The sequence below is a fragment of the Rhinoderma darwinii genome, chromosome 2 (assembly GCF_050947455.1).
Source record: "Rhinoderma darwinii isolate aRhiDar2 chromosome 2, aRhiDar2.hap1, whole genome shotgun sequence".
In the NCBI taxonomy this organism is placed as follows: Eukaryota; Metazoa; Chordata; class Amphibia; order Anura; family Rhinodermatidae; genus Rhinoderma; species Rhinoderma darwinii.
Window position 1 is genome coordinate 95,448,279 of NC_134688.1, and position 72,089 is coordinate 95,520,367.

Sequence of the window (72,089 nt, forward strand, 5' to 3'; positions counted from 1 at the left end):
CCTGGGTGCCCATACCTCCCAACCATCCCGGATTCAGTGGGACAGTCCCGGATTCTGGTAGTGCTATATAAAGGGGGGGGGGGGGGTGGCGATATCTACAGAGGGCACTGTGGCAGTATCTACAGAGGCACAGTGTCAGTATCTACAGAGGCACTGTGGGAGTATCTACAGAGGGCAGTGTGGCATTATCTACAGAGGGCACTGTGGCAGTATCTACAGAGGGCACTGTGGCACTATCTACAGTGGGCACTGTAGAGGCACTTCAACTGGAAAACTGGATTGTTAAAATAACCATGTGGCGTAAACTCGTAAATTTTCATTAAGTTTAAACCTAGCAGTAATGTAGTATTATAGTAATGTAGTATTGTTATAGTAATGTAGTATTATAGTAATTTAGTATTGTTATAGTAATGTAGTTCTATTATAGTAATGCAGTATTATAGTAATGTAGTATTATTATAGTAATGTATTATAGTAATGTAGCATTGTTATAGTAATGTAGTATTATTATAGTAATGTATTATAGTAATGTAGCATTGTTATAGTAATGTAGTACTATTATAGTAATGTAGTATTATAGTAATGTAGTATTGTTATAGTAATGTAGTATTATAGTAATTTAGTATTGTTATAGTAATGTAGTTCTATTATAGTAATGCAGTATTATAGTAATGTAGTATTATTATAGTAATGTATTATAGTAATGTAGCATTGTTATAGTAATGTAGTATTATTATAGTAATGTATTATAGTAATGTAGCATTGTTATAGTAATGTAGTACTATTATAGTAATGTAGTATTATAGTAATGTAGTATTGTTATAGTAATGTAGTATTGTTATAGTAATGTAGTATTATAGTAATGTAGTATTGTTATAGTAATGTAGTATTAATATAGTAGTTCAAATAACTAATTAATTAACAATAATTTTGTATTGTATCAAATTTGAAAGTAATGCGGTCCGTCAACTTCACATTTTTTCTATGTGCGGCCCATTTACCTGGCTGACTTTGAGACCCCCGATCTAGTATATCCATTGTGTCTTTGCTTCTTTTTAACAATATGTATTGCATAAAAGATTTACATAGATAAGATATTTGGGCTCGGTTTTTTGTAGGTTATATATATATATATATATATATATATATATATATATATATATACAGTATATATATGTGCTTTTAAGAGCGTTCTCTGTTACCGGTTTATGCTGAGTTGAATATGGACTTTTGAATTGGTTTATACAGCATATAATATGCATCATATAGGTTGCATTTTACTATTCAGATTCCCTGTAAAATAAATGTTTTGTAGGAAGTAACATCCAGTTACCCTTAGCACTTGATGTACATGGGTTTCCTTTCTGGTGTTTCACAGTCGCCTAGTGACAAACCCCAAATATACACTTGGAGTTAGTGTTATTGAGGCCTCTTAATCTGTTACTATTTTCTCTACTCTGAAATGCAGAAAACATAAAGCCAGGACCTCTCTCTAGAAAAGAATGATTGACAAAAAAAATGAAATACTTTTAGAATATTCCAAGTCAGTTAAAACAAGAGGTTTTTTTTAGCTTGTTTTTTTCCAAATTCAATGATGAAGAAGAATTCCACTAAAGTTTCCCAATGAATCCTTGTGTTGTGGTTCAGCTCATTTATTGAAAGCGCAAGACGCCTTGAGTGCCTCAAATATCATGGAGATTAAACGTATCGTCTACTAACTCCGGAATTGGGCCTCTTGTGATTGGGGCTAAATTTGTATCCAAGTCGGTATAGAACTATTATTAGCCACATTTTAATATCAAGTATTTTTTCTATAGCCCAAAATTGGAAATCAACTAATATCCCAGCTATGACTCACATTATCACATTATTCAAAAAGTTAATGTCAATTATAAGTATGAATACATGATAGCAAGGAACAAATTCAAAATCAGTAGATTTGTGAAGAACTGGAAACAATGGTCGATATCCGGCCTTGCAGACCATTTATGATTAGTTTTATTTCTTTTTCTTCTTTTTTCTCTTTTGGTTTGTTTTGTTGCTTCACAAACTGAAGCGATCCTTTGTTATATCTAATTTTGGGATTAAATAAGCCTTTGTAATTTAACTATGTTTAAGTAAGCGATATTATCTCCATCCTTGATGTTGTACATTTTATGATTTTTGTCCCATGTTTTATGTTCTGTGTTTCAAGTGAATAGAAGGAAAGTTGCTGTTCTGCAGCACGGCTGCTAAGCAGTGGCTGGAGCCATCTGCTTCCGGCTCCGAATACTGCATAACATCCAGCGCCCGGAGGCAGCCGGAGCTGATCAATGCGGGGTCCGGGTGTCGAACCCCCACCGATCACATACTGATGACCTATTCTGTGAATAGGTCATGAGTTGTCTGTGTCGGGACAACCTCTTTGAGTTGGACAGTTTTGTAATAAGAAATATTTAGTGTATTCCCTAACATAACTGACAATGAAGACTATAACTCTCTATATGACCATGTGTCCTTGCAGTAGTAAGGAACATTCACACGCCGCAGATTTGCTGTAGAAATGTTTGCAACTGAATGGGGTTGTTTCTGCAGTAGGTGCATGGATTTCTGCAAATCACATTTAAATAAAAGAAACCGTTGCAGACATTTTTGCAACAAATCTGCTTTGGCGAATATACTCTTATTCAACTCACCTTTGATTTGGAATATTTTTAGAATTATCAGTTGGACATGCATTGTCTTTTGGCAGTTTAAAGTAAATACAAGTTTATCCGTCTCTGCTGCTCAGTTATTCTTTCATATCATCAGATATATTTCTGTAACCTTTAACTTAGGCCCCATGCACACAACCGTAGAATTAGTCCGTAATTATGGACCCATTCACTTCTATTGCCCACGGACAACTTTCTGTATATTTAGGGAAGGTGTCCATGTCGTAGAAAGGCTCCGTAAAATAAAGGATATGTCTTATATTTGCTTTTTACGGTCAAGGCTCCCTTAGGCCACCTGCACACGACCATGCCTGTAATCTTGGTCCGTGATTACGGGCATGGCCGGCCACGGACGGCCGTGGGTTCTCGTCTGCATTTGCGGGCCGTGCTCCCATTATAAAGTATGAATAAAAAAAATAGGACATGTCTTATCTTTTGCGGAGCCTTTCTACGGCACGGACACCATCCCATAAATATACGGGAAGGTGTCCGAAGGCATTAGAAATTAATGGGTCCGTAATTACGGATGAATTCGACGGTCGTGTGCATGTGGCCTAACACTTGGTATGCCTAATACACCAACACTTGAGTAATAAGCACTTCAAGAAACCAGGCAGGTTAAATAATGTTTTAGTAAAGTTGCAGGAGGGTAGTTACAAACCAATAACTGAAAATCACATGAAGGTATAGTGTATTTCTCTGTATGATATAACCAAATTCTGGACTCCTTTTCTGCTCTTGGTGAATGGCCTGATGATGAAGCTCATTCCATGTGCCCAGCGAGATGTCCAAGAAATTCTCCTTCAGTCGCTGCTCCTGCTGGAAATACTGCATTGCAGAACTCACATATCTGAGAACTCAGACCAACATCTGAGTTAACATCAACATGTTGACCAAATGGACAATCTTCTGACAGACAGCCAGGACTCCATGAAGACTGCAGAAAACAGGGCAAGAGTGACAAAAAATGTTAGAGATCTGAAAGTATTTTCATTATATATACAAAAAAAACATGTTTATCAGCAACATACCTCATCCCCCAAATATCTATCTATCTATCTATCTATCTATCTATCTATCTATCTATCTATCTATCTATCTATCTATCTATCTATCTATCTATCTATCTATCTATCTATCTATCTATCTATCTATCTATCTATCTATCTATCTATCATCATCTGTGTAGCTAGGTTCTCCTGCACCCAGGGCAAAGATTCAGATTGCTCGGCCCACAACTTCTTTCCCGACATCTCCTTCACCCTTGACATGTTTGCATTCTCTACCAAAAATAGAAAATTCTCTACCAATCAATGAGGTGTAATTTTTTTTTCCACAATTTTTTTTCATGGAACTTCCTCTTTTGTAATGTTTAAATCCACTAGCGGGACTTAAAAAAAAATATATAAAAATAAGTTAAAGAATGTTTTTCACAATATATATTAAAAAAACATTAAAGGGGTTTTCCCACGAGGGACATTTAAGACATATCCACAGGATATGTCATAAATGTCAGGTAGATGCGGGTCCCACCTCTGGGACCCGCACCCATCTCTAGAATGGGGCAACTAAACCTTGTTCTACCTCTTTGTGTGTCGGCTGATTTCAGACGATGAAGGTGAAAACAGCGTAACTCGCTGAGCTACGCTGTTTTTGTAAGCCCCATAGAACTGAATAGTTCTTATGGAAACAGCGTAGCTTTCGTAACACCCGGCCATAAAGTCAGGAAGTGGCCGGGAGTCAGTGATAGCAGTCAAAGCTAGAACGGGGTTTAGGGGGCCCCGTTCTAGAGATAGGTGCGGGTCCCAGAGGTGGAACCCGCATCTGACATTTATCCTGAGGATATGTCATAAATGTCCCTCATGGGAAAACCTATTTAACCCCTTCCCGCTTTTGGGCGTGACTGTACGTGCAAATTCAAAGTGAGTTCCCGCACATGGGCGTACAGTCACGCCCTGTAGATGAAACAGGCACAGAAGCTGTGCGCGCTTCATCTTCAGCGGCTGTCATACACAGCTGTCATACCGCCGATCGCAGCCATTTAACCCCTTCAATGCGGCTGTCAATGGCGTCCGCCGCATTGAAGTGGTTGACAGAGGGAGGCTTCCTGGTGGCCCAGGTACGGTAGCCTATTAGGTCCTGCCCGAGGCATGACGTAATAGGCTAATAGGCTAACTGTCAAATGAAGAATGACAGTTACGGTACACTGCACTACAAATTTAAAATTCTGAGGTAAAGCTACATCTTATTGGAAAGTAATGTAATTTTTCATTTTCACTGCCCAATTCTAATGAAATCTATGAAATACCTGTGTGGTCAAAATGCTCACTACACCCCTAGATGAATTCCTCTAGGGGTGTAGTTTCCCAAATGGAGTAACTTTTTGGGGGTTTACTTTATTTTTGCACCACAAGACCTCTTCTAACCTGACATGGTGCCTGAAATATAATTTAAGAAAAGGAAGGCCGAAAAATCCACTAGGTGCTCCTTTGCTACTGGGGCCTTTGTTTCAGGCCCGTAGCACACTAGGGCCACATGTGGGATATTTCTAAAAACGGCATAATCAGGGCAATAAATATTCAGTTGTGTTTCTCTGGTAAAAACCTTCAGTATTACAGGAAAAATTGATTAAAATGGAATTTCTGCAAAAAAAAAATGAAATTTGCAAATTTCCCTTCCACTTTGCTTTAATTTTTGTGAAACGCATAAAGGGTTAAGAAACTTTCTAAATGCTGTTTTTAATACTTTAAGGGGTGCTGTTTTTAAGATGGGGTGATTTGTGGGGGTTCCTAATATATAAGGCCCTCAAAGCTACTTCAGATCTGAACTGTTCCCTAAAAGAATAGGCTTTTGAAATTTTCTTGAAAATGTGAGAAATTGCTGCTAAACTTATAAGCCTTGTAACGTTCTAGAACAATAAAAGGATGTTCAAAAAAATTATGCCAACATAAAGTAGACATATGGGGGATGTTAACTAGTCACTATTTTGTGTGGTATAACTATCTGTCTTACAAGCATATACTGTTAAGGATCTGCCAGGCACAGCTTCTGTATCCACGCCCATAGGTAATCAGTCTGCACCTGCTTCTATGTCTGTGAGACTGACTCCATCTTCCACCACTCAGGATGGCAGGCTTAGGAGTGGGAGAGCCTATCACAGCCTGGCCAGATGGAGCTAGCTCCCGCCCTCTGTCTATTTATACCTGCCTTTCCTGTTCCTCCTTGCTTGTGATTCTTCTCTGTTGGTTTCCTGGCCCTGCTGCAGCTTCTTGAACTACTTTTCCCTGCTTCGTATTGACCCTGGCTTACTGACTACTCTTCTGCTCTGCGTTTGGTACCTCGTACACTCCTGGTTTGACTCGGCTTGTTCACTACTCTCCTGCTCTGCGTTTGGCACCTCGTACTCTCCTGGTTTGACTCGGCTCGTTTACTACTCTTGTTGCTCACGGTGTTGCCGTGGGCAACTGCCCCGTTTCCCTTTGTTCTGTGTTTCCTTGTCTGGTTGTCTGTCGTGCACTTACTGAGTGTAGGGACCGTCGCCCAGTTGTACCCCGTCGCCTAGGGCGGGTCGTTGCAAGTAGGCAGGGACTGAGTGGCGGGTAGATTAGGGCTCACTTGTCTGTTTCTCTATCCCTGTCATTACATAATCACAAGCCCATATACCTACTCTACCCTGGTCCCTCACACCACTATGGACCCCCTTGAGGCCCGGGTACAGCAAATGCAGGGTCTCTCCCTACAGGTCCAGGCCCTGGCTCAGAGGGTCAACCAGCCTGATGCTACCATGGTAGTGCCCCTCACCTCACCTCTTGAACCCCACCTCAAGTTGCCTGACCGGTTCTCAGGGGACCGGAAGACTTTTCTCTCCTTTCGGGAGAGTTGTAGGCTCTATTTTCGTTTAAAGCCCCACTCCTCAGGTTCTGAGAGCCAGCGGGTGGGTATAATTATGTCCCGGCTCCAGGAAGGGCCCCAAGAATGGGCCTTCTCCTTGGCTCCTGACACCCCTGAACTTTCCTCCGTTGATCTTTTCTTTTCTGCTCTCGGACTAATTTATGACGAGACTGACAGGACTGCCTTTGCCGAGAGTCAGCTGGTGACCTTACGTCAGGGTAAGAGACCTGTTGAGGAGTATTGCTCTGACTTTAGGAAGTGGTGCGTAGCTTCTCGGTGGAATGCCCCTGCCTTAAGGTGCCAGTTTAGGTTGGGTCTGTCGAATGCCCTGAAAGACCTGCTAGTTAGCTATCCCTCTTCTGACCCCCTAGACCAGGTTATGGCTTTAGCAGTACGACTTGACCGACGTCTCAGGGAACGACAATGTGAACGTTTATGTGTTTTATCCTCTGACTCCCCAATGATGCCTCCCGAGGTTCCGTTGCTTCGTTCTTCCACGGAAGACTCGGAGGTACCTATGCAACTCGGGGCCTCCGTGTCCCCCCAACAACGTAGAGAGTTCCGCAGGAAGAATGGTCTCTGCTTCTATTGTGGGGATGACAAGCATCAAGTGAACACCTGTCCTAGGTGTAAGAATAAGCAGCCGGAAAACTTCCGCGCCTAAGTGATCATCGGGGAGGTCACTTGGGCGGACAGGTATTTCCCGTAAATATGAAACGTAATAAAATCTTGCTTCCCTTTCAGGTCTCTTTTTGTGGTAGGTCTGCTACTGGCAGTGCCTTCGTGGATTCAGGGTCGTCTGCTAATATCATGTCTATGGAATTTGCTATGTCTCTTGCTGTGCCTTTGATTGATTTGCCTAAACCTGTCCCGGTAGTGGGTATCGACTCCACTCCTCTTGCTAATGGTTATTTTACACAGCATACCCCTGTTTTTGAACTCCTTGTTGGCTCCATGCATTTGGAGCAGTGCTCTGTACTGTTGATGCAGTGATTATCGTCCGATTTGGTTTTAGGCCTTCCCTGGTTGCAGTTGCATAATCCCACGTTTGACTGGAATACTGGGGATCCTACCAAATGGGGTAATGAATGCTTGACGTCATGTTTTTCTGTTAATTCTATTTTTCCTCCTGAGGAGGTGAACACGCTACCTGAGTTTGTTCAGGACTTCGCTGATGTTTTCTCTAAGGAGGCCTCCGAAGTGTTACCTCCTCATAGAGAATACGATTGCGCTATCGATTTGGTACCAGGAGCTAAGCTCCCTAAGGGTAGGATATTTAATCTCTCTTGTCCCGAACGTGAAGCCATGAGAGAGTATATCCAGGAATGCCTGGCCAAGGGTTACATTCGCCCCTCTACTTCTCCTGTAGGTGCTGCCTTCTTCTTCGTAGGGAAGAAGGATGGTGGTCTTAGGCCATGCATTGACTACCGTAACTTGAATAAGGTCACTGTAAGGAAGCAGTATCCCCTTCCTTTGATTCCTGATCTCTTTAATCAGGTTCAGGGGGCCCAATGGTTCTCTAAGTTTGATCTACGGGGGGCGTATAACCTTATCCGCATCAAAGAGGGGGATGAGTGGAAGACTGCATTTAACACGCCTGAAGGTCATTTCGAATACCTCGTCATGCCCTTTGGGTTGTGTAATGCTCCCGCGGTCTTCCAGAATTTCATAAATTAGATTTTAAGAGATTACCTGGGGGTATTTCTTGTAGTGTACCTTGATGACATACTTGTGTTTTCCAAGGACTGGTCCTCCCACATTGAGCATGTCAGGAAGGTGTTCCAGGTCCTTCGGGAAAACAAACTGTTTGCGAAGACCGAAAAATGTGTGTTTGGGGTGCAGGAGATACTATTTTTGGGTCAAATCCTCACTCCTCATGAATTCCGCATGGACCCCGCCAAGGTCCAGGCTGTGGCGGAATGGTTCCAACCTGCCTCCCTGAAGGCGTTACAGTGCTTCTTGGGGTTCGCTAATTATTACAGGAGATCTATTGCTAACTTCTCGGTCATCGCTAAGCCTCTTACGGACCTCACTCGCAAGGGTGCTGATCTCCTCCACTGGCCTCCTGAGGCTGTCCAGGCTTTTGAGTCCCTTAAGAAGTGCTTTATCTCGGCCCCGGTGTTGGTTCAGCCCAACCAAATGGAGCCATTTATCGTGGAGGTTGACGCGTCCGAGGTGGGAGTGGGGGCTGTCTTGTCCCAGGGTACCAGGTCCTTCAACCATCTCCGTCCCTGTGCCTACTTCTCCAGGAAGTTTTCGCCCACTGAGAGTAACTATGATATTGGCAACCGCGAACTCTTAGCCATTAAATGGGCATTTGAAGAGTGGCGCCACTTCCTGGAGGGGGCTAGGCACGAGGTAAAGGTCCTTACCAACCACAAGAATCTGGTTTTTCTAGAATCGGCCCGGAGGCTAAACCCGAGACAAGCTCGTTGGGCGTTATTTTTTACCAGATTCAATTTTTTGGTTACCTATAGGGCTGGGTCTAAAACTATTAAGGCTGATGCACTGTCGCATAGCTTCATGGCCAGCCCTCCTTTGGAGGAAGATCCTGCTTGTATTTTGCCTCCAGGTATAATCATTTCCTCTATTGATTCTGATTTAGTCTCTAAAATTGCTGCTGATCAAGGTTCAGCTCCCAGGAACCTTCCTGAGAACAAGCTGTTTGTTCCCCTGCAATTCCGGCTAAGGGTACTTAGGGAAAATCATGACTCGGCACTATCTGGTCATCCAGGCATCCTGGGTACCAAGCACCTCATTGCCAGAAACTATTGGTGGCCTGGGTTGCCTAAAGACGTTAAGGCCTACGTCGCCGCTTGTGAGCTTTGTGCTAGGTCCAAGACTCCCAGGTCCCGACCAGCGGGCTTACTACGTTCTTTGCCCATTCCCCAGAGACCTTGGACCCATATCTCCATGGATTTTATCACCGATTTGCCTCCATCTCAAAGCAAGTCGGTGGTGTGGGTTGTAGTAGACCGCTTCAGTAAGATGTGCCACTTTGTGCCCCTCAAAAAACTACTCAATGCTAAGACGTTAGCTACCTTGTTTGTCAAACACATCCTGCGTCTCCATGGGGTCCCTGTCAATATTGTTTCTGACAGAGGGGTACAATTTGTTTCTTTGTTTTGGAGAGCCTTCTGTAAAAAGTTGGAGATTGATCTGTCCTTCTCCTCTGCTTTCCATCCTGAAACTAATGGCCAAACCGAGAGGACTAATCAGTCTCTAGAACAATAACCGGGTCAGTAACTCGTCAGGGGTCTCCCCCTTTTTCTGTAATTTTGGGTTTAATCCACGGTTCTCCTCCGTTTCACCTGGTAGTTCCAACAATCCCTAGGTAGAGGTCGTTCATCGGGAACTGTGCACAGTCTGGGCCCAGGTTCAGAAGAACCTAGAGGCGTCCCAGAGCATACAAAAAACTCAGGCAGATAGAAGACGTTCTGCTAACCCCTTGTTTATGGTCGGGGATCTGGTGTGGCTATCGTCAAAGAACTTGCGCCTTAAAGTCCCATCCAAGAAGTTTGCTCCCCGGTTTATAGGGCCGTACACGGTCATTGAAGTCCTCAATCCTGTCTCCTTCCGACTGGAGTTGCCCCCATCTTTTCGAGTACACGACGTGTTTCATGCCTCCCTCCTTAAACGCTGCTCCCCGTCCTTGGCTCCCTCGAGGAAACTTCCTGTCCCCGTTCTCACCCCTGAGGGGGTAGAATTCGAGGTGGCCAAGATTGTGGACAGCAAGATGGTGCAAGGCTCCCTCCAGTACCTGGTCCATTGGAGAGGATACGGGCCTGAGGAGAGGACTTGGGTACCCGCCCGGGATGTTCACGCTGGGGTATTGGTCAGGAGGTTCCACCTTCGTTTCCCCAATAAACCAGGTCCATCTAGAAAGGGTCCGGTGGCCCCTCATAAAAGGGGGGGTACTGTTAAGGATCTGCCAGGCACAACTTCTGTATCCACGCCCATAGGTAATCAGTCTGCACCTGCTTCTATGTCTGTGAGACTGACTCCATCTTCCACCACTCAGGATGGCAGGCTTTGGAGTGGGAGAGCCTATCACAGCCTGGCCAGACGGAGCTAGCTCCCGCCCTCTGTCTATTTATACCTGCCTTTGATGTTCCTCCTTGCTTGTGATTCTTCTCTGTTGGTTTCCTGGCCCTGCTGCAGCTTCTTGAACTACTTGTCCCTGCTTCGTATTGACCCTGGCTTACTGACTACTCTTCTGCTCTGCGTTTGGTACCTCGTACACTCCTGGTTTGACTCGGCTTGTTCACTACTCTCCTGCTCTGCGTTTGGCACCTCGTACTCTCCTGGTTTGACTCGGCTCGTTTACTACTCTTGTTGCTCACGGTGTTGCCGTGGGCAACTGCCCCGTTTCCCTTTGTTCTGTGTTTCCTTGTCTGGTTGTCTGTCGTGCACTTACTGAGTGTAGGGACCGTCGCCCAGTTGTACCCCGTCGCCTAGGGCGGGTCGTTGCAAGTAGGCAGGGACTGAGTGGCGGGTAGATTAGGGCTCACTTGTCTGTTTCCCTATCCCTGTCATTACATATACATTTGAATTTAGAAAAATGCTAATTTTTGCAAATTTTCTCTAAATTTTGGTGTTTTTTACAAAAAATATTGAGTTTATCGACCACATTTTTTTCACTAACATAAAGTACAATATCTCACGAGAAAACAATCTCAGAATCACTCGGATAGGTAAAAGCATTTCCAAGTTATTACCACATAAAGTGACACATTTCAGATTTTAAAAAATTGGCTTTGTCCTGAAGGCAAAAACAGGCTTAGTCCTGAAGGGGTTAAAGGCTATCAGTGTGATTGGTTCAACTTTCAAAATATTTTTTATTAAAAATTATTTTTACGTTTTGAGATACAGCTGCCTTGTATCCTTATTTCCTGGGTTCAGTGTTAGCGGGTCCTGCATGTCTCTGACACGCAGGATCAAGCTATTAGGGTATGTGCACACGATGAGAGGCTTTTACGTCTGAAAAGACAGAATGTTTTCAGGAGAAAACAGCTGCCTCGTTTCAGCCGTAAAAGCTCCTCCTCGTATTATGACGCTCGTAAATCTTGAGCTGCTCTTCATTGAGTTCAATGAAGAACGGCTCAAATTACGTTGCAAAGAAGTGCCCTGCACTTCTTTGCCGAGGCAGTCAATTTACGCGTCTTCGTTTGACAGCTGTCAAACGACGACGCGTAAATGACATGTCGTCTGCACAGTACGTCGGCAAACCCATTCAAATGAATGGGCAGATGTTTGCCGACGTATTGTAGCCTTATTTTCAGACGTAAAACGAGGCATAATACGCCTCGTTTACGTCTGAAAATAGGTCGTGTGAACCCAGCCTTACCGATCACATCTAAGTTCATAACTTAGATGTGATCGATACAGGTTTCAGGCTGTGTCATTTGGTCCAAAAGTGGCTGCGTCCTTAAGGGGTTAAAGTAAAAAAAAAAACATTTTCCAAATTTTACTATAAACAATGTAAGCAATAAAAAATACACATAATTGGTTTTACCTCATCCATAACGATCCAAATTAGTAAAATGTATTATTATTTATCCCACGCTGTGAATGCCAGAAATGCCAGAATTGCTGTTTTTTGGTTACCTAGCCTTCCAAAACAAATTTAGTAAAAAGTGATCTAGAAGTTGTACGTACCCCAAGATGTTACTAATAAAAAAAACAGCTTGCCCGCAGAAAACAAGCTCTATCAGCTTAGGCCCCCTGCACCAGGCGTAGCCGTAATCCCGGTTCGTGTTTACAGCTACGAATGGCCGCGGACAGTCACCCGCAGTTGCGGGCCGTGCTCCCATTATAAAGTATGGGAGCATGGTCCATAAAACTAAAAAATAGAACATGTCCTATATTTTGCAGAGCCTTTCTACGGCCCGGACACCTTCCTGTAAGTATTATGAATATAGAAATTAATGGGTCCGTACTTTGATCCGCAAGTATGGTCCATGTGCATGGGGCCTTATTGATGAAAAAATACAGAAGTTATGGGTTTCAGAATATGGCGACATAAAACAAATATTTTTAGTAACAAAGTGTTTTTTATTTTGTGAAAGTAGTAAAGCATAAAAAACGATATAAATGTAGTAACGCTGTAATTGACCAGCAGAATAAAGCTGACATGTCAATTTTACCGCCTGGTGAACGCCGTAAAGTCAAAAATTAGAGGGTAATTCCCAACATAAAGTTCAATGTTCAAAGCCCTAGAAATGTAAAAATAAACATCTTTCTAAATACCTTCTGCTTTCTGTAGTGCAGCGTTTCTAAGATATGCCCTCCTCTGAAGCACATGTCATCAGTTTAGTTGTGCCAGTCGTTTCCATGGAAATGACCACCACCGCCATTTCCTTCATTCTGTTGCGCCTGCGCACTTCTCCCTTTTCTCCTCTCTCTTCTATAGCGTGAGCGTGTATTACCGACGTGTGTGCACGTCGGTAATCAGAAGCCACACACTGCGCTTGCTCCCCCCATGTTATCTCTATATTCTAATATAGGGATAATTTTGTGAGCCTTTTGGAACAGCACATTGTGTTGGCTCTGTAAGTACCTTCCTAAATCTACTTATATTTGTTTAATTATATATGTTTTTAATCATTGAAGCGCTCAGTGGGGCGTCCTGTAAGAGAGCGATGCTGCTATGATTGCTGTATAATAGCAGTACCTGGAGCGCGCACATACACCAAACAGCATTCCTATTTTATTACAGTGCCACTTGCTGGTGAAGAGTGATAGAAACACACATATTTAGTGAAAAAAATAACATTTTAGATTAAAATGAATAAAATAAAAAATTTTATTTGACTGACAAAAATAATTTTTAGTGGAAAATTATTATTTATTAACCCCTTCGGGACGAAGTCATTTTTTGATTTTTGATTTTCGTTTTTTAAGTCCCCGCATTCAAAGAGCCATAACTTTTTTATTTTTCCATCCATAGAGTGGTGTGAGGGCTTATTTTTTGTGGGAGGAGTTGTAGTGTCTTTTGATACCATTTACAGTTCCATATAATGTACTGGGAAACTGAAAAAAAAATTCTTTGGGGGCTGAAGTTGGAAAAAACTGCGATCCCTCAATAGTTTTTTGGGTTTCGTTTTTACGGCTTTCACCGTGCAGTAAAAATAACAACTTATGTTTATTCTGTGGCTCAATACGATTACGGTGATACCAAATTTATATAGGTTTTTTTATATTTTACTATTTTTACTGATAATAAACTCTTTGTTAAAAAAAAAAATGTGTCACCACATTCTGAGAGGCAGGCAGGGCTTAGCAGAGGCAGAGTGAAGGCAGCCCTGGGGGCCTTCATTAGGCCCCTGGGCTGCCATAACAACCATCTTCACCCCCCGATCTCACTGCAAGGGGGGCGATGAGCTGTCAGAGGGGGCCGCCCCCCTCTTTTCAACGCTCATATGCTGCGGTCGCGATTGACAGCAGCATTTGAGGGGTTAAACAGCCAGGAACAGCGCGATCACTGCTCCCGGCTGTTAGTCTCGGGTGTCCGCTGTAAAATACAGCCGACACCCGCAGCATATGGAGCGCGCTCCAAACATCAACCCCCGCAACCGGACGTAATGGCATTTCAGGGTGCGCGAAGAGGTTAATATGTAATATATTAAATAATTTAAAAAAAAATTGTGTCATCTTGGGAATAACCCTTTGGAACAATGGAGGGATAGGTGTTTTTTCCAATGCACCCCACTAAATAATTTTTACAAGTTTCCCAGAACATTATATGGAATATTAAATGGTGCCATTAAAAATCACAACTAGGCCAGCAAAAAAAAGCCCTTATACGGCTATGTCGACCAAAAAATAAAAAAGTTATGGCTCTTGGAAGGCAAGGGAGGAAAAAACCAAAATAATCATGGCTGCGGAGTGAAGAGGTTAATTGTACCGGTGCTTATAGCTAAAATCGTGATGCTCTTTTTCAATCCATTAAATAAACCTAAATCCCGGAAATCATTCATATACTGTGTACTGTGTGGATGAGCGATTGAAGAATATGTAATGGTTCATAATCACGTCCACTTATCCTCTGTCAGGAGCCTGGTTCCTACTCATATAAAGAGGATCACTAACATTAAGCTGCATTTTGACCCTTGAGTCACATTTCCAATAATCCTTTGACAGATCTCAATGTGTGTCCCATATGTTAGTACTGAATATAATATTGTAAACATATAGGCTTTATGCAAGCCAGTATATTCATTTCATATAGAGGATTATATAACCTACATACCATAGCTGTAGTAAAGCATACGATATGTGAAGAACATAATTCTACATATTTATTGACAAATAACAACGTACTGTATGCAGCATTGAGTGTGTAATCCTTCAAGGAGTCAGGCAAAAGCACTGTCATTGGAAGCCAACCAGAGAGACGTTCCTGATATAGAGGTAGATAGAAGTCTATAACCTATAGGATCAATGTCACAGAGAGGTATAAGAATATAGGATACATATTGCGGCTCAGAAGCATAATACTGGAAGGACATGATTCTCCTTTAAAGATTTCAAATCAGTTTTGAGAGATCCTTGTATACTGCTGCCACCCTATGGTATAAAATCCAGCTCTGCTATGAATAGAAAGTTTGTGTTTGCTGCCTTTATTACACTAGATAATATATTTTCTGTTTTGCGGAAAAAAAAAACATAACACGTCTAGCCTGATTTCTAGCTAGGCACAAACCCAATAACGTATACTTAATAGTTTATACAGCAATGCAGATCCTGCAAGAGGAAAAATGAAGAGGCCAGCAGCGAAATGCCTGTTACCCAAGTTCTAGTTTTGGAATTTGGTGCCGATATTTTGTCTGTGTTCTATCTCTAGAGCAGCAGACACAGGATGTCATTAAGCGGCCTGTATCTGCTGACACTTTGACGGAGAAGCTGCTTGGATTTTGATTTTTCCTGTGTTTTCCTTGCTCTATTATCAGAAGTCTGACACAGAAAATGATTCCAGTAATTGAAGTATATTAAAAAAAAAATTGTTGCTGTAATTACTTAACTAGGATCGGACTGTAAGCACATATTGTCTGGCACGTTAGACTTAGAAAGTTAATGCTAGCTATAATAGAAAGGTGTAAGAGCACACAGTGCAGACCGATCAGAGTGCCCATGCTGGCCCCTGTCCACTGCCGAAAGAATCTACAATGGATACGTGAGCATCAAAACTGGACCATGGAGAATTTTAAGAAGGTGGAATCACATTTTCTTTTACATCATGTGGACGGCCAGTAGGGTGTGCGTCTCTTAACTGGGGAAGAGATGGCACCAGGATACTCTATGAGAAGAAGGCAAGGTGGCGGAGGCAGAGTAATGCTCGGGGCAATGTTCTGCTGGGAAACCTTGGGTCCTGGCATTCATGTGGATGTTACTTTGACACGTACCACCTACCTAAACATTGTTGCAGACCAAGTACCCCCTTCATGGAAAAGGTATTCACTAATGGCAGTGGCCTTTTTAAGCAGGATAATACGCCCTGCCACACTGCAAACATTTTTTTCAGGAATGGTTTGAGGAACATGACAAAGAATTCATGGTGTCGACTTGGCCTCCAAATTCCCCAGATCTCAATCCGATCGAGTATCTGTGGGGTGTGCTGGAAACACAAGTCTGATTGATGGAGGTTCCACCTCGAAACTTAAGGCCCTTAAACACTGGGCAATTATCGGGCAGACAAGTGTTCATAGATCGCTCATTGCCGATAATTGCCCTGTGTGAACAGGGCAGCGATCAGCAGATGAACGAGCAAACGCTTGTTCATCTGCTGATCATATTGTTTTGAAAAAACTAAAATATTATCGTTGTCAGCAGCGCATCTCCTTGTGTAAACAGGGAGGCGCCCTGCCGACATGATAATAATAATGTATGGGGACGAGCGATCGGAGTAACGACCGCTCATCCCCATGCTAGCTCCTTGTGACAGGAGCAAACGAGCGCCGATCAAATAACTGTCCCATTGATCGGCGCTCGTTGAATCGGCCAAAATTGGCCAGTGTAATAGAGTCTTTACTTAGAGGATCTGCTGCTAATGTCAGATACCACAGGACTAATTCAGAGATCTTGCGGAGTCCATGCCTCGACAGGTCACAGCTGTTTTGGCGGCACAAGGGGGACCTAGACAATATTAGGCTGGTGGTTTTAAAGTTATGAATGAACAGTGCCATTCAATGCAAATTTTCCCTTCGGCAGGTGTTCTTCTACAGGGTCGCCTGTAGGCCTGTAAATCTGCAGTAATTCCATAGAAATACATTTAGATGAAGCTACACAAAGTAGAACAATAAAAAAATCACCTCCGGGACACTACAAACCTGTCTACATGTGAAAACAAGCCAAATCAGAAACCACAAAGACTAAGCTTAATGCAAATAACCAGCAGGCAAGAGAACGGTGTGTGGAAGAAACCAACATTTTATTGGCAGACTTGTACATATAATTTAAGCTGTGCCAGGGAGTTCTTGTAATGTGCTGGAAATAATCACATTCTAAATGGATTTCAAATCCTTTGTTAAAGCTGTCTCATCACTAGGAAACCCATAAAATGATAAACACTGATTAACCGGTTGAGGACTGCCCACTGTATATATACGCCATGGGTTTAGACTTGCTGTCCGAGCGATTGGCAGCTGAATGTCGGGTGCCCTGCAGTCAGAGACTGCCAGGAACCCTGGAGAGAAGACGGAAGCAGTTTTCACCGCTTTTGTCTTCAGTGTACTCATGTACACAGCGGTCAAAGAGCGCTTTGTATAGAATAGAGGCAGCAGCTGTTATTGGTCACATGATCGCCGGGAAGCTGGTAGTAGGAGGCTGCGGCTGGGTCAATCTAGACCCACCAGAGCCCTAAGGGAAATAATAGTCACTATAACAGGGCTGAATTCCCCTGTAACTGTTGCTGCTGTGCAGCGAAGTCACAGTGGAGAATTATAGTGTCAAAAAAATAAAATGTAATAATAAAGTGACCTTTGAGGAACAGGCCATAATAATATAAAAATAAAAGTAAAAAAAAACAAATAAAAGTAAATGACATAAAAATTCCACATTGTCCTAACGCTAGCCTTGACCCAATTATCCTAAACTAGACGTGTAATTTTTTTTTTTTTACGGTAGACAATTAAGATCACAAATAAAAACTCTATTTTAGGGTAGCACTCGAGGGAACTCGATTTACTGCTTGTATTAAGGATCATGCACTGGAGTAAACAAAATGTTCATGTCTTTTAATCGTCTATGCAGTAAAATAGCTGTCAATAAAAAGCTAATCAATGGGCAAGTTTGCCAAAGGGGCACTTCTGAATTTAAAGGACTATCTATGAGAAATTGCCTTTTTAAAGAAGACTTGTCATTACCACCGCAAGAGTGATGCCAAGCTGGCGGTTGGCTTGTGCAGCACAAATTCTAATAGAGGGCACCTGAATGGGTTGCAGTTACCTTCTCCAGGTTTATGATTGGGCAGGAGTGCTGTTCACTGAACACTCTTCCCTGTCTTACAGAGGTGCTGATATGTCATATGTCTTCTATTCTCTCTGAACCGCACCATCTTCGGAGAGTAGACAGCCGCACTTATTTCATCTCTGTAATGCATGGGAGGAAGGAGATACTAAGAACAGAAAAGCCATAGACTGGCTGCCCAAAGTAACTTCCTGTTAGATGAGAATAAAGTGATACTGGAGAGTGGAAGGTTAAGTGTTTAACTGTGACATTTTTGAGGGGCAGTGCATGTGTTTGTGTACCCCCAGTCCCAGTGAAGTGCTCATACCATGTCAAGTTTGACTACCTTTCCCCTAGACATAACTTAACCACTTCTTTTCATTTCATAATTACAGGGTCAACTGGTTCCTCAAAATGTTTCCTGTTCTATATCCCAACTATGTAGGTTTCAAACAAAGAGGAGTTTCATTCACATATTGTGTGTGGCAATTCTACTTATGGCATGACAATGAAGAATTATTTTCTTTCTCTTGAAATTTCTTCTAATATTTTTATTTACTGATATCAAGTAGAAATCTTAGAAATAATGAGGAACAAAAAATACAAAGTAGAGTATATAAGAAAGCTGCATAACTTTTCATTATACAATGATCAAGATTTATTTACATAGCACTGGATAGTTCGTTTAACCCCTCAACCGCGAGCGACCGATGTATCCGTCACAAGCGGGTGCTAGTTCCCGCATCGTGATGGATATATCCGTCACTCGTATCTCATTGATACTGCCACCATACCCACGAGATCAGCCGGGCTCCTGCCGCAACTGCCGGAATTAAGGAGTAGTCCGATTCCAGCAGTAAATAGCGACCGTGGCATCTAAGCTCCCTCTGTCACCTCATCCGCACACCCAAAACGCGATTGCGGGGCGCCAATGGGTTTCCATTGCAGCCAGGAGGCCTAATAACTGTAACTGCCTAGTAACTGCCTATTAGTCCATTACACAGGCATAGCCTAATAGATTGCCTGTGAGTTTTACACTGACAGGCAATAATGCTTTAGTATACTATGCGATCAGAAGATAAAATGCGGTTTTATTTAGTAAGAGCTTAAAAACTACACATATATGGTATCCCCATGATAGTAACGACTCGAACAATGAAATTAACACATTGATTAGTACGTTTCGGCTCTTGAAATGCATCGATGCAAAAACAAAAATATTTTTTTTTAAAAGGTTTTTAGTGTACAAACTAGTAAAACATTAAAAAAGTTATACATATTTTTTATCACTGTCATTGTATCTACTCATAGAATAAAGGTAACACCGCATAGTGAACAGCGTAAATTTAAAATGCGAAAAACAATGCTGAGGTTTAGCTGGGGTTTTTTTCAATTCCCTCCCCCAAAAAATATAATAAAAGTTCATAAATATAATATATGCACCCAAAACTGGTGCAATTGAAAAACACAACTCGTCCTGCAAAAACCAAACCCTTATACAGCTATGTTGATGGAAAAGTAAAAAAGTTATGACTCTTAGAAATTCAATGGTCAAAAAATAGTGCTGGGTCATTAATGCCAAGAAAGGCTCCTTCGCGCAATACGATGTAATAGCACATCCTGGTGCGGGGGTTATGTATGGAGCGGGCTCACGTAAGGCGCAAGTAGGGTGGTAGACAGAGATGAGGGAGGAGAGGTAAGGAGGTGCAGCACTGTGGAGAGCTTTGTGGGTTAGAGTAATAAGTTTGAATTTAATTCTGAAGGGTATGGGCAACCAGTGCAGTGACTGGCACAGGGTAGAGGCATTGGTGTAGAGGTTGGTCAGAAAAATGAGGCTGGCTGCTGCATTAAGGATAGATTGAAGAGGGGAGAGTTTAGTGAGGGGAAGACCGATTAGTAATGAGTTACAGTAGTCAAGACGAGAGTGAATCAGAGCGACAATGAGAGTTTTGGCTGTTTCTTTAGTAAGAAAATGGCAGATACTGAAGCTGTTTTTGAGGTGAAAGTGACAGAAGCATGATTAAATGTGCGAAGGAAAGATCAGAATAAAAAATAACCCCAAGACAGCGGGCGTGCTGCCTTGGAGTTATGGTAGTGCCACACACTGAGATGGAGACATCAGGTTTGGTAGGTTAGTAGATGGTGGGAACACAAGGAGCTCAGTTTTAGAAAGATTCAGTTTCAGATAGAGAGAGGACATGATGTTAGAAACAGCGGACAGACAATCACTGGTGTTTTGTATTAGAGCAATGGTGATGTCATGGGAAGAGTCGTATAATTAGGTATCATCAACGTAGAGATGGTACTGGAAGCCAAATCTGCTGATGGTTTGTCCATTAGGCTGTGTAGGTAGAAAAGAGGAGCAGACCTATGACTGATCCCCGAGGAACCCCAATAGCCAGGGGAAGAGGATAAGAAGTAGAACCAGCAAATGACACACCGAACGAGTGGTCAGAGAGATGGGAAGAAAACCAAGAGAGCCGTGTCTTTAAGGCCGATAGAGTGGAGAATGTTAAGTAGGAGTTGGTGGTCTACAGTGTCAAAGGCTGCAGAGAGATCCAGAAGAATCAGTAGAGAGTATTTGCCGTTAGATTTAGCTGTCAAGAGATGGTTTGAGACTTTAGTAAGGGCAATTTCTGTGGCGTGTAGAGTGCAGAAACCAGATTGTAATAAGGGGTCAAGAATTAAGTTAGCAGAGAGATAGCGGATAAGGGGAGAGTAGACCAAGCGTTCCAGGAGTTTGGAGATGAAGGGGAGATTAGAGACCGGTCAGTAGTTAGCAGCGCTGGATTGGTCAAGAGTTGTTCTTTTCAGCAATGGGTTTATAAAACATGTTTAAAAGAGGAGGGAAAGATTCCAGAAGAAACAGAGAGGTTAAATATTTTAGTCAGGTGACTAGTGGCAGCCAGGGAGAGGGACTGGACGAGGTGTGAGGGGATAGGATCACTAGAGCAGGTGGTAGGACGAGGAGAAGAAAGGAGCCTAGAGACTTCTTCTGTTATTAGGTCAACTGCTTAAAGCGAAGAAGAGGGAGTGGGGGAGGAAAGTGGATCAATGTTACTAGGGGCCTGGGAAATATCATGCCAGATGTTGTCAATTTTAACTTTAAAATAAGTGGCCAGGTCTTCAGCATTGAGATCTGTGATTGGCGTCTGCACTAAGGACTAAGGAGGGAATGAAACGTATCGAAGAGGCGTTTTAAATGATTAGATAGTGCGGAGATGAGAGAAGTGTATTACAGCTGACACCCGCACATTGCACTGTTCCTGGCTATTTAACCCCCTCAAATGCTGCAGTCAATCGCAACCGCAGCATCTGGCGCGTTAACAAGAGGGGGGCAGCCCCCTCCAACAGCTCATTGGCCCCCAGGTCTGCCCTTACTCTGCCTTGTTAAGCTCTGCCTGTGGCAGGGCTTAACAGAAGTCTGTAAAAATGACAATATACGTGAGACTACGCAGGTTGAAGTCTGACTCACGCGATTACGCTGGCTAAAAGCTGTCTTTAGGAAATAGCGTCATGCTGATAAGTCAGCCTCAGAGGCTCAGTGGTAGCTCCGCCCATTAAGAATCGCTGGAGGCCAAACACACTTGGCTAGCCAGCGGGTCATTTCCATATTGGTTGCTAAATAAAGAGGGGTCCATAGCTCAGCAACGGGGAGACGCACATGTACAGGACAAACACCGCTGGACTCTTAGACTCAGTGGCTATTAGTTGAGACTACTAAGCAGAAAAAGAGAAACTTGATCCAGCGCTGGGTTTAAAAATAAGTAATATTCCAACTTTATTCCAAATATATTAAAAAGTTCAAATACATAGGGGTGGATGCATCAGATAGCGGGCCTACGCGTTTCAGACAAATCGCTTGTCCTTACTCATGGCGTGTTGCATATATCTGATGCATCCACCACTTCCTTTTAAACCCAGCGCTGGATCAAGTTTCTCTTTTTTTGCTTTGATCTTCATCGTGTGTCACCACGAGGATCCGTGCGCTGTCCGGGCTCGGACATAGGATCGGTGAGCTGGAGGATTCCTCCCCCATTTTCTTGAGACTACTAACTTACTGTGTAGGACCTATTGACAGGTCCTCTTTAAAGGGGTTAGTTGAAGAAATTAAACTAGCTCCTGGAAATATTATTAAATTAAAAACAGACTTTACACACCTGTTAAATCCCCAGCCGCTCCAGCGCCGATGCTACAGCGGTCCCCGCCGGTCTTAGTTTAATTCCCTGGAGTGATAACACGTCGTCCATCCACCTGACCGCCGCAACCAATCACTGGCCACAATGGTGATGTTGGTATGTAAGGCACATGACCGCTGTGACCAGTATCTGACTGCAGTAGTCAAGTTAGAATGTCATCACTATAGCATTGTAAACAAAGAACTGGTGGGAGACAACAGAACCTTCTGCGCCGGAGTGGCATTGGATTTATACAGGTGAGTAGGTGCCTATTTTTGATTTTATGCCATAAATAGCTGCCATGTTTTTTTTAAGCTTGGAAAACACCTTGAATCTACATAAAAAAAAATTATGAGCTCAAATCTCTTAACATTGCCTGCTTGTTTAGTGTCTTACAGAATCAATTTTGGTAATTTGCAATATAAAAAAGTGTAGCAGAGATGGACTGAGTGTGATTTTGGCCCCCAGCATTACCTACCACTAGGATACACGTGATTTAGGTTAATGAAATGTATCTGAGGAAAATGTATCACTTGCATTTTTGTAGGCCCTGCATTTAACCAGTTCCCTACCGCTGACTGTGTATATATGGCCGGCAGTCAGGGTCCTTAAAACCCGCGCCATAGACTATTTACGGTGCAGGTTTTAGCTTGCTGCCCAAGCGATCAGGCAGCTGAAAGTCGGGTCTCCGCTTTCGCTGCTTCTTTCTTTTCAATGAGTGCTGTGTATATGAATAGAGGGAGCGGCAGTGCCGCTGCCTCTATTGGTCCCGGTGATCATGTGACTGGTCACATGATCGCTGGGATGCCGTTAGTGGCAGACTGCTGCTGGGTCTTACTAGACCCAGCACAGCCATATTCGTGACAATAGTCACTATAAGTGGGCTGATTTCCCCTGTAACTGGGACTGCTGTGCATATATAAACTATCCTATTCAACATGATTTATTATTATAATTCGCACATATCTGCGTACATGTTCTAGATAATGTTCTTATTTAGTAAATATACTGTACGACATCTTTGTGATTATATAATGTATGCGAATCTATATGATCTTAATATATTTTCTTTGAAATACAATTTGTTCGTATAATGCCTGATGAAGGTCATGTTATGACCGAAATGTCGCACTAAGCCTCTGGCATCCACTTCTACTTGTAATAAAAATCAAGATTTCTTTCAAAAACTTCAATCTTGTGTGCCGAATACTTATTGTATATAGAAAACCTAATATAGATCATCTTTGTAATGTACTTACTGTTACAATTTCATTTTTATATTTGCAAATTTTGTGTAAAGTTTCTGATACCAGGTGTAACCCTTCCTGTAATCTGCTGTCCACCCCCTGTTGTCAAGCAAAATCCGTTTCTAGTTAGAGACTAGAGAAGACGTACTGCAGTACTTGGGGGTGTGTCTCCTTACAGGCTGCCCATAAAGTCTATGGAGTGGTGAGGGGGGAAGTAGGAGCCGTTGCAGAGGGAGAAACACAAACGGTGCCCGTAGAAGTCGATGGAGAGGGGAGGGGGATCAAGAGGAGGGAGCAGAGTAAGAGACACAGACAAGCTGCCCATAGAAGTCTATGGAGATTGTAAGGGGGGCAGAAGCAGAGAGGAGATACAGGCTGCTGTTAATATTTCTATGTCATTCCAGTGCTGGATTCCCAGCTACACTGCTCATTACTACTGTATAATCTCCTCCAGCTTCTATTCATGTGACACATAGAGATTGAAGGGCAGGATTCTCCTCTTCTCTGTGTACAGTGTATTGAAAAGATGATAGCAGAAAGGCTCCACCCACTAGCTCAGGGAAAACTGAGAATTAGAAGAGAATGAGAAATTCTGCAGAGGGGAAAACTGCAGAATACAAGTCATATAATGGCAAGAAATAGTGTTATTCCTCACATATAAAACAGTGGATTCGGCTGACAAGGTTTGATGCAGCTTTTATGTATGGAGGACACATAGAAGCTGCATCTCAAAAACTATAGAAAATATTTAATAAAGGTAAATTAGAAACATGTTAATAATCAGCATTACATACTTTTAATTTCTATTTAAAAGGCTATAAAATTTTTAATAGCCTGTTGAACCAGTACCATCAGCCACGGGTTTTTAGTTGTATGTTACAGCTGACACCCTTCTGTAATGACAGGGACCTGAGCTAGCTCAGATCCCCACAATTAACCCCTAAGGGTATGTTCACACGTAGTCAACAAAAACGTCTGAAAATCCAGAGCTGTTTTCAAGGGAAAACAGACCCTGCTTTTCAGACGTTTTTTTACCAACTCGCATTTTTCGCGGCGTTTTCGCGGCGTTTTTTACGTCCATTTTTGGAGCTGTTTTCATTGGAGTCTATGAGAAAACAGCTCCAAAAACGTCCAAAGAAGTGTCCTGCACTTCTTTGGACGAGGCTGTATTTTTACGCGTCGTCGTTTGACAGCTGTCAAACGACGACGCGTAAATAACAGGTCGTCTGCACAGTACGTCGGCAAACCCATTCAAATGAATGGGCAGATGTTTGCCGACGTATTGGAGCCGTATTTTCAGACGTAAAACGAGGCATAATACGTATCGTATACGTCTGAAATTTGGCCGTGTGAACATACCCAAAAGCGACCGTGGCATCTAAGGGGTTTGTAGTCAAACGGCATCCGATGGTTGCTATGGCAAACAGAAGGCCTAAGAATGGCCTCCTGGTCTGCTAAGTATGGAAGCCTATTACCCACTCGTTGGCAGAGCCTAGTAGGCTAACTGTCAGGGTATGTGCACACGATAACTGGCTTTAACGTCTGAAATTACAGACTGTTTTCAGGAGAAAACAGCTCCGTCGTTTCAGATGTAAATGCTACTCCTCGCATTTTGCGAGTCGTCATTGACGCCCGTATATTTGAGATGTTTTTCATTGAATTAAATGAAAAACGGCTCAAATTACGTTCAAAGAAGTGTCCTGCACTTCTTTGACGAGGCAGACATTTTACGCGTCGTTGTTTGACAGCTGTCAAAAGACGACGCGTAAATTGCAGGTCGTCGGCACAGTACGTCGGCAAACCCATTCAAATGAATGGGCAGATGTTTGCTGACGTATTGTAGCCGTATTTTCAGGCGTAAATCGAGGCATAATACGCCTCGTTTACGCCTGAAAATAGGTTGTGTGAACCCAGCCTCAGTATAAAACGGACAGTTCTAATGCATTGTACTACACAGCTAGTGCAATGTATTAGAATAGCAATCAGACATTGGACCTTCAAGTCCCCTAGTGGGACTAAAAAATATGAATGAAAAAAAGTGAAAAAGCTGTGAATAAAAATTTTTTACGTTTCAAGTAATAAAATAAAAAAATCACCCTTTTTCCCTTATCAAGTCCTTTATTATTGAAAAAAATTTAATAAATTATACATAATTGGTATCGCTGAGTCTGTAACGGCCTGAACTATAAAAAATATTATGATATTTATCCCGCGTGGTGAACCTAAAAAAACAATGTCAGAATTGCAGTTTTTTGGTCACGCTGCCTTCCAAAGATTGTAATAAAAAGTGATCAAAATGTCGCATGTGCCCAAAAATTGTACCAATCAAAACTATAGCTCGTCTTGCAAAAAAACATCCCTCATACAGCTCCGTCGACAAAATTTAAAAGTTATGGTTCTCAGAACATAGTGACAGAAAATAATACGTATTATACCAGGACATCATTTTCCCAGCAAAATTCCCCAAACTGCAGAGGTGCAGAGTGTGTGCCAAAAGGGGCATAAGAAAGGACACCATTTATCAGTGCAACACTGGCCTGTGCACAAAAGATTGCTACAAAGTGTAGCAAACATCCATGAATAATTGTATATTTATATTGTATATGTATTATTATACCACCTTATTAAGCCGGAATGTACTTTGCCCAGCTTATCTACATATGTCCCCACATTATAAACTGAAATACCAGTAAAACTCCAAACAAAACTACTCCCAAGAAAAATCCACGTTCCAAAAACCAAATGGCGCTCCCTCACTTGTGAGCCCTAGTGCCCAAACAGCAGTTTACTTCCACATATATGGCATCGCCATACCCCGGGAAACCCTTTTAGTTTTTGGGGTGTGTGTCTCCATTGGCATAAGCTGGGCATAACATATTTGCCACTGAAATGGCATATCCTGGGAAAAATTGCAGTTCTTTCTTTGCACCATCCGCAGCACATTCATTTCTGGAAAACACCTGTGGGGTCAAAATGCTCACTACCCCCCTTAATAAATGCCTTAAAGAGGCTCTGTCACCACATTATAAGTGCCCTATCTCCTACATAATGTGATCGGCGCTGTAATGTAGATAACAACAATGTTTTTTATTTTGAAAAATGATAATTTCGGAGGAAGTTATGAGCAATTTTAGATTTATGCTAATTACTTTCTTAATGCCCAACTGGGCATTTTTTTACTTTTGACCAAGTGGGCGTTGTACAGAGGAGTATATTATGCTGACCAATCAGCGTCATACACTTCTCTCCATTCATGTCCATTTGTACTCAGCACAACTTGATCTAGTGAGATCATGCTGTGCTGTCACATACACCCACATTAACTTTACTGAAGTGTCTTGACAGTGAATAGATGTCACCTCCAGCCAGGATGCAATGTCTATTCACAATCCCGACACTTCGGTAAAGTTTGTGTGGGACTTAATTGCTGCACAGCGTGATCTCACGAGATCACGCTATGAATAACAGCAGTAGTGTGATCTCGCGAGATCACGCTGTGCAGCGATTTAGTCTCACACAAAGTTTACTGAAGTGTCGGGATTGTGAATAGACATCGTGTCCTGGCTGGAGGTGATGTGTCACATTGGGTATGTGGACCCACTGGACCGTACTGCCATGACGGCATGGCAGCTGGCCAACAGGACACGGGTCACAGTCTATAGTTTGTATAGTGTACCCGTGGTAGCTCATACAGTAGCAAGACAGGCTCGGCTGGGACTAGACAGCAGGCAGGCGCCAGGCGTCGTGTAGCAGGACAGGCGTGGTATACAGCACAGCAGGACTTCAGCTCAACACGACACTAGACCAGGATAGCACGGGATACAGGTTACAGGTAGCAGGAGCGGGAAACACTGGGAACTGGAGAACACTTAGGAGACCATTTGCATAGACAGACTAGGGTAACGACAACAAGGCTCAGGCAAGGCAGGAAAGGGCTGAGCCCCTCTTAGGCCCTGTTCACACTGAGTTTTTTTGCAGGAGGAAAAACCGTCTCGCGGTAAAAAGAAGCGTCATGCCCTATCTTCGAGCGTTTACACCTCTGACTTCCCATTGACATCAATGAGAGGCAGAGAAAGCGTATTTTGCGCTTTTTGCCTGTAGCACTTAATGGGCGCGAAAATCGCGGCAAACGGCGTGCAGGCAGGTCAAAATCTGCCTCAAAATCCCAAACAGAACTGCCCGCGGCCATGGGCATGACAGTATCCCCCTCTTACGCCCCCTCCTCTTCGGGCCAGAACGAGAGAGAAACTTCTTCAGGAGGGTAGGGGCATTGAGGTTCTCTTCTGGCTCCCAGGACCTCTCTTCAGGACCAAACCCCCTCCAATCTACCAAATAAAAGGTTCTTCCACCCACTCACTTGGTGTCCAGGACCTCCTTAACCTCAAAAGTCTCTGATGAACTGCTGGGAGCCACTGCAGGAGTGGAAGTCTTGGAGTAGCGGTTCTAGATTACTGGCTTCAGCAGTGAGACATGGAAGGAGTTGGGGATCTTGAGGGTAGGAGGCAGCCAAAGCTTGTAGGAAACAGGGTTGATTTGTTGCAAAATCTCGAAGGGTCCAAGGAACCAGGGAGCAAACTTGTACGTTGGGACCCTCAGCCGGATATTCCTAGAGGACAGCCAGACCTTAGTGCATGGAAGGAACTGGGGAGGCTCTCGTCTTCTTGTGTCTGCCTTTCTCTTCATGCGGTCGACTGCCAGCAGAATAGAAGATCGAGTCTGCTGCCAGCCCCTGGGACGTAGTGGAAACAGGTAGAGGTATTCGAGGGTGTTGGCCATAGACAATGAAGAATGGACTCTTAGCAGTGGACTCACTAGTAAGGTTGTTGTAGGAGAACTCAGCCCAAGAAAGCAGCTGCACCCAGTCATCACGCTGACCGGAAATAAAGTGTCGTATATAGTTCTCCATAATCTGTTTTTTTCTCTCGACTTGACCATTGGACTGGGGATGGTAGGCAGAGGAAAAGTCCAACTTCACACTGAGGAGGGCTCTCCAGAACTTTGGGGTGAACTGAACCCCCCGATCTGACACAATATGTAGAGGCAAGCCGTGCTGACGGAAGATATGTTGGACGAAGAGATTGGCCAGTCGGGAAGCGGACGGTAGGCCGGTCAGTGGAACAAAATGAGCCATCTTGGAGAATCGGTCCACCACCACCCAGACAGTACTGCAACCAGCAGAGAGAGGCAGGTCCGTGACAAAGTCCATAGCAATATGTTGCCAGGGGGCATCATGCACAGGCAGCGGCTGGAGCAGGCCGGCTGGTTTGGAGTGGGCAACTTTATTTGCAGCGCACACTGTGCAGGAGGAGACAAAGTCTGTTATGTCTTTGGGCAGCGTGGGCCACCAAAACTGACGAGCAATCAGGTCTTGGGTCTTACGGACACCCGCGTGACCTGCCAATTTGGAACTGTGTCCACAGTGGAGGATTCTTCTTCTGTCAGCCAGATGCACAAAAGTTCTCCCCGGGGGAATGTCTCTAACTTGCAGAGGGTTGACAGGGATGATGCAGGATGGGTTAATAGTGTCCTCTGTCTCGAATGACCTGGAAAAGGCATCGGCCCTCACATTCTTGTCGGCCGGACGGTATTGGAGCTCAAACTGGAACCGGGCAAAGAACAGCAACCACCTGGCTTCATTCGTTGGGCCATCTGGAGATAAGTGAGGTTTTCGTGGTCCGTAAATATCAAGATGGGATGAACTGCGCCCTCTAATAGATGTCTCCACTCCTCCAGAGCCAATTTGATGGCCAGTAACTCCCGATCCCCAATCGAGTAGTTGCGTTCTGCGGAAGAGAAGAGCTTAGAGTAATAGCCATATACCACAGGCATGCCCTTGGAACCTCTCTGGAACAGGAGTGCAACAGCACCAACAGAGGATTCGTCCACCTCCAACGAGAACTGTCGAGAAACATCTGGATGATGGAGGATAGAGGCTGACATAAAGGCACTCTTCAGGCTATTAAATGCGGTCTCTGCTTCTGGAGTTCACACCTTGGCGTTCATGCCTTTCTTGGTGAGGGTAGAGATAGGAGATGTCAGAAAGGAGAAGTTTGGAATGAACTGTCTGTAGAAATTGGCGAATCCCATGAAGCGCTGTATGGCCCTCAAGCCTTGAGGGCGTGGCCATTCCAGGACGGACTTTACCTTTTCAGGATCCATCTTAAGACCTTGATTCGAGATGATGTAGCCCAGGAAGGGTAGAGCATCTTTCTCAAACACGCACTTCTCCAACTTGGCATACAGGCGATTCTCCCTTAACCGCAGCAAAACTTGACGGACATGTCTCAGATGAGTCATTGGATCTGGAGAAAAAAATCAAGATGTCATCAAGAAAGATCACAACACAAACATAGAGGAGGTCACGGAAGATGTCATTAACAAACTCTTGGAAGACCGCGGGAGCATTACACAGGCTGAAGGGCATTACTAGATATTCATAGTGTCCGTCACGGGTGTTAAATGCAGTCTTCCATTCGTCACCCCGGCGAATCCGGATTAGGTTGTAAGCCCCACGCAGGTCTAGTTTGGAAAAAATCTTGGCACCACGTATGCGATCAAACAGTTCAGAGATCAATGGCAACGGATACCTATTTTTTACCGTGATCTGGTTGAGACCCCGGTAGTTGATGCAAGGACGCTGAGAACCATCCTTTTTCTTGACGAAGAAAGACCCGGCTCCTGCCGGGGAGGAAGACTTCTGTATGAAGCCCCTCTCCAAGTTCTCTTTAACATAGGCGGATATTGTCAGAGTCTCTGGCAAGGAGAGAGGATATACCCTACCACAGGGAAGGGATGCACCAGGATCTAGGTCGGTAGGACAGTCATACGCCCGGTGTGGGGGCAGCGTCTCCGCCTCTTTCTTGCTGAAGACATCCGAAAATCCATAATAATGACCAGGCAATCCTGCCAAGGACCGAGGCACAGGAGGCTAAACCAAACGAATCTGTACCAGGCAACAGTTGAGACACCCGGGGCCCCACTGGAGAACCTCTCCAGAATTCCAGTCTAGGACTGGGGCATGTAGTCGGAGCCAGGACAGGCCCAGCAGCACAGGATTGACGGCTTTAGCCAAGACAAAGAACAAGAGGAGCTTGGAGTAGAGGGCTCCCACTTGAAGCCTCATCGGTTTGGTCAGAGCTATAATTGGGTCTGGCAGAGGTAGTCCATTCACAGATGCAACCATCAACGGCTTCTCCAGTGGGGTAGTGGGCAATTGGATCCATCAGGTCTCTACGAATGAAATTAGCAGCGGATCCAGAGTCCAGATACACAGAGACCCGATGCGTTTTCTCGCTGGACACTATGGTCAAGGGAATGGACAATTTAGACGAAAGCCCTTCTTTACCCAAGGTTGTCTCTCCTACCAACCCTAGGCTTTGGGGCTTTTGGGGACACAGACGCACAAGATGGCCTCCGAGGCCGCAATATAGACACAGTCCCGAGGTGCGCCTGTGTTCTCTCTCCTGGGTAGACAGCTGAAACTGGTCTGTCCTCACAGACTCCTTAGGAGGATCAGCATCTGAGGACAGCAGGGGTTGCTGCAAAGTAGGAACCGGACTAGGGAGTCCTCCCTCCCGACGAGCTTCTTGGAGCCATTCTCGGATCCTTATATAAATCCAGGCGGCCAGAAGGATGAGGTCATCCAGGGTAGACGGTAGATCTCGGACGGCAAGCTCGTCCTTAATCTTAGGAGACAGTCCCTGCCAGAATGTAGCCACCAAGGCCTCATTGTTCCACAATAGTTCTCCCGCTAGGTTTCGGAAGTGGATGGCGTACTCGCCCACGGAGGTGTCTCCCTGGCATAGGTTCAGCAAGGAGGCGGCTGCAGACGAGAATCGTTCAGACTCCTCAAACACCGTGCGAAATGTCCATAGGAACCCCTGGAAGTCACGGGTCTCTGGTCCTTGTATCTCCCAGATAGGGCTCGCCCATGCAAGGGCCCTGCCAGTGAGGAGAGAGACAATGAAAGCGACCCTTGCGCCATCATACGAAAATACCCCTGCATACAGGCTTAAGTGGATCTGGCACTGGTTCAAAAATCCACGGCAGGTCCTTGCGTCTCCATCATAGTGGTCTGTAAGTGGCAAAGAAAATCAGGGATCCGCAAAGCCAGGAGGTGTAGTCGGAGGATCAGTAGTGCCAGGAGATGTAGTAGGGGGAACGGCAGCTTGCCCCTCCAGCCGACGTGCAATAATGTTCAAGGTCTGGAGGAGTTGGTCCTGTTGAGATCGGAGGTCTAGCATATCCGCCCGCATCTCTTGCGATGTCATCATGGTCTTGCATTGACCAGCGGGGTCCATGGCCTGAGCCTACTGTCATGTTGGGTATGTGGATCCACTGGACCGTACCGCTTTGACGGTATGGCAGCTGGCCAACCGGGCACGGGTCACAGTCTATAGTTTGTATAGTGTACCTGTGGTAGCTCAGACAGTAGCAAGACAGGCTCGGCTGGGACTAGGCAGCAGGCAGGCGTCAGGCATGGTGTAGCAGGACAGGCGTGGTATACAGCACAGCACGACTTCAGCTCAACATGGCACTAGACCAGAAAAGCACAAGATACAGGTTACAGGTAGCAGGAATGGGAAACACTGGGAACTGCAGAACACTTAGGAGAACATTTGCATAGACAGAGTAGGGTAACGACAACAAGGCTCAGGCAAGGCAGGATGGGGCTGGGCCCCTCTTATAGTCGAGGGTGCTCATGGGCTAATTTTGCCTTAATTTTAGGTGCACGCGCTGGCACTGTAAGAGCGGGCATGAGCATGCGCGTGCACCCTACGGGACCCGGCCGGGAGAAGCGGAAGTGAGCGTTGGCGTCTCCTGAGGAGGAGATGGGGACCAGCGCTCACAGTTCCAGCCATGGCTGCAGGCATCAGGAGGTGAATGAGCCTGATGGCCCGCGGCCATGGGCATGACATGATGTCTATTCACTGTCAAGACACTTCAGTAAAGTTAATTTGGGTATATGTGACAGCACAGCATGATCTCGCTAGATCACGCTGTGCTGAGTACAAATGGACATGAACAGAGAGAAGTGTATGCCGCTGATTGGTCAGCGTCATACACTCCTTTTTACAATGCCCACTTGGTCAAAAGTTAAAAAACGCCCAGTCGGGCATTAAGAAAGTAATTAGCATAAATCCAAAATTGCTTCCCCAAAAATGATCGTTTTTCAAATTAAAAAACAGTGTTGTTATCTATATTACAGCGCCAATCACATTATGTAGGAGATAGGGCACTTATAATCTGGTGACAGAGCCTCTTTAAGTGGTTTAGTTCATTAAATAGGGTCACTTGTCGGGGGTTTCTTTCATTATTTCACATTAGATCCTTGCAATTGTGAACCAATACTTTGTAAATCGCCAAATTAGCCCTCAATTTCGCATGGTACTCTTACATTCCTGAGCCCTGTCGTATGTATAGGCAAAAGATTAGGACCACATGTCCTTTCATGATGGCACAAGCTGGGCACAACATATTGGACACTGAAATGGCATATCTATGGAAAAATTGCCATTTTCACTCTGCAACATCGACTGCACACTAATTTCTGGAAAGCACCTGTGGGGTTAACATACTCATTACACCCCTAGAGGAATACCTTTAGGGGTGCAGTTTCCAAAATATGGTCACTTCTGGGCTTCTGGGGGGTTTCCACTGTTTTGGTCCCACAGGGACTTTGCAAATGCAACATAGCGACCAGAAAACAATCCAGCAAAATCTTTACTCAAAAAGCTAAATTAACCTCCTTCCCTTCTGAGCCCCACCGTGTGCCCAAACAGAAGTTTATGACCACATATGGGGTATTTCCGTACTTGGAAGAAATTGCTTTACAAATGTTGGTGGGCTTTTTCACTATTATTCCTTGTGTAAATTATACTTTTTTTGCTAAAACGACATCTTAATGGAAAAAATATTTTTTTAAATTTTCACAGCCAAATTCTTATCTATGAAACACGTGTGGGCTCAAAATTCTCACTACACCCCCAGATGAATTTCTTGTGGGTGTAGTTTCTAAAAAGTGGTATTTTTTACTGTGTTTCCTTTGTTTTGGCTCCACAAGAACTCTTCAAACCTGATATGGTGCCTAAAATATAATCTAATAAAAAGAAGGCCCGAAAATTCACTTGGTGCTCCTTTGCTTCTGAGCCCTGTGTTTCAGTCCATTAGCACGCTAGGGCCACATGTCGGATAGTTCTAAAAACTGAGGAATCTGGGAAATAAATATTGATTTTTGTTTCTCTGTTAAAACCTTCTGTGTTAAGATATAGGTCCCTCAATCCACTTCAGAACTGAACTGGTCCCTAAAAAAATAGGCTTTTGACATTTTCTTGAAAATGTGAGACATTTCTGCTAAACTTATAGGCCTTGTTACGTCCTAGAAAAATAAAAGGATGTTCAAAAAATGATGCCAACATAAGGTAGACATGTGGGAAAATTTAATTATTAACTATTTTGCGTGGTATAACTATCTATCTTACAAGCAGATAAAATTTGGAAAAATGCTAATTTTTTAAAATTTTCGCAAAATGTTGGTGTTTTTCCCAAATAAGCAATGAATGTATTGATCAAATTTTACCACTAACATAAAGTCCAATATGTCACTAGAAAACATTCTCAGAATCGCTTGGATAGGTAAAAGCATTCCAGTGTTATTACCACACAAAGTGACACATGTCATATTTAAACAATGAAGCTCTGCCAGGAAGCTCAAAAGTGGCTGCAGGGGGAAGGGGTTAAAAGCTATGTAAACTTATTGTCATATTTTTTTTAATGTATATTTTTTTGCATATTTAATTTTAGATTTTCTTTTTCTCAGTTTTAGATATGCAGCTTCTACATACATTACATAGAAGCTGAATCCAACAACCAGCTGGGGACTCGGCTGAGAGCAACTCCTGTGTGTCTCTGGCAGCTTATCTAACTCTAAGGGCTAGTTCACACTGAGTTTTTTCACACGTTTTTGGACGCAGAAACCACGTCGGAAAAAACGCCAAAAAACTGCCGAAATTGTCTCCCATTGATTTTAATGGGAGGCGGAGACGTTCTTTTCCCGCGAGCAGAAAAACTGGCTCGTTGGAAAAAGAAGGGACATGCCTTATCTTCGGGCGTTTACGCCTCTGACCTCCCATTGACATCAATGGGAGGCAGAGAAAGCGTATTTTGCTGCGTTTTATGCCTGCGGCGCTGAATGGCGTGCAGGCAGAGGAAAATCTGCCTCAAAATTCCAAACTGAATATTGAGGCAGATTTTCCTCCTGCAAAAAACTCTGTGTGAACCCAGCCTAATACTGATCAAGTTTAAGTTGATCAAAATACGTACATTAAATAACAAAAAATTACATCAAAGATTTACAGAGCAGAAATAGAAAAGCCTAACTTTGTAATGACCAGAAAAATATTTTCCATACCTGGGCCGGTCCTCTGACTCCATTAGAATTCCTATGTTGTTCTAAAAGTGCTCCAAGAGATATGTCTTTTGACTGCAGGAAGCTTATATCTTCTTCATATATATTTGATAAACTAAAATTTTGATCTCTATTAATCGGATTCAAGAAGTCAAGATTTAATTTTGCAGGGACTATTTTGGCCCCAACGTTGTCCATATCCATGAATTTAGGAGCGTAGTTTTTGATAAACAAAGCATAGTTCGAATTTACTCCTCTTTTATCCAAGGCGGTATCTGCACATGACAAACCAACAGCAGCCTCTTCTTTTTCAGTCACACTGGCTAGAAAATTATATTGGTCTTCACATGGGGGGAGCCGCACGTCTAAGTCCAATAACAGACTGGAACTTCCTTCAGATTTTAAGGGCACAGGCACAGCATCGGCGTTTGTCTTGGAACCTTCTACACATTGGTCTTCTTTACCTTTCAACTTGAATGGATTTTCAGAGCATGCATCGTCCCCTAGGTCAGTGCACTGGATTGGTTTTGAAACAGGCATCTCTGCAAAATGAAATATTATATTATAATATTCTAGTTAGTTTGGACAGATGATCTTTAATAATCCAAGTATCACTCATAGGCTGTTCTTGATGCTCTGAGCTGCCACTCACTACACGGCATGCAGAGCACTTCCTTTCAGCATTCCCCGACTGTCTTCCCCGTCCCCCACTAACTGCACATGTGGATTTGGTTGGAAGACATGATAAAAGATGAATATGTAGACCAAGTGCACGATACATGAACCAACTGGAAGGAGCAGCAAATCAAGACACCCAATTTATGTTGAACTAAAATAGTAAATACTGGTGGTTTATTTAATTGCCTGAATACTGTGTTAATAGAAGGATATTAGCTGTATCCTCGCATAAATATACCTTAGACAAAAATACCCTATCGTGCACAAAGAAGGATGAGGCTGTGGGGCACACAATGTCAGCTATGCCTTAGGGACTTAATACTCTGTATTGTAATATCTTATAGTGGTAGCTTATTTAACAATTGCTGCTAAGAAGGTGTACACGTTGACTATATAAAGAGTTACAGTAGCAGCTTTTAGTGTATGGCCTGCACAGATATATTCCTTAGGTTATATAATAAATGTCTATTTTCACGGCTGAGCATATCAGTGTAGCACTTTAGTCCTGGTACCATATTCCTTTTACATCTACAACATATTAATTACTGATACATTTGGAAAAATACATAAAATATATGCATTAATTAATCTCACCCTTCCAAAACCATGTGTATGCACGTGAATATAGTAGTGTGGCAGTATATGTTGTAATAGTTGAAAATGTGACTATGAGATGTTACTGACAAAGGTTTATGTCAATTTCATCCATTTTAGTAGTAAGGTAACGCTAGATGTAGGAACCGAATGGGATCCTTACTTCTCATCATCGGTGTGAGTCCACTGGTGTAATATTTGCAAGATTGACATGTCATAAAGCTAATGTCCACTTTTCAACAACCCTTTTGATATTTGTTAGTTTAATTAACCCCTAAAGGACACGGCCAATTTTGGCCTTGAGGACAGAGCAATTTTTTTACACTTCCCTCTTTGCGTCCCGACGCTCATAACTCTTTTATTTTTTGTACGACGTAGTTGTATGAGACTCTGTTTTTTGTGGGACGAGTTGTACTTTATGTAGGTACCATTTTTTGGTACAAATACATTATCGTTTAATTTCTATAAATTTTTATTTTGGCGAAAATGCAGAAAAAAAAGCAGTTCCGCAGCAGTTTTAATATTTTTTTTTACACCATACACCGATCATCATAAATAATGTTATACATTTGTTGTACAGGTTGTTACGGTCGTGGCGATACCAAATATGTCTATATTATTTCATGTTTTGGGACTTATATTTTAAAAAGTTTATTTATTATAAAAAATGTGTGTTTGTGTATTTTTTTTACTTTTTATTTATTTATTTATCATTCATTTTTTTTTTACATTCATTGAACTTTTTTTTTTAATCCCATAAAGGGATTTATCATTTTGATTTTGATTTTGTAACTGTAATGTACTGGCATAGATCTATACTGATCGTACACAGGCAGTTGTTAGGGCATACCTCAGTATGCCCTAACAACAGGAAATATGTTCAGACAGCCCTGGGGTCCTTCAATGGACCCTGGGCTGTCTGGCCATATGAGTTGTGGGCTTTGATCGCGTCACAGTTATCTTCTGTGACGCGAACAATGTGCAGTCCCTCCTCCCTTGAACGCCGCGATCATCTTTCATCGCGGCATTCAGAGGGTTAACGGCGGAGAGAAGATGTTTCTCTCCTCTTCGCTGTCAGAGCGGGGCCGTGGCTGTGTATTACAGCCGTTGCCTCGCTCTCGATCACGCGCACAGACGCGCACAGACGGCTGTCACACAGGACGAGTATGCTCGTCCTAATGCGCGAAGTGCTCGCTGCTCAGGACGAGCATACTCGTCCTGTTTCGGCAACCAGTTAAAGGAGTTTTAATTAATTAAAATGAACATTAATTTGCTGAAAGTTTACTACCCCTTTAAGTTCAAATGCCCTAATTATGTCCAAATGAAATATTTTTTTCTGCCTGCAGCCACCACCATACATATTTATACTGCTTTCAGTGAACAAAATAATAATTGTGTATCTGACATTTATGACATGTCCTGTGGATATCCTCAGCAAAAGCATGGTTGAACAGCAGCACACGTCTCCCAAGCCATGACTAAGGACGCTGCATGCGTCAGAAAGGCGTAGGCACCGCTCACACTGCCATGAATCCCACTATTCATTGAGAATATCTATTTGTAATGTTACCTGTTTTTATACCAATTTTTCATTAAAACTTGGAAATAGTTTCCGTTTTTAAACAAACTTCAAGGACACAGCGCTGGATCCATTTGTTTTTTCCTGTACTTCATACGTGTGCCGACACGAGGACCCGCGCGCAAGTCTACTCATACGATAAGGTGAGCTGGAGGAATCCAATCTTTTTTTCTATATTTATACTGCTTTCAGTGAACAAAATAATAATTGTGTATCTGACATTTATGACATGTCCTGTGGATATCCTCAGCAAAAGCATGGTTGAACAGCAGCACACGTCTCCCAATTTTCGATCAATATGTTCTTTTATTGGTCAAACAGCAAAGTTTCGACCCGTGACAAGTGGAGGGTCCTTCTCAAGCCTATGTCCTGTGGATATGTCATAAATGTCCCTCATGGTAAAACCCCTTTAAAAGTAATGTCCGTGCAGCAATGTATGCAAAGCACTCAAAGCAGAAAAAATGTTGTTTTATTTAATTCATCAAAACATGGACATGCAACGTTTCAACCCTGTCAGGGTCTTTCTCAAACAATGCTCCACAATACTTGAGGAAGACCCTGACAGGGTTGAAATGTTGCATGTCCATGTTTTGATGAATTAAAGGGGTTGTCCGAGATAAAATGACTGTGTTAATGCCTGTAATTTATTAATGTAAATACATTTGTAATATACTTACATTTTCCAAAGTGGCCCCGTTTCCAGATGCTGCCGTGGGGTACTTGATGGGTGACCTCACTCTGGCCACTTGTTCTTCAATTATTTTCCGGGTATACGACACGTCACTTGTGACGTGCCGGGTATGGGCTGTTCTGTTATAACGCGCATGCACTGTTGTTATCTTGAGAACAGCAGGGACTGCAAAAACAGCAGGGACCAATCATGCGCATTACGGGCTGTACAGCGGAACGTATACCCGGAAAATAATTGAAAATCAACACAGCGGCCAGAGAGTGACGTCACCCGTCAAGTACCCCACGGCAGGATCTGGAAACGGGGCCACTTTGGAAAATGTAAGTATATTACAAATGTATTTACATGAATAAATTACAAGCATTAACACATATTCATTTTTATCTCGAACAACCCCTTTAAAGAAAACAAAAAATTTTCTACTTTGAGTGCTGCAGTCTCTTCTCTCTATATGGATTTGTGATCTCTTTTGGATCAGGGATACTTACCTGCGTGCACTCCCCATTAAGTTGGCATACTGCTGTTCCGTCTCCATTACAGGTTGTGCTGTTTTGCAAAGGAAACATGTCATCTTTATCTTTTATATTTTATTAATAGAATTAATGAAACCATGAAAGTATCTCTGTCTTACCGCTAGCATGAAGTTTTTTTGAAAGCAGCTTTTGGAGAAGTTCAGCCTGTTTTGAACATAAAATTTGCAACTTTTTAAATTCTTGGTACAGCTCCAAGAAAGCATCTTCCATCTTACATTACCTGAAAGGAGGAAAATAAGCAAAAGACGACTTTTAAACAAATAGTTATAACACCTCCACAGTTTTGCTATGTTCACACATCACGATTTGTTGTAGATAGAGATGAGCGAACCGGGACAACCGAACAAATCGGCAGCCACTTGTCTCTATCAATCACTGATAGAGAAAAGAGGCTGCTGATTAAAAATAAAATAAAAAGCATTTCATACGTACCCGGTCGTTGTCTTGGTGACGAGTCCCTCTTCTTCCTCCAGTCCGACCTTCTTTTCTGACGCGGCAGCCTGTGATTGGCTGCAGAGGCCGCGGCAGCCTGTGATTGGCTGCAGCGGTCACATGGGCTGTAACGTCATCTAGGAATGTCGGGCCGGATGTCGAGAGGGACGCGTCACCAAGGCAACGGCCAGGAGACCGGACTGGAGGAAGCAGAAATTTCTCGGTAAGTATGAACGTCTTTTTTTTTTTTACAGGTTTCTCTATATTCTGATCGGAATTCACTGTCCAGGGTGCTGAAACAGTTACTGCCGATCAGTTAACTCTTTCAGCACCCTGGACAGTGACTATTTACTGACGTCGCCTAGCAACGCTGCCGTAATGACGGGTGCACACATGTAGCCACCCGTCATTACGGGGCCTCATGCACACGACCGTAAAAACACCCGTTATTACGGGTCGTAATTACGACCCGAAATATCGGGCCCATAGATTTCTGTTAGCCACAGTTACCTTCCCGTTTTCTCACGGGAAGGTGCCCATGCCGTTAAAAAGATAGAACATGTTCTATTTTTTTATTTTACGGGCCGTGCTCCTATACTTTATAATGGGAGCATGGCTCGGAAAAACAACCGGCTGCCCGTGGCCGGCCGTGCTCTCATTTTTTAGGAGAGGAGCGTGCAGATTCAGTGCTGCTGTGAACTCTGCTCTTACCATTACGTAGCTCTCAGTCTGTTACCTCTCCTCCACTCCTGTCCTCAATAACACCTTCACATGATTGGCAAGTCACCACCCCGCACAAGATCCACACGCTCATCTCCTGAAATACTCTGTGCTGCCTTAAACTCTGTCCACAGAGTTTAAGGCAGCACAGAGTATTTCAGGAGAGGAGCGTGTGATTGGCTGCAGATTGGCTGCTGCGGCAGTCTGTGATTGGCTGCAGAGGCCGCGGCAGCCTGTGATTGGCTGCAGAGGCCGCGGCAGCCTGTGATTGGCTGCAGAGGCGGTCACGTGACATGCATGACCGCCACTACAGCCTGTGATTGGCTGCAGCGAGCGGCGACACGGATGAAACGTCATCGCTGGAGGCCGGACAGGAGGAATGTAAGTATGAACGTATTTTTTTTTTATTACATTAAAATTGTATTTTCCGCGCGCCGAGCATGGTACTGTCAAGGTTGCTGAAAGAGTTAGTGCAGCCCATTAACTCTTTCAGCACCCTGGACAGTACCATGCTCGGCGCACGGAAATTACAGGTTCGGTCAGAACTAGTTCGGTCCGAATCAAACTTTTTCGTGAAATTCGGCGAACTAGCCGAACCGAACTTTTCATAAGTTCGCTCATCTCTAGTTGTAGACTTTGATCCAGATTTTTGAGGCAAAGCCAGAAGTGGTTTAAAAAGGAATAAAACAATATAAAAGAAGAACTTATACTTCTTCCTTATGGATCCACTTCTGGCTCTGGCCAAAAAAAAATCTGCATCAAAATCTGCAACAAATTGCGATGTATAAATAAACATAGCCTTATTGTCATGTTCGAAAATTCCAATCAGGCTAGGAGGCATCATAATTAGAATACAGTGAACGATTTGATAAAGTGCATCTTACAGATCCTCTTTATTAAAAGGTACCTCTCTGGTGAAAGATTCCCTTTACTCTTACATATCACAGTCACTTTCTGTCTTTTTCTCTTAGGCTCTGTTCACATCTGTGTTGGGGTCCCGTTCTGACGTTCCGTCGGAGCTTTCCATCAGAACGGGACCCTGAACAGACACAAACTGACACGAACGGAAACCAGAGGTTTCCGTTTCCAACACCATTGATTTCAATGGTGACGGATCCGGTGCCCATGGTTTCCGTTTGTCTCTGTTGTGCACCGGATTAGTCGTTTTGCTGGAAGCAATAGCGTAGTCGACTACAGAACGTCAGAACGGGACCCCAACGCAGATGTGAACAGAGCCTTACTAAAACATAGAAAAAAAACAAACAAAAAAAACAAAACGTACAAATCCAAACAGTGTACAAGTTACCTGTTAGTTTTATAATTGATGAGACAGACGGAGTATTAGCTGTTGTAATTCAGTGAACATTTTGTAACTATGTAAATATAAGTCACTAGATGGAGCCTAAGAATAAGCCTATCATGTGTGACATACCTCCCAACTTTCAAGAATCACAAAGAGGGACAATCAATGCGGCGCAGTAGAATGCTCCATAGCTCCCACCATACAGTATAATGCCCCCATAGCTGCCACCATACAATTTAAAGCCAAAACAGATGCCCGCATACAGTATAATGTCCACACACATTCTCCCATGCAGTATAATGCCCATACAGATGCCCCCATGCAGTATAATGCCCAAATTCCCCCATACAGCATAATGCCTCCTTAGCTGCCCAATACAGTATAATGTCCCCTTAACTGCCCATAGTGCCAGTGCCCTTGCAGATAGTGACACAGTGCCCATGTGTATAGTGCCCATGTACCTAGTGCCAGTGTCCCCTGTAGGTAGTGCCCCTATATAGTGCCACAATGTCCATGTAGATAGTGTCCATGTAGATAGTGCCACACCCCCATAAAGATAGCGCAAGCCCCCCTGTAGATCGCACCATTGGGACTCCCTCTAGGAGCGGAATCCCCAGCCGGAGCATAGGCCTGGGATTCCGCTCCTACAGGGAAGCTTTGATGTCACTGTCCATATATGGACAGTGACGTCAGTGGCTACTCCTTTAGCGGAATCCCCGTTGCCGACTCTGGCCAGGGATTCCGCTCCAGGAGGAGCCACTGTCGTCAATGTCCATATATAGACAGTGATCTCAGGGGTTTCCTCTAGGAGCACAATCCCCGGCCAGATCATCGGCAATGGGAATTCCGCTCAAGGAGTAGCCACTAATTCTGAAGCAGGGAACCATCAGCTCCCTGCTTCAGAATTAGTTCAGAGAGGAGGAACAGAGGGAACTCCTCCACTCGCTAAGGACTCCCCGGGCACAGCGCTACTGTAAGCGCTGTGCACGACGGTACTGTCCATATATGGACAGTGATGTCAGTGTCTACTCTTTGGGCAGAATCCCCATTGCCGACTCTTGCCGGGGATTCCGCTCCAGGAGGAGCCACTGACATCAATGTCCATATATGGACAGTAACCGCAGGGGTTTCCTCTAAGAGCGGAATCCCCGGCCAGATCATCGGCAATTGGGATTCCGCTCAAGGATTAGCCACTAATTATGAAGCAGGGAACCATCAGCTCCCTGCTTCAGAATTAGTTCAGAGCGGAGGAGCAGAGGGAGCTCCTCAGCTTGCTGAGGACTCCACAGGCACAGCGCTACTGCAAGCGCTGTGCTCGGGGAAGCCCTTGACTGTACTGTTCATATATGAACAGTGACGTCAGTGGCTACTCCTTGAGCATAATTCCCGTTGCCGACTCTGGCTGGGGATTCCACTCCAAGAGTAGACACTGACGTTACTGTCCACATATGGTCAGTAACATCAAGGGTTTTCCCGAGCACAGCGATTACAGTAGCGCTGTGCCTGTGGAGTCCTCCGCGAGCGGAGGAGCTCCCTCTGCTCCTCTGCTCTGAACTAATTCTGAAGCAGGGAGCTGATGGTTCCCTGCTTCAGAATTAGTTTGACAGCGGGACATACCCCCGGCCGCCCGGGACACCGCCCGGAATCCGGGATGGTTGGGATGTATGTGTGTGATACTGTCTGCTGGGGCACTGTATCTTCTATGCTGGGGCCCTGTAATTCAGCCTATCATGTGTGATACTGTCTGCTGGGGCTCTGTATCTTCTCTCCTATGTGATACTGTCCGCTAGGGCCCTGTATCTTCTATCATGTGTGATATTGTCTGCTAGGGTCCTGTATCTCCTATCATGTGTGGTACTGTCGGCTGGGGCCCTGTAATTCAGCCTATCATGTGTGATACTGTCTGCTGGGGCCCTGTGATTCAGCCTATCATGTGTGGTACTGTCTGCTGGGGCTCTGTAATTCAGCCTATCATGTATGATACGGTCTGCTAGATCCTTGTATCTAAGCCTATCATATATTCATTAGATTAATAAATCAAACAGACAGCATGGGATCATCCCAATGCTCAACTGGTGCATTGCAGTGCAGCCTGGTGGCAAAGTGGTTAGCTGCAATGGGACAGGACTGTAAGGAGAGGGCTTTACAGTATTGGGGACAGGTCTGGCTGGAGAGGGGTAACTGTGATGCCTTTTACAGAGAACGCTGCTTTTGTCTTTCCTCTAGATTGGTAACATCACCATCCTCTAATTCTGACCAGCCCTAATCACTTGCCACCCACAACCACCAAGGGTAAGTACATTTCCTGTCCTCTATACAAATTGTAATGTGTCATTTACCAGGTAAGATTGCATCAAAGGTTAGTTGAAACATGGTACCATTCTTATAAAATGAGAAAAATATGGCTTCTTTCTTCCACAAACAGCGCCACATCTGTCAACAGGTTGGGTGTGGTATTATCCATTCCCTTCAATGGATCTAAGCTGCAATCCAACACATAACCTGTTGACAGGTGTGGTGCTGTTTTTGGAAGAAAGCAGCCAAGGTTTTCAAATCCTGGACAACCCCTTTAACTCCCACAATGTTTTGCATGTCAGCACTGACATGTCATGTACATGGACAGGCCCAAGTGCTGGGTCTCACTGCGCATGGGTGGTACATACACAATCGCAGTTAGACACTGAAACCGGGCCATGTCAGTGACACGGAGCAGATGATGAGGAGGTGGAGGGGGCGCAATATGAACCGGCACTGAGGGAAATGTAGTTGTTGGTTTTATGCAGAACTACTGACAAAAAGAAGAAGTGCAGATTCAAAACAAGCAGTGCGCCACACACCAACATACAAAAAGGTATTTATTTAAGTTTATTTCCACAAGATTTTACATCCAGTTTTGGATTTTCCAGCTGTCGGAAAACCCCTTTAAATGTTTTTCATAGCACAACTTCTTGTGTACATTCCATGTTCTGTATGCAATTCTCAGGCTGTGCTTTGTATATTCATCTCTATGTACATAGTTCATCTTGGGATCTGCATACACAGATTTGGCAATGTGAACAAAGAAAGGATGTCCCCAGTATGTCCTCCCAGGGACAGCATAGAGAAGCTTTAGCATGAGAAACATGGAATAACATGCATTTTTGCCGATGTGACATTTTGACGGGGATCAAGTGGTGCAAAGTCGCCGAAACCTTAAATGGGTTATGCAGGGACCAAAAATGACTAGCAGTGTACTCACTGCAGTATGTGAGTACACTGCTAATATACATTCCGGTCCCCTCTCACGCTGATTCTGACATTTTCATAGATATTTATAGCACTGCCGGGGGACCGGAAGTCTAATAGCACAGTCTTCTATAATAGCAGTACGACTCATCGTCTCGTGACCTACCCCACTGTACTCCATGTACTCGCTGTACTAGTGCTCCTGCTTGTACATACAGTACATTGGGGTTGGTCACATAACGAGTCATATCGTCATCGAAGAAGGCTGTGCAACTAGACTATTCCGCGGCAGCGCTATTAAAATCTATGAAAATTTCAGAATCAGCGCGACGGAGGACCGGAATGTATATTAGCAAGTGTATTCACATGCTACAGTGAGCACACTGCTAATAATTTATGGTCCCCACATAACTCCTTTAAGGTGGCAATGAAGGAAAGCAATGAGATTAATACAAAGAAAACTTTATATTACAATAGCATAGCAGATTTTATGTAATTTGATCTGAGGAATTATGTAAGGGGATATTGGAGTGGTTGTTCACTTTGGAGAATACTGTTTAGAAGCATCCCCAGAGGTTAAAATGGTCACAGATTATCCCACTACTCAATCTCCCCCCCACCAGCAATCAGCTGTATCTCTCAGTGATATCAGTGGCGAGTGTTCAGTTCCCATGCAGTGCCACCGCAGGAGAAATAAAGCATTACACGGTCCTCATTGAAATCAATGGGCTGTCTGTGAGATGCATGGACAAGCTGGGTCTTCGAAAGTAAAGGCTGCTCTATAGAAGAGCTTACAGTGGCACAATTATCACCTAAAATAAGTTATAGAAGACAGATAGGTTTTTTGTATTGAGAGACAAGGACATGTTCTAATTATTTCAAACATATGAGACTTTATGTATAATAATCCAATGTCAATGCATAGCACCTATGTAAGTGATCAGTGATCAGATTTATACTTGTATGGTGATGGGTCCCCTTCTGGAGTACTGCGGAGTGATAGAGAAATATGGACAAATCACACTTACCTCTTAAATCCCAAACTCTGCGAATCTTCAGTTTTTACTGGCCCTGTAAAAATGCTGATTTTATATGTAGATGTGTCCAGGAGCCGCCGTGCAATGAAGAAGAGGCGTGCGTTATTTAATAAGTTAGGAGTTTCCTACATGTTTGTGAGTTCCATACACTGCAGCTTGCAGAGTCTCTTTGCTTGCTGTGAACCTGCTGTTGCAATAGAACAAGTTCAGAGAGGAGTCTGCTGTACTAATGGGAATTTCCCAACTGCATTACAATGAATGTGAAACCTACAACCCCCACAAAAACAGGAAACTTAAAAACTTTCTTGATAACCATGCCTGCCCTTGTGAAATGAATTCCCTCAAGTCTCATTGAGAGTGCTGAGGCCCCGGACAGAGACCTGCCAACATTTTTACAGGTAGTTAAAGGGGTTCCCCAATTGCCAGTAAAAAGTATTAGGGTCAGAGGCCGAAATTTAGTGGCTCTCACTGTTGCCATTTCTTCAAATCAATCACAGTGCCTTGTCATGAAAGCCACTCGTATATTCTTAGTCACACTACAGCGGTCTTGAAAACACTACGATGTAGCAGAGTTGAATTTGGCCTAACTTTTTTTTAAATTGATTTAGCTCTCTGTATTAGGTTATAGGGGTTTACCCATGAGAGACATTTATGACATATCCACAGAATGTGTCATAAATGTCAGATAGATGCGGGTCCCACCGCTGGGACCCGCACCTATCTCTAGAACGGGGCCCCTAAACCCTGTTCTGCCGCTTTTTGTTACGGCTGAACCAGGTGAATTCCAACTATGAAAAAGGTTATATGGTCGGGAGTTACGAAAACAGCATAGCTCGCGGAGCTACGTTGTTTCCGTAAGTCCCATAGACTTGAATGGTAGTTACGGAAACAGTGTAGCTCGCATGCTACGCTGCTTCCGTAACTGCCATTCACTACTATGGGAGTTACGGAAACAGGACAGCTCAGCGAGATAAGCGGTTTCCGTAACTCCCGACCATATAACTAGGAAGTGGCCGTGAGGGAGCGAGAGCAGACAAAAGTAGAACGGGGTTTATGGCCCCGTTCTAGAGATAGGCGCGGGTCCCAGAGGTGGGACCCGCATCTATCTGACATTTATGGCACATCCTGTGGATATGTCATAAATGTCTCTCATGGGAAAACCCCTTTAAGTCAGTAGGTTTAACTGCAGACAATGGCAAAACCACAGATATCGCAAACACACACACTGAATTTATCCAAATGACAAACTTAGCTCTGCTGCATTAGAAAATTTAGCTCAGACTCGTCAGTATTTTGGACTTTTCAGTTTACGGATTATACCCGCGTGATGCTGAAGGGGATTTGACATTTAAAGGAAAAAATAAAATACAATTTCTTTTGCTCCAAGGTCCTTGTAAATTAATATATTTGCCCAGTCGTGTACAATAGTGTATACTTTAGGGTATGTACACATTTATTATAAAAAAATTATTGTATTGCTACAATGCGTTTCAATGAGAGGGGTGAAATATAAGGTGAAACCCACAACAAAATCCACAGCAAAATCCGCATGTTTTTCTATGTTCTGTGTGGATGTACACATGCAGTTTTTGTTGTGCAATTTGAGGTGCAGTTTTGATGCAGGTTTTTGGAGACAAAGCCAAGGGTGGATTCAAAAGGGGAGTACAAAGGAAAGACTTAGGGCTCGTCCACACGTAACGGAATTGCTGCGTATTTTCCATCCGGAATTGCGGACGGAAAATATGCAGCAAAATACAGTAGCAGCAAAGTGGGTGAGATTTAACAAATCTCATCCACACGCTGCGTAAATATTCCGAGCAGAGATTGACCTCTGGTGCATATTTTTTGTACCTCAGCTAGTCAATTTCTGTTGCAGAAAGTGGACTGAATTGCTGCATTGTTCAGAGGGGATGTCACCATATCCAAACATTGTAATAAACGCAGCAAAATCCGCAAGAAATGGTGCGTTTTTGCCGCAGCGGAAATCCTGCTAGTTTCAACGGAATTGCTGCAGAAATTTTACGTGTGGACAAGACATTATAGGTTTCTTTCCTGTTGGATCCACTCCTGGCTTTGACGCAAAAAAACAGCATTTAAAAAACTACACCAAAAACTGCATGTGTGAAATTAATTCAGCGTTAGGCCAGAATAACAGACAGTGTTGAAGCGGTTTTTGAAAAATTTAAAAAAGTTTTTTCTGCCATTATTAGTGGTGTTTTTAATTTAGTGACATTTGTACATGCTATTTTTGTTATGTTTCTGAAGTCCTGTAGAGAAGCCTATGGGAAAACACCTGAAAAAATGTCAGACCCAGAGCATGCTGCGATTGTAAAAAATACACCACGGACTACATAATTGCCTAAAAAACACCACAAACAAAAATGCAGTGTATGCAGTGCTTTTTATATTTTACTATAGGACTTTAATGGAACATCTGGCTGAATAAAAAAAAAAGCACCCCGAAAATGCTAAAACCCTCATTAAAGGACAGGTGTCGCGAATTTATTTATTTTTTATAGAAATTTGCTTTAAGGGCATGACCAGACGTGGCGTATTTTTTCCGCCACTGTCCGCATCAATGCCGCACATAATCTGCGTTGCAGATTCTGTTGCGGCTTTGCCTAAAATGGGCATTAAATTGATGCGGACTAGCCGTTGCGTATTGAGGTGAAAGTACTTTCCCCTCTTTCTATCAGTGCAAGATAGAGAGAAGGGACAGCCCTTCCCTAGTAAAAGTACAAGAAATTCATACTTACCCGGCCGTTGCCTTGATGACGCGTCCCTCTCTTGACCTCCCTGGATGACGCAGCAGTCCATGTGACCGCTGCAGTCTGTGATTGGCTGCAGCCGTCACTTGGACTGAAACGTCATCCCGGGAGGCCGGACTGGAGGAAGAAGCAGGGAGTTCTCGGTAAGTAGGAACTTCTATTTTTTTTACAGGTTGATGTATATTGTGCTCGGAAATCACTGTCCAGGGTGCTGAAACAGTTACTGCCGATCGTTTAACTCTTTCAGCACCCTGGACAGTGACTATTTACTGACGTCGCCTAGCAACGCTCCCGTAATTATGGGTGCACACACGTAGTCACCCGTAATTACGGGAGCCCCATTGACTTCTATGGGCCTTAACGTGCCGTAATAACGGCCCGTGATTACGGGCGTTTTTACGTTAGTGTGCATGGGGCTTCAGTCTGCCTGTAGACCTAGAAATACATAGGTCCAGAATGAAGAAATATCATGTTTGTAAAACAAATACGCTACGCAGCGCACATAACATCTGCGGACTTCATTGCGGAATTTAGACTCTCCATTGAAGTCAATGGAGAAATTCCGCAATGAGTCCGCAACAAGTCCGCTACACGTCCGCAACGTGTAAACGAAAAAGGTGTGGAAAGCTATGGAGAAACGTGTACGCTGCGGATTTCCACAGCGGACTGTCCGCAGCAGAATTCCACAGCAATTCCACCACGTCTGGTCATGCCCTACGTGTTATTAAAATAAATTTTATTTATTTGTGTTTTTGTGTTTTACTTTTTTATTTTTTCTTACTTTTACTTCACTATGGGGGCTGCCATTTTTTTTTTTCCATCTCTGTATGTGTCGATTAACGACACATACAGAGATGGAATACGGCACATACGACCCCATAGCGAATGCGAACGGGAGCCGTTCCATTCACTATAGTGTACGCTGTCTGTGTGGGAACGGCGCATGCGCCGCTCCCACACAGTCCAAAAGGAAGGTCTTCGGCCGAGAGACATCCGGCGTCATTTTCATGTGGACCGGAAGCCGCGGCCGGACAGTAAGATGACTACTTCCGGTCGCGGCTTCCGGACATATGTTCAGAAGCAAGGACTAGGAGCGGAGGGAGCGGACGGAGCGGCGGCAGGAGCAGGTAAGTTATGTTTGTGCGTGTTATACTGTGTGATTACCACTGTATCTAGCCTCCTACACTGTGCATTCGCTCAAAAAATGGCAGCACACAGTGTAGGAGGTTTGAACATTCAACCCCCTTCTTTCTCCTGGCACTAGACTGGATAAAGGAGGGGGCATTGTTTGAGCAACTAGAGCGAGTGTGTCTTCTCCAATTTTGCAGCATAAAGCAATGAGGTTGCTTTACCACATGCCAATGCTGCAATTTTGGGAATTGCTCCCTCTAGTGACCAGCACATGGAAATGTTATAAATTAGAATCTAATTTATAATATTTCCTGACTTGTGAAAAAATGAAAAAAATTAGAACAATGTGTAATCATGTATATACTAACTGTTTAACAAAAAAAAAAATTCTAGCGACACATTCCCTTTAAAAATGCAACAAAATGCTGTGTGTAAATCTAGACCAAAAACCGCTTGTGTGATCCTGGCCTAAGACCTCCTTCACACATAGATATTGTCAGGGTTTTTTCTGGTGCTTTTGAAGTCCTATAGAGAAGCCTATGGGAAAACAAAGAAACGCCATACCCAGAGCATGCTGCGTTTTGAAAAAACACTACTGACCATAAAAAGCAGCAATGCCACAAACCAAAACACAGTTGTATGTAGAGCTTTTTATATTTCACTATAGGTTTAATGGAACATCCGGCTACACTAAAAAAAAAAACACAAAAAAATGCTGCTAAAAACACCATTAAAACAACACGAAGAACGCAGCAAAAAGCTCTGTGTGTGTGAATCCTGCCTTAGGCCGGGTTCCCATGGGTCTGATACGCTGAGTAAAACTACACAGCGTATCCGACCTGGAACCCATAGCACATTCCATTTGAAAAACCGCACCACATGGTGGTGTAGTTTTTCAGGCAGAATTTTCGCTGCAGAAAGTAGAACTATAAAAAAAAAACGTTCATACCTACCCCGGCCGCAGTCATGGCGACGTGTCCCTCTGCTGACATGTAGTCGGCCTCCCGGGTTGACGCTACAGCCCATGTAACCACTGCAGCCTGTGATTGGCTGCTGCAGTCACATGGAATGAAACGTCATCTCAGGAGGCCGGCCTGGAAGAAGAACAGAATGACAACGCCAGGGTTGTAAGTATAAGCTTATTTTTTTCTGAGTTGCGATTTTTGCTGCAGAATCTATTCGATTCCACCGCAAGAGTCGCAACACTTGGCTATTTGTTGTGGGTTTTACATCCCCATTGAATTCAATGGCGAAAACCTGCAACAGAAAAGCAATGAAAATGCAGCATAAATTGACATGCAGTAGATTTAAAATCCGCACCGCAGGTCAATTTATGAAGATTTTTGCGGCATTTTTTTTTCGCAGCGTGGGCATAAGATTTTTAAAATATCATTCACTTTGCTACTACTTTAAATGCTGCAGAATTTCTGCACAGAATTCCGTTGCGTAAATTCTGCAGCGTTTACGCTACGTTAGGGTGTATTTACATGAGTCATTTTTGTTGTGGTTTTTAGCACGATTTTGTGCCACAGTTTTTGTAATTGAAGCAAAACCTTGTCATTTTTAAAAAAAACGTGGTTTTTGCCACAAAAAAATGCAAGAAAAATCACTAATGTACATGCTTCCTAAAGAAGGGCTTCTAAATCTTTTTCTAATGAGGCTTCATCTGCCAGAACATGATGATACCTGGGTCCTACTTTTAGTCAAAGTCCACGGCAAAATAAAAAATGCATCTCCTTTTTTTTAATCTTTTATTTGTAAACTCAGTACAACATTAAAAGTGTCAAATATGTCGCTCAACCAGAAAGTCCTGAGCAGCGTATAATCACTTGTGTCAAAATTGCCTCCCCAGCTGCGCCTCACCATCAGTCAGGGCCGGTTATAGACAAAGTGTTGCCCTGGGCAAAGTTAAAAGTGGGGCTCCAAATGCAAAATTATTGTATTAATAATGCAGTCAATTCAGAAGTCGGTGTGCAGAGAACTGCATCACTGATTTCTAGCGCGTCCAGGAGTGTTGCAAGCCCGAAAGCATATGTCCCCCCTCTTACACAAAAAAAATGATCTATATACATATATTATTAAATCATACAACTATACCAGATGGAATATTACCTGTATACTGTTACTGAAGAATACCTCCACACCATAACCACAGTGACTGAATAATCCCCCCATACTGTTACTGAATACTGCCACACCATAATCACATAGTGACAGACTAATACCCCTATACTGTTACTGAATAATACCGCCACACCATAACCACAGTGACTGAATAATACCGCCATACTGTTACTGAATACCGCCACACCATAATCACATAGTGACTGACTAATACCCCTATACTGTTACTGAATAATACCGCCACACCATAACCACAGTGACTGAATAATACCGCCATACTGTTACTGAATACCGCCACACCATAATCACATAGTGACTGACTAATACCCCTATACTGTTACTGAATAATACCTCTACACCATAACCACAGTGACTGAATAATACCCCCATACTGTTACTGAATACCGCCACACCATAATCACATAGTGACTGACTAATACCCCTATACTGTTACTGAAGAATACCTCCACACCATAATCCCATAGTGACTGAATAATCCCCCCATACTGTTACTGAATACCGCCACACCATAATCACATAGTGACTGACTAATACCCCTATACTGTTACTGAAGAATACCTCCACACCATAATCCCATAGTGACTGAATAATCCCCCCATACTGTTACTGAATACCGCCACACCATAATCACATAGTGACTGACTAATACCCCTATACTGTTACTGAATACTGCCACACCATAATCACATAGTGACAGACTAATACCCCTATACTGTTACTGAATACTGCCACACCATAATCACATAGTGACAGACTAATACCCCTATACTGTTACTGAATAATACCGCCACACCATAACCACAGTGACTGAATAATACCGCCATACTGTTACTGAATACCGCCACACCATAATCACATAGTGACTGACTAATACCCCTATACTGTTACTGAATAATACCTCTACACCATAACCACAGTGACTGAATAATACCCCCATACTGTTACTGAATACCGCCACACCATAATCACATAGTGACTGACTAATACCCCTATACTGTTACTGAAGAATACCTCCACACCATAATCCCATAGTGACTGAATAATCCCCCCATACTGTTACTGAATACCGCCACACCATAATCACATAGTGACTGACTAATACCCCTATACTGTTACTGAATAATACCGCCACACCATAATCCCATAGTGACTGAATAATCCCCCCATACTGTTACTGAATACCGCCACACCATAATCACATAGTGACTGACTAATACCCCTATACTGTTACTGAATAATACCTCTACACCATAACCACAGTGACTGAATAATACCGCCATACTGTTACTGAATAATACCGCCATACTGTTACTGAATAATACCTCTACACCATAACCACATAGTGACTGAATAATACCTCTATACTGTTACTGAATAATACCCCTACACCATAACCACATAGTGACCGAATAATACCCCCATACTGTTACTGAATAATACCCCCATACAGGGGCGTAGCTAAAGGCTCATGGGCCCTGGTGCAAAAGTTCTTCTTGGGCCCCCCCCCCCCCCAAATTTCTTCTCATGGTCGACGCTCAGCAGCTTTCAGCTGCATCAATGGGTCTCCTAAGTGACTCAATGATGCAACACTAGCTGCCAGGGGCGTCACTAAGGTCTTAAAATATCAGGGGCAATATACAAATATATATGAGACAGCATATCTATAGCACTACGACCCTATAGATATTGATAGGATTAGCTACATTGGCTCAGCAGACAGTATCACACATGATAGGCTTAGATACAGGGCCCATTCACTGCGCTGGACCCCGGAAACGTAAGTATAAGAATTGTTTTGCTTTTTTGTGTTACAAATTCTTTTTGGGTTTGTGTTTTTTTACAGGTTCGGATGTTGGACTACTTTGATGGCGCCGTTTTTTTATTCTCAATAAAATGGTTAATGAGGGTTCTGTGTTTTTTTTTAATTTCAATAAAATATTTTTTCTGTATATTTGTATTTTTTTAAAACTTTATTACTAACGCCTTTGTAATTGTCGCCCCCACACAACCCTCATTAACCATTTTATTCAAAATAAAAAAAGCTGTCATCGAAGTAGTCCTCGAATCCGACGTAGTCCAATGACCGAACCTGCAAAAAAACACAAGCAAACAAAAAAAACATTAGTAACACACATTGTAGGCTTAGATACAGGGTCCAGCAGACAGGATCACACATGGGCCATGTATCTAAGCCTACCATGTAGTTGGCTTAGATACAGTGCCTAGCAGACACCCGCCGGGACCCCGGCTAATCAGCTATTTTGAAGGGGGAGCAGTGCTCGTACGAGCATTGCTTCCCCTTCATTCCGGTCACTTGTTCACTCTGTGAAACGCTGACACACCGCGATTGGATAAGAGATAGATAGATAGATAGATAGATAGATAGATAGATAGATAGATAGATAGATAGATAGATAGATGTATTGTAGATAGATAGATAGATAGATAGATAGATAGATAGATAGATAGATAGATAGATGTATTGTAGATAGATAGATAGATAGATAGATAGATAGATAGATAGATAGATAGATAGATAGATAGATAGATAGATAGATAGATAGATAGATATGAGATAGATAGATAGATATGAGATAGATAGATAGATAGATAGATAGATAGATAGATAGATAGATAGATAGATAGATAGATAGATAGATAGATAGATAGATAGATAGATAGATAGATAGATAGATATGAGATAGATTAGATAGATAGATAGATAGATAGATGTATTGTAGATAGATATGAGATGGATAGATAGATAGATAGATAGATAGATAGATAGATAGATAGATAGATAGATAGATAGATAGATGTATTGTAGATAGATATGAGATAGATAGATAGATAGATAGATAGATAGATAGATAGATAGATAGATAGATAGATAGATAGATAGATAGATAGATAGATAGATAGATAGATAGATAGATAGATAGATAGATGTATTGTAGATAGATATGAGATGGATAGATAGATGTATTGTAGATAGATATGAGATGGATAGATAGATATACTTTGTCTGTTATGCTAAACAGTCAGCCCTGAAGTGTGACTGCTCAGCATGACAGACTTAAACACAATGAAGGGGTTAATAGCTGCATTACTAGTAGTTACTTACATACATCGGGTGTGGGGTCAGAGAGCAGCAGGAATCAGGATTCCGGGGAGGAGCCGGCACACACACGATCTTCTTGCTGCAGCCATTCCTTTCCCTCTGCACAGGCCACGAGGAAGAGGGAAACAGCTAGAAGCGAGCTGATTGGGTGGACAGCACAGTGGGCGGGTAAGAGTCTTCCCCCTCCGTGCAATGACTATTTCACCGCTGAGCTGCCACCAATGCTTTAAAATACATTGCTGGGTCTCTTTTGTACCCCAGCAGGGACCCAGCAATGCAGAGGAATCATTGTAGCACTACTGTGCTACTGTGGTGAGGGGGGCCTGCGGGCCCCCCCTAGCTGGGGGCCCGGTCGCAGTTGCGACCGCTGCGACCCCTATAGCTACGCCACTGCCCCCATACAGTTACTGAACACAACTCACTATTATAAGACTAATTTTGCCAATAATACAATATAAGGTCTAAATAATACAGCCACACCATAACCACATAGTGACTGAATAATACCCCCATACTGTTACTGAATAATACCGCCACACCATAACCACATAGTGACTGAATACCCCCATACTGTTATTAAATAATACCGCTACACCATAACCACATAGTGACTGAATAATACCCCCATACTGTTACTGAATAATACTGTCACACCATAACCACATAGTGACTTAATAATACCCCCATACTGTTACTGAATAATACCGCCACATCATAACCACATAGTGACCAAATAATACCCCCATACTGTTACTGAATAATACCCCCCATACAGCTACTGAACACAACTCACTATTATAAGACTAATATTGCCAATAATAATACAATATAAGTCTAAATAATAGAGCCACACCATATCCACATAGTGACTGAATAATACCCCCATACTGTTACTAAATAATACCTCCACACCATAACCACATAGTGACTGAATAATACCGCCATACTGTTACTGAATAATACTGCCACACCATAACCACATAGTGACTGACTAATACCCCATACTGTTACTGAAGAATACTGCCACACCATAACCACAGTTACTGAATTATACCCCCATAATGTTACTGAATAATACCTCCACACAATAACCACATAGTAACTGTATAATACCCCCATACTGTTACTGAATAATACTTCCACACCATAACCACATAGTGACTGAATAAAACCCACATACTGTTACTGAATAATACCGCCAGCCCATAACCACATAGTGATGGAATAATACTCCCGTAGTGTTACTGAATAATACCTCCACACCATAACCACATAGTGACTGAATAATACCCCCATACTGTTACTGAATAATACCCCCATACAGTTACTGAACACAACACACTATTATAAGACTAATATTGCCAATAATAATACAATATAAGGTCTAAATAATACAGCCACACCATAACCACATAGTGATTGAATAATACCCCCATACTGTTACTGAATAATACCGCCACACCATAAACACATAGTGACCGAATAGCACCCCCATACTGTTACTGAATAAAACCCCCAGACAGTTACTGAACACAACTCACTATAAGACTAATTTTGCCAATAATACAATATAAGGTCTAAATAATACAGCCACACCATACGATATAAGTGATTACAGCACATATATATCCAGTGACTCACTGGTGATATTTTCTCTCATTAGAGTCATTCCCTTTCCCTTTTTTTCTCCATCCAACCCAGACCACTTTGACAACTTATTCCAGCCATAACTTATCTCTGCAGAAATTGACACATAGAAATGTTGGTTTCTCGCTTTTCCAGTGGCCTCCCCACCTATACCCCATCCTCTAAACAAACTCGTAATCCACAGTGCCCCAGATGGTAACACTGATCCCTTAGTACTCGACACTATAAAAGTGTCCCATCAGTAGCCGTGCCCCCACACAGTAATATTGACCCCTTTGTACACCCTGTAGATAGTGTCACAGTGCCAATACGGATAGTGCCCCAGCGTCCCCCGTAGATAGCGCCACACACGGCCCCCTGTAGATAGCGCCACACACGGCCACCTGTAGATAGCGCCACACACGGCCCCCTGTAGATAGCGCAACACACAGCCCCCTGTAGATAGCGCCACACACAGCCCCCTGTAGATAGCGCCACACACGGCCCCCTGTAGATAGTGACACACACGGCCCCCTGTAGATAGTGACACACAGCCCCCTTGTAGATATTGCCATATAGCCCCATTCTTATAGATAGTGCCACACAGCCCCACTTATGGATAGTGCCTCACAGACCCCCTGTATAGTGCCACACAGCCCAACACTTGTAGATAGGGTCACACAGCCCCCCTTGTAGATAGTGCCACAGCTCCCTGTGGATAGCGCCACACACAACCCCCTGTAGATAATTCCACACAGTCTCCTCTTGTAGATAGTACCACAAAGCCCCCCTCTTGTAGATAGAGCCACACAGTCCCCCCTTTAGTAGGTAGTGCCACACAGCCCCCCTCTTGTAGATAGCGCCACACAAAGCCCCCTGTAGATATTGCCACACACAGCCGCCTGTAGGTAGTGCCACACACAGCTGCCTGTAGGTAGTGCCACACACGACCCACTGTAGATAGTGCCATACAGCCCCCTCTTGTAGATAGTGCCACACAGCTCCCCCCTTGTAGATAGCGCCTGTAACGTCCATGGCCCGTCATTCTGACTTACCCCTCGACGGCCGTGGCCATGGACCTGTGTGTTCTCTGCTGCATCGTCCTCCAGTGAGGCGCCGGCACTCACTTCCTGGCATGGAGACTGTCTCCTGGAGGACGCGCGCGCCCTTAAAGGGCCAGTGAGCGCATAACTACAGGAAGTCTGCAATCAAGCCCTGAATGTTACTGGAATATAAAAGGGGCTCTGCCCTCTAGTTCTTTGCCTGAGTGTTGTTCGTCACCCAAATTTTTTCGTGCTAATGGTCTCCTAGTGTCTTCCAGTTTCAAGTGTTCCCTATTTCCTGTATCCTGTATCCCGTGCTATCCAGATCTATTACTGTGCTGAGCTGTTGCCGTGTTGTGCTGCATTCCACGCCTGTTCCGCTACTCCACACCCGACGTCTACCTGCCACCTGGTCCCAGTCTAGCCTGCCTTGCTACTGTCCGAGTTGCCACAGGTACCCTTTCTGTTCTATAGACTCTGTACTTTACCTGTTTGGTCAGCTGCCATCCCGTTACGCGGTACGGCCCAGTGGGTCCACACCCCGCATCGTGACAGTACGCTCAGGCCATGCACTCTGCTGGTCAATTCAATGGCATGTCACCCTCCCAAGCCATGCAGGTGGACCTGCAGGATCTCCGAGCAAGACAGGATCAACTTCTTGTGGCAGTGGACTCCATGGCACAGCACCTAGGGACACTAGCTGCTACCCTTCCTGCCTCTATGCAAGCTCCTCAGTTCCGGCTCGGATACTCGGTTCGCGCTGCCATTACCTTCTCGGTTCTATCGAGCCGCAAGTTAGTGCCGGGGGTTTCTGAACCAATGCTATATCCATTTTACCCTGCACGCCCGAGCATTTCCGTCGGAAGTCACTGTCCAGGGTGCTGAAACCGTTACTGCCGATCGTTTAACTCTTTCAGCACCCTGGACAGTGACTATTTACTGACGTCGCCTAGCAACGCTCCCGTAATTACGGGTGCACACACGTAGTCACCCGTAATTACGGGAGCCCCATTGACTTCTATGGGCCTGAACGTGCCGTAATAATGGCCCATGATTACGGGCGTTTTTACGTTAGTGTGCATGGGGCTTCAGTCTGCCTGTAGACCTAGAAATACATAGGTCCGGCGTCGGACGGAACCAAGATCGCCTTCATCGTGTCTCTACTTGCTGCCAAGGCCCTGGCATGGGCAAACCCTATCTGGGAGCATCAGGGACCTGAGACCCAAGACTTCCAGGGGTTTGTGCCGTTATTCTGGACTGTATTCGAGGAGCCAGGACGAGTCGTGTCGGCAGACACTGCTATCTTTAACCTTCGCCAGGAGGACACCTCCGTGGGCGAATACACCATCCAGTTCCAGACCCTGGCAGGAGAACTATCCTGGAACAATGAGGCCTTGGTGGCATCCTTTTGGCATGGTCTATCGCCCCAGATCAAGAATGAACTTGCTGCTCGAGATCTGCCACCCGCCTTGGACGACCTGATTCTGCTTGACACTCGGGTAGACATAAGGCTGAGGGAGAGCTCTCATGAGGTTCTTCAGGAGAGATGGCCACCTAAACTGGCACCTAACTTCCAGCAACCCCTCTTGCCTCCTTCTACTGCTTTGCCCGAGGTTCCGATGCAAGTGGATCGGCAAAAATTGTCCGTCCAGGAGAAAAAGCGCAGGCGCACCTCTGTACTCTGTTTATATTGCGGCCTCGTTGCCAATGTCGTGCGTCTGTGTCCTCAGAAGCAAAAAAAACCAGCGCCTAGGTTTGGTTGGAGAGACAACCCTGGGCGCCACTGCATTTAATCGAGAACTCTCCTCCAGACTGTTCATTCCCGTAACCATCATTAATGGCGAGAGGCCCCATCCAGTCCCTGCCTACCTGGACTCTGGATCTGCAGCCAATTTCATCTGCCAAGACCTTGTGGATCTTCTTCAGTTGCCCACTGTGCATGGATTCTGTCTCAGCGTCCTATAGGCTTCAGGCTTAACATGGCCTGTAGCCTACTGAAACGCAGATCAGGGAGCTGCTCTGCCTTAGTATTCAATTGTATCTGCGTCCCGGTGTTAGTGACTCCACCGGTAATGAGGGCCCCACCAATGTTATGTGAGGAATGGCATGGGCCCCCTCATGCCCCATAGAAGCTACTATGGATGCTATAGTGGGCAGGGGGCTCTGAGAGGATGGGAGCCCTGGGCAATTACCCAGTTTGCCCCCCTAACGCCGGCACTGCCATCAGTCTGTGGGCGCCTTCCCAGTGATGCCCGCCTCACACTTTGAGAAGCACTGCTTTAAATAATTTAATTGTATAAAAACACATTTCAGGGTTAAATGGCAAACAATTTTGTCTTCATATAGTATGTTTATTTTGGGGGATTGGGACTGTACTATACTGTGTTCTGGATAAAGGGTCAGGCTTGACAACCGTCTGACACATAAAAAAAATAAACTTTTGCTAAACTTTTGTAATAAAAAAAACCTTATACATTTAGACAATGTCCATCGACAAGAGTGGATATGTTCATATTAGTATCTTTGCAACAGACATATATTACTTATCTTTATGATTCATTTTTGGTTTTCAAATCTATCCATAAAAACTTTTCTGTCCGTGATTTATGGCTAAGTTGTCCAGAAAATTAAAAAAGTTACATCATTGTTCTGGATATTCAGGAATGTTTTATATGTTACCTTTGTGGAAAGTATTTTATACGTCTCATTTTTATAATGTGTATGGATAATACAGTTGGCTGAACTTGTCCTTGTCCGTATAGTCAATGGAGTCCATCGGCAACCGACAGTGTTCGTTGTTGAACGGAACCGTTGGTTCCGTTATTCCCTTGTTCTGCTGCTCTGACGGCGCAGAACAATGGAACTGCACAAGGCAGATGTGAACATAGTCTTAGCGGCACAAAGTATTCATCTATATTGAATTGTAAATCATCCCATCGTATGTTAGTAGGTTAAAGGAAGAGATTTCCAGAACTGATGGGGAGTGTATATTCATCTAGTATGCAAAACTGATACTTACTTGAATGTAGCTAATAAATGTTTATTATAATGTTTGATTTCATGCTTTACATAAAAGAACAATAAATTATACATGACATGTCTTTATATTAATGTAAAATTGTTGAAAATCAGCACAACGTCATGCGTAGCTATAAATCAGCATTAATGAATTACTCTTTGTGACCACCAGGGGGACATATAGAGCCACCCAGAAGCAAGGCTTACATTAGAGAAGCAGCTGATTCAACCACTAAACTAGAAATAGAAAGTTCCATTGACAGAAGGAAATGAAGAATAGTCTGGGTACAGTGCATGTTTTGCTTACTGTTGTGAGACTGCAGGAAGTGACTGTAAGCAAGAAAAAAAATGAAATTTTGATATTTTCTGTGATCATTATTCTCACTATTGTATGTTCACACAGCTTATTTTCAGCCGTTTTCCGGGCCATAAACGGCCCAAAAAATCGGAAGCAGAACGCCTCCAAACATCTGGCCATTGATTTCAATAGGAAAATGGCGTCATGTTCCGACGGGCCGTTTTTTTACGCAGCCGTTTTCAAAAATGGCCACGTAAATAAACGGCCCTGAAAAAGAAGTGCATGTCACTTCTTGAGCTGTTTTTGGAGCCGTTTTTCATTGACAGTATAGAAAAACAGCTTGAAAAACGGCCGTTAAAAACGCAGTGAAAAACGCGACTTTGAATAAAAAACGTCTGAAAATGAGGAGCGGTTTTCCCTTGGCATTTTTTATTTTGTGTGTGCACATACCCTAAGGGTATGTTCACACGGCTTAGCAAAATACGTCTGAAAATACATAGCTGTTTCCAAGCGAAAACAGCTCCTGATTTTCAGAAGTTTTTCCAAGTACTCGCGTTTTTCGCGGCGTATTTTACAGACATTATTGGAGCTGTTTTTCAATGGAGTCAATAAAAAACGGCTCTAAAAACGTCCCAAGACGTGACATGCACTTCTTTTTCGCGGGCGTCTTTTTACGCGCCGTATTTTGACAGCGACGTGTAAAATAACACCTCGTGGGAACAGAACACCGTAAAACCAATTGAAAGCAATAGGCAGATGTTTGTAGGCGTAATAGAGCCGTTTTTTCAGGCGTAATTCGAGGCGTAAAACGCCCGCATTACGCCTGAAAACACTGCATGTGAACATACCCTAAAAGAGATAGTTCAGTGGAACTGCAGTTTCTGTGGGTGACATTGTACCGATTATTACTTATTAAAAGTGGGCGTGTTTTTACTTTAGATCAAGTGGGCGTTGTACAGAGGAGTGTATGACGCTGACCAATCAGCGTCATACACTTCTCTCCATTAATTTACTCAGCGCATAGGGATCCTGCTAGATCAGTATGTGCTGTCTTATACTGACACATTAACGTTACTGAAGTGTTTAGACAGTGAATGGACATTCTTTCCAGCCAGGACGGGATGTCTATTCAAAATCCCGACACTTCGTTAACATTTCTGTGGTACTTATAGCAGAGCAAGCGTAATCTCGCTGTAACCTGTCATTTTCAGCGTGATCTCGCGAGATTACGCTTGCTCTGCTGTAAGTACCACAGAAACGTTACTGAAGTGTCGGGATTGTGAATAGACATCCCATCCTGGCTGGAAGGAATGTCTATTCACTGTCTAAACACTTCAGTAACGTTAATGTGTCAGTATAAGACAGCACATACTGATCTAGCAGGATCCCTATGCGCTGACTAAATGAATGGAGAGAAGTGCATGACGCAGATTGGTCAGCGTCATACACTCCTCTGTACAACGCCCACTTGGTCTGAAGTAAAAACACGCCTAGTTGGGCATTAAGAAACTAATTAGCATAAAGCTAAAATCGCTCCTAACGTGGTAAAAATAGATTGTTTTTATAAATAAAAAGCACTGCTGTCACCTACATTACAGCGCCCATCTCCTTATGTAGGATATAGGGCACTTATGTGGTGACAGAGCCTTTTTAAGCACTCTACGCCAGAAATTTCTGGTGTCGAAAAGTTGCTATTTGTGGAAAATCTATTTTTTTTTGCGCAAAAATATGGCAAATTTTGTCTTTTTACACTGCCTCCGACTCTTTCCCAAAAAGTGGGTGGGGCTTGGAGAAAGTAGGCGTGGCCTGTCATGGCCCAACAAATTTACTATAATTTATGCTAGAATCTTGCGTAAATTATAGAGGAAATCTATGCCAGCTCATATATACTGTATATGGTGCTGCAATATATAGGCACTGCAAAGCTCATTCATATCACGTTTTTAGCCCATGTTTAACATATACGCCACAAATAACTCCCTAAGTATATGACAAACGTAGGTTGGGATGGACTAACAGTGGCATTCATCCCCCATAGACTATTATGGCATCTGTTTCATATATACGTCATGAAAAGTAATTGAAGAGCTCATGCCGTATATGTTTAACGGAGCCTGTGACATATGCAAACAGTGGCATGTGTCACCCATAGGCTCCTACGTATGCCGCGTGGTATACTTTTTTTGCAGAATCCTATAGTATGGAATAGCATAGTCTACTTAGTTTCCTGGGAGTCTTCCTTGCGTACACACTAAACATAGGGCAAAAATGTAATGTGAACAGGGCCTTAGCAAACAAGGAAGTGGACAATTTACTAGAGTTATGAATGTGGGAGCTCCAGGATCTCCTGTCTTAGGTAGTTATGAGTGTGGTGGTGTCAATCATCTGAAAGCAAATTTTTATCTTTGCTATGGCTTCCCTCCACCCCGACCGCCATCCTCTATGTAAGCTACTGCATATATATTTTACATGTTACAGCTGAACAAACAGAGCTATACTTAGCCACTCGGCTGATGTGAAGAAACTGCAGAAATACACAATTCTTTAAACCAAGTGCAATACTCTAGAGTTGTGTCAGTAATATACAGTAATATAAAAAAGTACAGTCAGGGGCGTAGCTAAAGGCTCATGGGCCCCGATGCAAGAATTCTTACTGCCCCCCCCGCAAACTTCTCATGGCCGACGGTCCGCAGCTTTCAGTTGCATCGCTGGGTCTCCTAAGTGACCCAACAATGCAGCACTAGCAGCCGGGGCGTTACTAAGGCTGGGTTCACACACCCTATTTACGGACGTAATTCGGGCGTTTTAGCATTGAATTACGTCCGAAAATGCGGCTCAAAAGCGTTGGCAAACATCTGCCCATTCATTTGAATGGGTCTTACGATGTTCTGTGCCAACGGTCATTTTTTTTTACGCGCCGCTGTCAAAAGGCGGCGCGTAAAAAAGACGCCCGCGTCAAAGAAGTGCCTGTCACTTCTTCAGACGTAAATGGAGCCGTTTTCCATGGACTCCATAGAAAAACAGCTCCAATTACGTCCGTAATGGACGCAGCGAAAGATGCCTGCACATGCCATTACGGCTGAAATTACGGTGCTGTTTTCTCCTGAAAACAGCACGGTAATTTCAGCCGTAACGGACGCTGCCGTGTGGACATACCCTCAGGGCTTAAAATGTCAGGGAAATAGCCCCAATACATATGTGTCCGCCCAAAAAAAAGTGTGTGTATAGGAGACAGCATATCTATAGCACTACGACCTTATAAACTATGGATACGATTAGATACAGTGGCTCAGCAGACAGTATCACACATGATAGGATTAGATACAGTGGCTCAGAAGGCAGTATCACACATGATAGGATTAGATACAGTGGCCCAGCAGACAGTATCACACATGATAGGATTAGATACAGTGGCTGAGCAGACAGTATCACACATGATAGGATTAGATACACAGCTCAGCAGACAGTATCACACATGATAGGATTAGATACAGTGGCTCAGCAGACAGTACCACACATGATAGGATTAGATACAGTGGCTCAGAAGGCAGTATCACACATGATAGGATTAGATACAGTGGCTCAGCAGACAGTATCACACATGATAGGATTAGATACACAGCTCAGCAGACAGTATCACACAAGATACGATTAGATACAGGGCCCAGCAGACAGTATCATACATGATTGGATTAGATACACAGCTCAGCAGACAGTATCACACATGATTGGATTAGATACACAGCTCAGCAGACAGTATCACACATGATTGGATTAGATACAGGGCCCAGCTCGCTGACATTGCGGCTCCAGCGCTGGACCCAGGAAAGGTAAGGGTATGTTCACACGCTAGCTGTCATTTACGGCTGAAATGACAGCCTGTTTTCAGAAGAAAACAGCTGCATCGTTTCAGCCGTAAAAGCTCCTCCTCGTAATATACGAGGCGTCTGTGACGCTCGTATATCTTGAGCTGCTCTTCATTGAGTTCAATAAAGTACAGCTCAAATTACGTGGCAAAGAAGTATCCTGCACTTCTTTGCCGAGGCAGTCAATTTACGCGTCGTCGTTTGACAGCTGTCAAACGACGACGCGTAAATTACAGGTCGTCTGCACAATACGTCGGCAAACCCATTCAAATGAATGGGCAGATGTTTGCCGACGTATTGTAGCCCTATTTTCAGGCGTAAAACGAGGCATAATACGCCTTGTTTACGCCTGAAAATAGGTTGTGTGAACCCAGCCTAAGAAATTTTGCTTCTTTATGTGTTACTGATTATTTTTGTGTGTTTGTGTTTTTTTACAGGTTCGGTTGTTGGACTTCGGATACGAGGACTTCTATGATGGCGTTTTTTTTATTCTCAATAAAATGGTTAATGAGGGTTGTGTTTTTTTATTTCAATAAAATATTTTTTCTATGTGCTTGTATCTTTTTAAACTTTATTATCACCGCCTTAGTAATGGCCGCTGGCTGATTGACAACCTCCATTACTAAGGCGGGGCTTAATATTAGCCGGTGCAAAGGCTAACACTAACCCCCATTATTACCCCGGTACCCACCGCCACCAGGGGTACTGGGAAGAGCCGGGTACGAACCAGTACCCGACCATCTGTAGTGACGGGCAGGCACCGGGGTGGCCGCAGGCTGGTATTAGGCTGGGGAAGGCCAAAAACAGTGGCCCTTCCCACCCTGGTAATGCTGCCTGTCATGTCCCTCGACTTAGGTTTCTATTCACTGTCATGTTATGTTATATGCTCCTATTGCAGTTGCTTTGCTTTATTTAGTTTGTCCCTGCTATCTCCCTGTAGCTAGGCTCTGAGGTAATAGCTCCTCCCTTCTTTCTGTGCCTAGTTGTCTTTCCTCATGGTTCCCATACTGTGTAGTCATCTCCTGCTCAACTCTGGCAAAATATCATCTTTTCACCTGCTGGTTTGTGTACATTACAAGTATTTCAGCCTGAAAATAAACTTCTCTGGAAACTTCCCACGTGCCTCTTCAGCTGAGTTGACGCTATCTGACAGTGTCTTGTTGTGAGTACCGGTTCAATACAGACATATACAGTGAGATTGTCTCAAGGGCCCTACAACTTACAGCCTGGTCATGGAGTCAGAATAGTGAAAAGATGCTTATATATCTGCCAGATCCAGCTGTATAGTCAGTGTGCAGCTCCTGCAGAGATAGTCACAGACAAGCAACTGCCTGCAGAAGAAATCATCAGTGTGTGTGACCCCACAGCATAGACCCTTCTAGCACCCCCACCTCTGTATTATCCACATCCTGTCTGTGAGGTGTCATGTCTGAAGAGAACATTGCACAGTCTTCTCAAGGTGAACAGTACCTACAGTCAGAAGAAAGTATGGATCCTAGTCTGCAGTACAGTGAGAGAGCTAAACGCTCTGCTAAGCCTACATGGAAGGTTACAGAGAATCTAGAAGGTGCAAAACATGAACTTTCTTCTGCTGTCTCAAACTTATGGCAAAGATTGCTGAGTCACATCTCCACCATCTCACAGCCTGCTCACAATGTTTCACCACTAGAGGGAGCTCTAGAACAGCTTTGTACAGCGTATGAACATTATTCACTGAAAAGCCAGGAATATGTTGGCATTTTGAAGAAACTTAATACAAAGGATTCTTTAGAAGAATTTGAAAGCTTCCAAAAACTTAATTTGGAACGAGACAGCCTAGTATGCAAAATTAAGTCTAACACAGAGGCAAGAATCGCGCAATTACAGGAAACGTCGTCTCGCATTTCTAAGTCTACCAGTCGTTCAAAACTATCTTCTAAGTCAAGATCTTCAAAATATTCCACGCTCAGCGAACAGCTCATAAGAGCGCGGGCTGAAGCAGAGGCTACTAAAATACAGGCCGTCTTTGCGCAAAAGAAGGCAGATAAGGAAGCCGATGCAGCGCGCCAAAAGGCAGATATGGAAGCCGATGCAGCGCGCCAAAAGGCAGATATGGAAGCCGATGCAGCGCGCCAAAAGGCAGATATGGAAGCCGATGCAGCGCGCCAAAAGGCAGATATGGAAGCCGATGCAGCGCGCCAAAAGGCGGAAATAGAAACTTTAAACAAACAATGCGAGCATGCCACAGCTATGGCAAGGTTAAAGGTTTTAGAAGAAGCTGCCAGGGGAAGTGAAAGAGACAGCATCAGTGTATGTGAAGTGGAGGTAGAAGATCCTCTTAAGCGCACAAGAGACTACGTACTAAGCCAAAACAGTGAACCTGTGATTGCTGCGAATGATCCTGACAGCGCAAATATTTCTCCAGAGCAACGGGGCACAGATTCTTCTGCAGCATTCTGCATCCAAGGTCAGTACAATGCATTACCAATTTGTCATCCTTACCTTTCTCCACATACCACATTGCACCAGAACCCTGCATCTCAGCAAGCTCATTACACAGACGCCCAGGTGCAATCCAATATGCTAGCAAGTCACCAGACTCCTGGCAACCACATAGTTCCAGTTCCATGTGTAGCTAAACCTATGGACTTTAAACTATCTCCTGGATTGAACGCCCGTGCAGACCCGTATTTCCCTATGTCTCTTAGCCAGAACACCGCAAATAATATGATCAGCACTACTCAGCCAGCAATACTCTGCCCAAAGTCAGAGAGAACTGACATGACAGAGTTTGCAAGATACATGGTTCGCCGCGAACTTACTAAAACCGGCCTCACGACCAGCCTGAGAACTACAGGGGCTGGAAATGTGCCTTCAGAACCGTTATTAGTGACATTGGCATTACTGCTGCTGAAGAACTAGATCTGCTGATCAGGTGGCTCGGTCCACAGTCTACAGAACGTGTCAAGAGATTGAGATCTGTCCACATCGAGAATCCAACTGCAGGCCTCATCGCTGCTTGGGAGAGACTGGAACAAAGCTTTGGCAGTCCTGAAGCCATAGAGAATGCTCTGTTTAAACGGCTGCAAGGTTTTCCAAAAATATCTGGCAAAGACAATGAAAAATTCCAAGAGCTCAGCGACCTACTCTTAGAGCTCCAGCTGGCCAAGGCAGACCCACACCTACCTGGCCTCAGTTACCTAGACACAGCTCGTGGGGTAAACCCAATAGTTTCCAAGCTGCCGTACAATATTCAAGAAAGGTGGACTACACTTGGGTCGAGATACAAAAAAGAAAAGCAAGTCTCCTTTCCTCCATTTTCTTACTTCTGTGAATTTATCAGGAACATTGCAGAATCCAAGAATGACCCAAGCTTTACCTCCAGTGAGTCCAGTGGTCCTGGTTCACCCCATCCTAAGTACGACAGCCCACGTTCTAACTATAGAAACCACAGAGGTCCAGTGTCAGTGAAAAAGACTGATGTCCTTCCCACACCCTCATCAGCTCCAGACAAGTACAACCAAGGTGAAAAGATTGAAAATCCTAATCGCCTATGTCCTATTCATAAGAAGCCACATCCTCCCAAGAAATGCATTGGCTTCAGAAAGAAAGCGCTCCAGGAACGCAAAGAGCTTCTAAAGAAATTTAGGGTATGTTACAGATGTTGTGCGTCTACTGAACATTTCGCTAAAGACTGTAAAACTACTATTAAATGCATAGAGTGCGGCTGTGAGGACCATGTGCAAGCGCTCCATCCATCTCAATTCAGTCCTGCACCACCTGCACATTCCACTCCTGCGATAAATCATGGCGGGGAGAATGCAGAGCAAGCAGCAAATCTTACTACTGTATCTTCTTCATGCACAGAAGTCTGCGGAGACGACCTTTGCGACAAGTCCTGCGCAAATATATGTCTAGTCAACGTATACCCCAAGGGTCAACCGGAAAGGGCCGTAAAGGTGTATACCATCCTGGACGATCAGAGCAACCGTTCACTCGCAAGATCAGAACTCTTTGACCTGTTCAACTTAAAAGGAGATGCTTACCCTTACACCTTGGGTACTTGTAGTGGCATTACAGAGGTCTCCGGAAGAAGAGCCAGTGGACTTATAGTGGCTTCTCTCAACAATCAGGAGATACCCTTACCCACACTTGTTGAGTGCAACCAGATACCATCCAACAAAGATGAGATTCCTACGTCAGAGGCTGCTCTTCATCACACTCATCTAAGGGCTATAGCGAAAGAAATACCAGCCCTTGACAAGAGTGCAGAGATCCTACTTCTGCTCGGTAAAGACATTCTCAGGGTACATAATGTACGCCAGCAAATCAACGGACCACATGATGCTCCGTTTGCCCAACGCCTTGATTTAGGTTGGGTTATCATAGGCAACGTCTGTATAGACAAGATGAAGAAGCCTACCAAGATTTCCTCATTTAAAACTCACATTTTGCCAAATGGTCGCAACACTTATTTTCAGCCATGCCCACACCATTACTGGGTGAAAGAGAAGCTGAGCAACAGTAAGTGGCAGCTTGACCACCAAGATAATATGAACACATTCCTGTCCTGGGATGACAGTCTTGGAGCAACAGTGTTCAATTCTACAAGTGAAGACAATAAGTTGGCACTTGCAAGAGAGGATAAAGAATTTCTCAAGGTTATGGAGAAAGAATTTGCTCAGGATGAGTCTAACAGCTGGGTAGCACCTTTGCCTTTCCGTTCCCCAAGACCGAAATTACCAAACAATCTACAGCAAGCAGTTTCGAGATTTTCCTCTTTAAAACGCACCCTAAAGAGGAAACCAGAGATGGAAAAACATTTTGTAGACTTCATGCAAAATATATTTGATAGAGATCATGCAGAACCTGCACCACCACTAAAGGAAGGAGAAGAATGCTGGTACCTTCCATCCTTTGGCGTGTATCACCCTCGCAAGCCTAATCAAATCAGAGTGGTGTTTGATTCCAGCGCTCAGCATGAAGGCGTTTCTCTAAACAACCTGCTCCTCACTGGGCCTAACCTAAACAACAACCTCATAGGAGTACTCATCCGCTTCAGACAAGAACCTGTTGCAGTAATGGCTGACATCCAGCAAATGTTCCACTGCTTCATTGTCAAGGAAGACAACAGGAACTACCTCAGGTTTCTATGGCACAAAGACAATGGTGTCAACAACAAGGTCACAGATTACCGGATGAAGGTACATGTCTTCGGCAACAGCCCCTCTCCTGCTGTAGCAATCTATGGATTGAGAAGGACAGCACAGGAAGGTGAGAAGGGGTATGGATCTGATGCTCGTCAATTTGTTGAGAAGAACTTCTATGTAGATGATGGACTTAAATCCTTACCCACAAGTGAAGAGGCAATCGATCTCCTTACCAGAACGCAGGCAATGCTGTCTGTAGCAAATCTCAGACTTCACAAGATTATCTCTAACAGCCAGAAGGTAATGAAAGCGTTCCCCTCTGAAGATCATGCAACCAACTTGAAAGACCTCGATCTTGGTTCTGATGTTCCTCCTATACAACGAAGCCTAGGTTTGCTGTGGGACATTAAGCAAGACACATTCACCTTCCAAGTGTCAGCCAGTGACAAGCCTTTTACCAAGCGAGGAGTTTTATCTGTTGTGAACAGCATCTATGATCCTCTTGGCTTCATAGCCCCCGTCACAATTCAAGGCAAGAAATTGCTGAGACAGTTTACCACTGAGAACATAGGCTGGGATACTTCTCTGCCTATTGAGAAACAACAAAGGTGGAAGATATGGAAGGAGTCTCTGAAAATATTAGAACAACTCCAAGTCTCACGTTGTTATGTTCCCAGCTCTCTTTCAGCTGCCAGCAGAAGAGAAATACACATTTTCTCTGATGCGTCTATCGAAGCCATAGCTGCAGTAGCCTATTTGAGAATCCCAGGAACCAACAAGCCTCACTGTGGATTTGTCCTGGGTAAGGCCAAACTAACCCAAAACACGCACACTCTGTGCCAAGACTTGAGCTTTGTGCAGCTGTGCTAGCAGTAGAGATTGCTGAAGTTATTAAAAACGAAATGGACATTGCAATTGATTCATTTTCTTTCTACACAGATAGTAAAGTTGTGCTTGGTTATATATACAACCAAACAAAACAATTCTATGTATATGTCAGCAACAGAGTAGAACGCATTAGAAGTTTTTCTACTCCTGGGCAGTGGCAGTACATCTCCACTGACCTTGACCCAGCTGATCGTGGAACAAGACCTGAACCGGCAGCAGGCCTATGTGACATGTGGTTGTCACCTCCAAGATTCTTGTATGAGGATCCCTGTTTAATTCCTACCAACACCACCTATGAGATGGTGGATCCCGAGTCTGACAAGGAAATCAGGCCTACAAATACCACGCTCTTCACTTCTGTAATTCCAAAATTGAAGCTGAAGTCACATCGCTTTGAGCGCTTCTCAAATTGGTCATCTATTGTGCGAGCTGTTGCTCACCTAATTCATATCGCTCACTGCTTTGCTAAGGACACATCAGAGTGTCATGGCTGGCATATCTGTAAAGAACACCCTACTGTCGCAGACATCGAACATGCTGAAGAAGTCATTACCCGTTGTGTGCAACAAGAAGTATACAGTCAGGAGATTGACAATATTACAAAGGGTATCAATCTTTCCAAGAGCAGTGCACTCTTTGAACTGAATCCAGTGCTTGATCATCACAAATTGCTGAGAGTGGGCGGCCGTATAGTGAGATCTGATCTAAGTAGCAAGGAACAAAATCCTGTCATTATACCAGGTCGGCATCATATTGCTACACTATTGGTCCGACACCATCATGAAAGAGTGCAGCACCAAGGCAGACAGTTTACGGAAGGTGCCATCAGGTCAGCCGGCTTGTGGATCGTATGGATGAAGAGATGCATCTCTTCCGTGCTCCATAAATGTGTCAAGTGTCATAAGTTAAGAGGAAGACACCATCAACAACAAATGGCAAATCTCCCAGCAGACCGACTAAGTACGGAACCGCCCTTTACTTATGTTGGGGTGGATGTCTTTGGCCCATGGTCAGTTGTTACACGAAGGACCCGTGGTGGAGTCGCAAACAGCAAACGGTGGGCTGTGCTGTTTACATGTCTCAGCATCCGAGCAGTACACATTGAAGTGATTGAGTCTATGGATTCTTCTTGCTTCATCAATGCCCTCCGAAGATTCTTCTCTATCCGAGGACCCGTCAAGCAACTGAGGTCTGACTGCGGCACTAACTTCGTGGGAGCCAGCAAAGAACTGCAGTTAGACAATTTCTTGTCTAACAATGGGTGCACATGGGTGTTTAACCCTCCACATTCGTCTCACATGGGAGGATCATGGGAACGCATGATTGGAATTGCACGCAAAATCCTTGACTCCATGTTGCTGGATCACAAGTCTTTGCTTACTCATGAGATCTTGGTCACCTTT

The 72,089-nt window shown here is 43.8% G+C and overlaps 1 protein-coding gene across 4 annotated transcripts; it reads right to left on the reverse strand.

Moving 5' to 3' along the window:
• Window positions 1–3,314: 3,314 nt before the first annotated feature.
• Window positions 3,315–54,897, reverse strand: LOC142740720 (TRAF family member-associated NF-kappa-B activator-like). 4 transcript variants are annotated; one of them, XM_075850133.1, is made up of 5 exons: window positions 50,506–50,580; window positions 45,645–45,840; window positions 39,035–39,156; window positions 34,865–35,403; window positions 3,315–3,630 (listed from the first exon to the last, which is right to left on the reverse strand). In XM_075850133.1, the coding sequence occupies exons 3-5, from the start codon at window positions 39,144–39,146 to the stop codon at window positions 3,457–3,459; spliced, it is 825 nt and encodes a 274-aa protein (XP_075706248.1). In that variant the 5' UTR covers window positions 39,147–39,156; window positions 45,645–45,840; window positions 50,506–50,580; the 3' UTR covers window positions 3,315–3,456. The 4 variants fall into 4 exon arrangements, with proteins under 4 accessions (XP_075706248.1, XP_075706249.1, XP_075706250.1 ...); XM_075850134.1 differs by having other exon boundaries at window positions 45,645–45,837; window positions 50,506–50,560; XM_075850135.1 differs by lacking the exons at window positions 45,645–45,840; window positions 50,506–50,580 and adding an exon at window positions 54,822–54,897.
• Between the last annotated feature and the right edge of the window lie 17,192 nt (window positions 54,898–72,089).

Excerpts from the sequence above, each read along its gene's own strand:
- LOC142740720 (XM_075850135.1), bottom strand. The coding sequence starts at position 39,146 with ATGGAAGATGCTTTCTTGGAGCTGTACCAAGAATTTAAAAAGTTGCAA. Across the intron at positions 35,404-39,034 it reads AAAAAAACTTCATGCTAGCG|AGATGCCTGTTTCAAAACCA; the intron begins GTAAGACAGAGA and ends TTCATTTTGCAG. Across the intron at positions 3,631-34,864 it reads GAGTCAGAGGACCGGCCCAG|TCTTCATGGAGTCCTGGCTG; the intron begins GTATGGAAAATA and ends TGTTTTCTGCAG.